Source organism: Pelobates fuscus, chromosome 10, assembly GCF_036172605.1.
Source record: "Pelobates fuscus isolate aPelFus1 chromosome 10, aPelFus1.pri, whole genome shotgun sequence".
Taxonomy (NCBI): Eukaryota; Metazoa; Chordata; class Amphibia; order Anura; family Pelobatidae; genus Pelobates; species Pelobates fuscus.
The window spans coordinates 7,955,543-8,024,160 of record NC_086326.1 but is presented as its reverse complement, the minus strand read 5'-3'; the positions used below and the strand labels follow the sequence as shown (position 1 = coordinate 8,024,160).

The window sequence follows — 68,618 nt, the reverse complement described above, 5'->3', positions numbered from 1 at the left end:
CACCCACCTTCTATCCCCCATTGGGGAGTGCCACATGGCCACCTGGGTTAGCTGGGCTGCCAGGTAATAGAAGTACAGGTTCGGCAACCCTAGACCCCCTCTATCCTTTCTCCTATATAAGACTTGTCTGGCTATCCTATGTCTCTTATTTTGCCAGACAAAATCGCCTATCGCCCTCTGTAACGGCACCAGTTGAGATTTTGTGATTCGTACTGGCAGAGCCTGAAACAGGAATAGGAGACAGGGTAGAATGTTCATTTTCACAGAGTTAATACGCCCTATCCAGGAGATAGGGTTATCCGTCCACTTGTCTAGGTCCCCTATCAGTGTCCGTAACATGGGTTCATAGTTTTCTGCATATAGCCTTCCGGGGTCTGCCGTTAGGTTAACGCCTAGATATTTTAAGGAGTTCGATTCCATCCGGATTTGATACTTTTCCTTTATCAGGGAGATATCAGCTACCGATAACCCTATTGACATTGCACTGGATTTCTGGATATTCGCCTTGTACCCGGATAGTTCCCCATAGACACGTATCTCTTCCTGTAATGCAGACAAGGACTCGATCGGGTTCGTGACTGTCAGAAGGACGTCATCGGCATAGGCGGAGACTGTAAACTCCTTATCCCCTACTCTGACCCCTCTAATATTCGGACGTTTACGTATTGCCTGTAGTAAGGGTTCTAGTGCCAGCACGAATAGTAGGGGAGAGAGAGGGCACCCCTGCCTGGTTCCGTTGTGCAGCTGAAACGGGTGTAGTGGGGCCCCCGTAATCTGTATCTGTGCCCGTACGTTGTGATACATCGCTTTGGTGACTTGTATGTATTCTTCTGGGAAGCCAAGATGTTTCAATACTGAGAACAAGAATCGCCACCTGACCCTATCAAAGGCCTTCTCAGCGTCAATGGAGACCACTAGAGAAGGAACTCCGGTGGCCACTTGTTTCCAAATAAGGTCGACGTTCCGCCTGGTGTTCTCGAATAATTGCCGTCCTGGAATGAATCCGACTTGGTCCGCATGTATAAGAGAGTTCAGAAGCGGATTCAACCTTTCCGCTTGTATCTTTGCCAATATTTTCAGGTCATGGTTTATTAACGATATGGGTCTGTAGTTTTCAGGATGGAGCGGGTCCCTCTCAGGTTTGGGCAGTAATACAATAGTGGCTAGTGCCATCTCCGTGCCTAGATGTTCCCCCTGTCTCAAACGATTGAATAGTGCAGTCAAGTGAGGGACAAGCTCCTCTCTGAAGGTCTTGTAGTATGACCCGTCGAAGCCATCCGGTCCCGGCGCTTTGTTACCCTTCAGGCTCGAGATAGTGCTATCGACCTCATTCTCGCTGATCTCCACCGCTAGGTTAGCCGCTGCCTCTCTGGTCAGTTTGGTCAGACCGAGGTCTTCCAGATAGCGCAAGATGTCGCCCTCCCCCTGCTCCCCCCGGGTGCTATCATCTGGAGTATGATTGTATAGATGTTCGTAGAATTTCTCGAAAACCTGCGCGATTTCCGCCGGATTAGTTTTAGTCGTGCCGTCCGGGTGTCTAATGGCCGTGATGTGGGTCCGGGATTGTCTAGGCCGTAGCGTTCTAGCCAGCAGGGTGTCCATTTTGTTGGCTTTGTCAAAGAACGTGCGTTTCGACCACGCCATAGATCTGGCCGTATCGTCCAGCAGTAGGGTACGTATGTTCCTCCTAACCGCCCCCAGCTGTTCGTATGTCGTAACATCCGGCGCGGATTGGTGTTTCTGCTCTAGATTCCTCAGTTGTTTCAGCAGAGTGTCGAGTTGATGGTGCTTCAGTTTCTTCTTCCTTGTGGCCAATTTAATGAGATTCCCCCGAATCACTGCCTTATGCGCCGCCCATACTGTACTAACGCTCACGTCCGGGGTGGTATTTGTGACAAAGTATTCTAAAATGTCCTTCCGAATCTGTTCCATTATCCCAATGTCCCTCAATAGAGATGCGTTTAGTCTCCAGGTCCAAGGGTTCGCTACACATAGGTTTCCAAGTATAATGAAGACATCCGCGTGGTCCGACCATGATATATTACCAACCTCCGATCGAACTATCCTGGACAACCCCGTTTCATTGACCAGGAACAAGTCTATCCTGGAATAGGTGCCATGGGGGGCCGAGTAGAACGTGTAATCCCGATCCATTGGGTGTTGTGCCCTCCAGACGTCTACTAATCCTGTACCTGCAATAAATTTTTTCAGTATCCGGTCTTGTCCTCCCATCCCCTGTGACCTCGGGCCTCCGTCTCTCGAGCTCCTGTCCGTAGCCGGGCATGGGGTGGCATTAAAATCCCCCCCATGAGAATCAGTCCATGAGGCAGTGCGGCAATCTTGCCTCTAATCACATCCCAAAAAGCGGCGTCCGGCTGGTTCGGTGCGTAAATATTAATTAGATGTACGCAGATGCCGGGTCGGCATCTTGAGTTGACATCTGAAAGGGGCAAGTACGTTTAATAACAATGGCCACTCCATTACGACGTGATCTAGCTTCGAATGAACCCGTGAATGTATGGTCCCGAAGTCTAAAGGCGGCCTGTTTAGGGAGGTGTGTCTCTTGTAAGTAGGCTATTTCCGAGTTCATCCTCCTTAACTCCTTAAAGAGGAGGCGCCGCTTCTTGGGGGCGTTCAAGCCCTTAACATTCAACGTGGTGACCTTGAGCTCCATCATGGAGTATGTTTAGTACTACAATGCTACTGATTCTCTGTATATGTCTGGTGAGTTGCAGCTGCGCCCCAGGGCTCTCACGAGGTACCAACCCCCCGAACGCCACCCCCGAGAGAAGGAGAATGGGAGAAAAAGAGAGAGAAAAAGATAGGGAAGGAGGAGAAGAGAAAAAAGATAATGGCATCTGGACTGAGCCGGATGCAACAGTGATTCTGGACTCACTAATCGCCAGAATGTAGTGGGTAGCGCTTGCCCACGTCTCCGCCACGCTCAACGCAAGGAGGAAACTGAGGATCCCCAAAGCTCCTACTCCTACGCGCGCATCGAATACGGTTTTGACCTCTAGGCTTCAAGGAGCAAATCCCCATCCCCTCCGACGTGACTACTCTCTACTGCGACAGTTGCTTAGTAAATTCCGGGGAACCTAAGCTCATAATCCCTACTCCCCATAGGGGGAAAGTAGGGGGATATGGAGGTGAGGCGGCTCTCCAGGCTCCACCTCCACTCCCGCACCTCTATACTCGGTCTCACCTCACACCTATGGGGGCCCCTAGACTCACACTAGGCAGGTGGTGCGTTAAAGCGAGTAAGGCCGTCTAGGGTCCTAATCTTGTGCTTCATCAGATATAACAGTAACAGTGACCACAGCTTGAGTATATTCAAATCAATCCTCTGTCATTAATACAAAAATGGAAGGTATAACATAACCCGATAAACTCGGTGAAACAGATATCAAAATGATTTATCTCAAGGCAACCTTTTCGTTAGAACACATATTACCCAATTCGGGGCAGTGCCCCTATACCATTTTGAGGCAGCCAAGATCAGTGCCGTCTACCTTAATAGGGGTCCCAACAAATAGCATGTGCGCCAGGTTCCCAGTCCCGCTATGCTTGACCTCAGCAAGGGCTGTGATGAGTGCACAGGTGTCCCGCCTCCCAGTGGCCCCCCTTGGCAACCAACCCGCTCGTCTGAGGGCATCCCAAATCTCCCTTAAGAAACCAAAGGTGCTCCCGCTCAGGGCCGGGCAATAGGGCCTTTAGCATCAGATGTTGGGATTAGGGGTATCTCGGAGTCTAACTTGGAAATAATGGGTAGCGACATTAGGTTAACGCCCATATTGGGTGATATATTATAGGTTTCCACTCCCCTTTGACCCTGTAAGTGCTAGGGCTATGTGTATTTTGGAGCATGGGCAATTCAGGGTTCTAAAGCTTGGCCTATCCGGGATGTGGTGAACTGTAGTGTCAAATAAATTTGCATATGCCCATATAACCATAATTCCGAAACAGTCGTGTGTTATCCCCCCTCCAACGTAAGGTGTTATCTGTGGGCGCCCCTCCCTCCCCCCCCTGACAACAAAGCAACAGTATAACGTAGTGTTTTGTGTTCGTATAAACAGCTTATGAAGTATAGCAGGATTGCTCATCCCTTCACTGTCTGCTGTGCCTCTGGCAACAGTCGTAATAGCGCTGTAAATCATGTTTATTTACATTATACATCTTTTATATTTTTATTTTATTTTTATATATTTTTATGCTTTTAGAGTTTAGCAAACTGCTTTTTTAGTTTTTACGTATGTTTTTGTCGTTTTTTTTTTATTTTGTCGTTTTTGTGTCTGTCACTTTTTTATTTTTTATTTTTATTTTTATTTATTTATTTATTTATTTATTTTTTTGCATTATTATTATTTTCTCCCCCCCTCACATGTTTCGTTTTTATGTGTGTTTTAAGGGTCGCCCTACAATGTTAACAAAGCTCAAAAACCCTGCGGGTATGCTAGGGTCCCAATCCACTCGGCCGTACTATTAACTATTAACTATAAGCTCCCATTCAAGGTGGGCAAAAGGTCATGTAAAGGCCGTGGCTAACATACGGACCGCATCCCATGGGGGTCCCATATACAAACCCGGGTATAAGAAAAGTAAAAACAATAACATAAAACTGCATAACAATGTCAATAGTAAGCGAAAGTCCCACTTGGGGGGTCAGTCCACATGTAACCCCATGGCTCGTGGTTGAGTGTCGGTACCCAGACCGGGCGGACCAAAACACAGGCAGTTTGGGCGGTATCCCCCCGTCCCCCCCCACCCCAAATGATCACCACTCCAACGGTGCCACTGCGGCCTGAGCAAGACCTTCATGGCCAGTAGCCCCTGTATTCGGATTTTACAAGGAGCGTTACTGAGTAAAATCGAGTCGTGAAAAGGCTATGGCCCGGGGCTGGAACAGGAGCACCCCTCAACATATCCCCCTCCCAATAAGACATAACCATCCCCCGGACACCCCTGGGCGTGATACCCCCTGGAGAGAGTGGCATTCTGCGGCCCTATAATACGATACCCTCCGCAATTAGTTGTGTCCTCTCGGTCCTGACTCGCGCCACTCCGTCTGCAGCTGGGGAAGGCCCTCCGGATACATCGCTACGTTGGGGAGGTCGGGTGGCAGCTGGACGCCCAAACCACGGAGCAGTCGATGCGGATCACCTCCCGGGGCCAGGATGTGCACCCTGTCCCCACGGAACACCATTAATTTGAAGGGAAAGCCCCAAGCGTATTTGATGCCGGCTCCTCTCAAGGCGTCAGTGATGGGGCGCCAGTCTCTCCTTCGTTGCAGTGTGGAGGGCGCCAGATCGTGGTATAGGGATATCACTCCCCCCGCATGTCGTATGGGCCCTTCACGGCATTTCTTCATTAGGGCCTCTTTGGTCCTGTAATGCAGGAATCGGAGAATTACGTCTCTCGGGGCAGTTGTATCGTTCCTTTGGCTTCTCAGGGCCCTGTGTGCCCTTTCAATGTGCCAATGTTCCTCTGGTATATTCGGAAGTAGTGGTTTGAGGATGGTGAGTACAAGCCCTTGCAGGTCGTCATCTGGGCCCTCAGGTAAGCCTCGTAGGCGGAGGTTATTTCTCCGAGAGTGGTTCGCCATGTCCTCGATGGCTAGGTCCGTCTCGACCAGGTGCGCTGTTACCTGGTTTAACCGCTCAATCACGGCATTGTGGGCCAGTGTGGTTGTCTCCATGCGGTCTTCGAGTCTGGCGGTGCGGTCACCTAATGCCCCGATCTCGGCCTGGAGAACCGCGGTGGACTTAGCTATTTCACCGGCCAGAAAGGCCTTCACCTCTGCTAGTTTCGCCAGGATGGTGTCTTGGCCCCTTGGGGATTCCTCCCTACCCGCACGAGGCGAAGACTGCGGTGACTGGTCGACGCCATCTTGGGTCCCTTGTCGGCCTAGCCTTTGCGCCGACATTAGGTCGAGGACTGTCCCCCCAGATTCAGTGCCCCTCTTTGGTTGTTTCTTGGAGAGTCTCTTCTCCATGGCAGGGATTATCTTGGGGAGTTTTGCGGACAAAAAAGGTCGCTTTTGTAAGCTTTTTATGCGCGGTTAAGCGGAGCTCTAGTGAGACACGTCTAGTCTCATCGACGGTCAGACCACGCCCCCACAATTTATATTATTAAACAGGGGCAGGGTATTATCACCACAAACTGAAAATGGAATCACAAAATTCAGTCTAAAATAGTCAAACTGACTATGGCAGAATTAACAGAATGTTATCAGCTATTCTTGCCTCAATTTTGCAGTTCAGTTTTGGCTTAATTAAGCGTTTAGTGAATAATTTCATTGTTTCATGCCCATTTCTATTTGTGTATATTGGACATGAAGTGGCCCAGAGCCCAAATTTGTCCAGGTTCCCATAGGCTGACATTTTTTCATATGTATGTCTCTTTAAGAGACACACAAGGGCCTTAGAAAAAATAGGGCCAATATAATCGGACAGTAACATGAGAAATTGAGAAATGAAACATTTGGACGGATTCACTTAGGGCTGTACATCATTCAGAAAAGAATGGCAGCCAAACTACAAATCCCATAAATCCCTCTTGTTCTGCGTTTAATGGAATATGTACAACACTCCCGTAGGACGTGTCGGGATTGGTTAAGAGGTTTTAGTAACTGATGAAAGTTCTCTCAAATTACTATCCGGGCTATTTACTAAACTCTGACACGGTTACTTACTAAAGTGAGGATTCAAAGTGAACTCCATGTGAATTTCAAATTTAAGGCCAAAATAGAAGAAATGGAAAAATCCACTTAGTTAGTTATGCTTTTTTCACCGACTTTGGCTTTAAAGCAGATCTGTGACTCCGGTATTTCATAAATATATATTCCTTATGAAATATTCAGACTGAGAGAGTTCATTGAAATCCCAACGCAACCCACAGATATCATAAAACAAAACGATTGCTTTGGTCTGACGTTGACTAAGGTCGGAGCTCCACCGACCGTGTTTGACCAATGCCAGCAGCAGTCATTAGATTCAGGCTACCGCGGTCTCCTCCATACACTCTCGCGCATGCACGGGAATTCAGCACCGATGTGGCTCCCAGCACCTAAAGGGTCATGGTGAGAGGTAAGTAAAACGTACCTATCCGATACCCCTCAGCCAGCAGACTCCCACCGCATTCATCAGAAGTCTCTGCAACATAGGCAAAGACCCCGAAATTAACAGATCTGCTTTACGTTTGAAATTCACTTTGAATTCTCACTTTAGTCGATAGCCCTGTGAATTTTATTGAATTAAAGGGAATCTATAGTGTCTGGATTACAAACCTGCATTCCTAACACTATAGAGCCCTCTGACCCCCATGTGGCCGATAACAAATAAAGGGTTAAAAACGTTTTCATCACTTACCCGATTCCTGCGCTGATGTCCCTCAGCACTGGGTTGGTGCTCCATCACATCCGCCGTCACCCAACATGTTGGACTAACGCACACGCACGGCACGTTAGGCCCTCCGCATAGTAAAGCGTTGGATCCCTGACGCTGGAATTCCTCATGCAGAGCGCCATTTAGGCGACCTAGAGACCGGTATAAACCTGGACGTGCGGGTCTGGTGGACTGTCTTGGTGCCGCCGTGTTATCATTGCAGTTTATGGGAAGATGGCGTGGGACAGGGACTCCGCAATGAGCTGACCTGGTCTGGGCGGCTATAGTGTCCCTTTAAATCGGGATTTGGAACGCACACATGGCTCTGGCGGCCTCGATCCTGCTATTCACATTAATCTGCGTTTTAGTTAATAACTGTGAATGGGCTATTTACTTATTTAATAATTGGTTATTTGGGCAGAATTCACAGAGAATTACAACTTTAGACTAAAATAGCTGTAAACACCTTCATTTCAGTTTAATGGGGTGATTTAACCTGTAACTGCTGACCACACACTCTGACAGACAGACAGTAAGACAGACAGACAGTAAGACAGACAGACAGTAAGACAGTGACACAGACAGTAATTGTGTTTATTACTATAATTATTTCAATATATTTTGCCCCTAGTTGCCCGTGGCGGATGTACACGACCACAGCACACAGTGAGAGTCAGAGCGCAGAGCGGCGAAAAGAGCGATCACTCCGCGTATCACGTGCTGTAGTCCGGCCGTATCCCAGCATCCACCGCGCGCCTGGTTGGGAAGAGCCGAACCGCGTCCGCGGAGCGAGGAGTCCGGGGAAACGTGTGCGGCCCGGGGGCCATACCTGCGGTATCGCGGGAGGAGGGGTGTCTGGGGGGGATATAGCGGGGGGAGAGGTGTCTGGGGGGGGGGATATAGCGGGGGGGAGAGGTGTCTGGGGGGGGGGATATAGCGGGGGGAGGGGTGTCTGGGGGGGGATATAGCGGGGGGAGGGGTGTCTGGGGGGGGATATAGCAGGGGGAGGGGTGTCTGGGGGGGATATAGCGGGGGGAGAGGTGTCTGGGGGGGGGGATATAGCGGGGGGAGGGGTGTCTGGGGGGGATATAGCGGGGGGAGGGGTGTCTGGGGGGGATATAGCGGGGGGGAGGGGTGTCTGGGGGGGATATAGCGGGGGGAGGGGTGTCTGGGGGGGGATATAACGGGGGGAGGGGTGTCTGGGGGGGATATAGCGGGGGGAGGGGTGTGTGGGGGGGATATAACGGGGGGAGGGGTGTCTGGGGGGATATAACGGGGGGAGGGGTGTCTGGGGGGAATATAACGGGGGGAGGGGTGTCTGGGGGGGATATAGCGGGGGGAGGGGTGTCTGGGGGGGATATAACGTGGGGGAGGGGTGTCTGGGGGGATATAACGGGGGGAGGGGTGTCTGGGGGGGATATAACGGGGGGAGGGGTGTCTGGGGGGATATAACGGGGGAGGGGTGTCTGGGGGGGATATAGCGGGGGGGAGGGGTGTCTGGGGGGGATATGACGGGGGGAGGGGTGTCTGGGGGGGATATGACGGGGGAGGGGTGTCTGGGGGGTTATAACGGGGGAGGGGTGTCTGGGGGGTTATAACGGGGGGAGGGGTGTCTGGGGGGTTATAACGGGGGGAGGGGTGTCTGGGGGGTTATAACGGGGGGAGGGGTGTCTGGGGGGGGATGTAACGGGGGGAGGGGTGTCTGGGGGGATGTAACGGGGGGAGGGGTGTCTGGGGGGGATGTAACGGGGGGAGGGGTGTCTGGGGGGGGATGTAACGGGGGGAGGGGTGTCTGGGGGGGGATGTAACGGGGGGAGGGGTGTCTGGGGGGGGATGTAACGGGGGGAGGGGTGTCTGGGGGGGATGTAACGGGGGGAGGGGTGTCTGGGGGGGGATGTAACGGGGGGAGGGGTGTCTGGGGGGGATGTAACGGGGGAGGGGTGTCTGGGGGGGATGTAACGGGGGGAGGGGTGTCTGGGGGGGGATGTAACGGGGGGAGGGGTGTCTGGGGGGGATGTAACGGGGGGAGGGGTGTCTGGGGGGGATGTAACGGGGGGAGGGGTGTCTGGGGGGGATGTAACGGGGGGAGGGGTGTCTGGGGGGGGATGTAACGGGGGTGAGGGGTCTTAGGGGGGTTATAACGGAAGGTAGCGGTGACTGGGGGGCTTTATAACAGGGAGCAGTGTCTGAGGGGGCAAGGTATAACCTAGGGGTTTATAATGGGCAGCGGTGTCTGGGGGGAGTGGCGTCTGAGGGAGAGCTTATCATGTGGGGGAGCGCCGTCTGGGGGTTATAACGGAGGGGGGCAATTTGTTTTAGTGGGGGAGCAGCTCAAGGTTATGACAAATTCTTAAGTGCAATTCCTTGTAGACATGGTTTGGAGCACCAATTTATTTTCTGTTTTGTAATTTCCAATATCATAGATAAGTCTCCTGTTTCTGACATTGATTTGCTTTATATTGTGTCATAGGAATAGCTTTTAAATGTCATCTCTTTTTTTTTTTTTTCCTTTTAGAGTTGATTTTGGTAAAGTTTGGAAGGAATAATGCAGGAGTGTCAGAGAGGCCGGGCACGGCTGTTGGGAATTCAGAATGCTTCCTTGAGGAGCCCTCGATCGTACCCAGACATCATGTCTCCTGGTGGAGCTGTGCTTTATGGGAGACCTCACAGCTCTAATGGTAAATACCAGCCATCACCTATTAAGGGAACGTTATAGCATTAGAGATACAAACCTGTATTACCCCGTGTGCAATAAAACCCCCCCAATAAAACAAGTTTTACTCCCATTTAACACAGAGGCTTTGTATATTTCTCCCCCTCCCCCTCCCACAACCCCAATAAGGAAGCATAGTCTCCTCTGGTGATAGGGGTAGGGGGGGTGAGATGATCATGTTCCTGGGGGCAGTGTTATATCAGGTGTGTCTGGATAGACTCTAATTTGAGTCATCCTGCCGTAGGCAGATAAATGCCATGCTCACCATGTACAGGCCCCCCATGCTGCCCTGTGAGAATAGCTATCTGGCATTGTGTACGTACGGGTGATAGACTTTTTAAGACTTGTTGTCTTCTTCTGTTTTTCTCCTCTTCATGCAGAAAATTCCAAAGAGAAAGTAGAAACTAAGATAAGTCCAAAACGGGTCTCCCCTGGAAAAGATTCAAACACAGTAAGTGACGTGTAGGACATGCGTGCTGATATAATTTTAATTAATTGAAGTCTTCTCGTGTTGTAATCAAATCTCAGAGATTTCATACTGGCAGTGTTAATAAAGAGTCTGTAAAGGGAGAACCTGTATAGCTGGTGTTGGCATAGAAGTCCATTATTAAACGGTCATTGTGATCGGAGCATACAAAATGTGATTATTTTCATATTTACCTTTTAGTCTTTCCGATCTGCTGTGTCTGGTCAAAATGGTTGAAAGAAAATTCCCTTAAATGTGTACATGATGTAAAGCGATATATTTCAGAAAATTAGTTTTGTGTTTTTTCCTTTTCCTCTGTAAAATTCAGCTTTTGCATATTATTAAAACCAAAGGTAGGTCCTGAATGTTCTCATTGATGCCTTGCACCCCCATCCTCCCCCCCCCCCCAATGATTTTGTTTTACTTTTTTTTCTTTTTCAAGACTTGTATATAAATGACTATATTAAATTACATTAACTGTCCATTTCACAGTTTACATCTGTATATTCAATATAACATGTAAGGTGGCATCCTGCTATTCTGTGTGAATATTGGTTGTGGATCAGCTTGTCGCTCACTCTCTGTTTAAAGCTGTGTGCATGAACCCATTTATTTTGGAGTTTCAAGTATATTGCTACTTAGAGTTCTAAAGGTACTTTACACATGTATTCTAGGTTTTTATTTAATGGGGATCATCGTTTACCATGGTAGCTTACACGTGTTTAACTTTCAGAGCCATCAGCAGGACAGCAGAACCCTTCCTCTGAAGCCAATCCGATTGCAGACACCTCTTAATAACATAGTGTCTGTGGACTACGATCCAGCTCTCTTCCAGATGTTGAAGCCACTGTCTCTTTCCAAAACGTGCCACTTCTGTGGATTACACGGTAAATGACCCTCATTAGGCTATCCCCTTGCTCTGTCTCCAGAATAACACAGTTGTTTTTTTACTTACCTTTACTGTGTTCCAGATTCATCAGTGAAAAATAAAATTAAATTTGTTTTCCACTCAATGAGTATTTTCTGATTGCTTTTTCAATGAACCTTGCAATGGTTTCCTGTCTCACGTTTTGAAGTCTATCACTCTCTTTAACATTTTGTATGATATTGCCGCCAGTGGCCAGTCATCGTTGCTTTCATTGTAGAGTGGGGCAGGAAATCTCCTGCTGGTACATGTCTGTCTAACCAGCTGAGACATTCAACTATAGTATTTTGTTAAAATGACAACAAAGTAACCCCCTTTAAAGGAAATGGGTCATTATCATAGCTTGCATAGCTCAGGAAATCTGAACAAAGCACTACTTGTGTGGTGGGATGAATCACTTCTAGTTTGAGATTAAAATAAATTCCTACTTCTAGGCCAACAGTGTTTGCATATTGCTTTTCCGATATCTCCAGAGCTGACAGTCCTAAGCTATATCCTGGATCTTCCATTTAAATTTCCCAAAATATCCCTCATTGTTGTTGCTGAATTAATGAAATCTGTTATATATGATTGGATAGACCCAGGCCCCCAAAACCATGCTGCGCTCCATGCCATATTGTACCTTGCCTTTCATATGCATTTCATATTCTATTTGAAGACCTGAAACCACAAAGAAAAATTAGATAAAGTGTGGCAGCTTTTTTTTATCAATGCCCTTGTACAAACATTCCAGCATGCTAATTGGTATTTGCACCAAACTTTGCTAAACAGCATTCCATTTCTATATAACCAGTATTCTTCACAAGACCAGAGGCTGCTATCCGAAGCTTTCGCCCCTTCTTTTGCTTTTCAGAAATGTGCTGTTTAATCATAAGAATATACATGGCTTTTGGTTAAACATTTGTAATGGTTTTGGGGAACGTGTGTTAAGTGAGGGTGATAACTTTATTAAGTAATATGTGATTGTAGCTGGAAATAAAAAGGAAATGAATGGAATGCCTCCCTTTCTGCCATTTTGGTCTCCATCAGATGTTCCACAACAATCCACGGCTTCCACGTAACTCTATTTATGGTCTTTATATAATGTTTGCTTCACACCTCTGCTGATACCTATACCTCTTAGTCAGCCTTTACTCTCCCTCTCCAAATCCATACCCTTTTTTTTTTTTTTTTTTTTTTAAATTATTATAAAGGGAACACTTTAAAAGTAAATATATATTTTTTAGTTGTTTCCTTACTGGTTTTAAATTTGTTATAGGAACACTCCGGGCACCATAACAACTTAATTCCTCTGGAATTTGTTGGACTTCATTAAAAATAATGGCACCCAGGACCTCCAGAGAACTTAACCATTTGTGAACCGTTTTTAACCCTTAAGCTGTTCATATGGTGCCTGTAATCTTTGTCCCATTTTCTCCACCTCGGTCCCTGACTAAGTGAGGAAGTCTTCGAACTTAGCGCCAGTGATAGGCTAAATGCATCAGCTAACGCTCCCATCCTTTCATTAGCCGCCATTGATAAGCCTGGCAGATTATGGTTCGTGCTATTACTGATAACTAGTGATGTCCCGAACAGTTCGCTGGCGAACATAGCGTGTTCGCGGTCGCCCCCTATTCGTCATCATTGAGTAAACTTTGACCCTGTACCTCACAGTCAGCAGACACATTCCAGCCAATCAGCAGCAGACCCTCCCTCTCAGACCCTCCCACCTCCGTGACTAATAGGAGGCGGACCGAACATCGTCGAACTGTTCGGGACATCACAACTGGTAACCCAATCCTATGCTGCTCTATTAGCGAGGCCTGGGGACAGAAAATTGGTTCAAGACCACTGGTCCCTTAATTCCATTGAGATGAAGTTATGGGACCAGATATGTTTGGTAATGGCATATTCGTCACCAATGTGTGTTTTTTGTTTTTTTTTGTTTTGTTTTTTCAATTTTATTTAAAGGCGCTAGAAGATGTTCTCAGTGCAGAATAACCTACTATTGCTCAGTGGAGTGTCAGAAGAAAGACTGGACCGCACATTCTGTTATTTGCAAGCCTTCTGATATGTAAGTAATTTTTCCTTTCTGTTGGAAAGAATAGACCTTTCACATAAACAGGAATAAATCTTACACTGTCACTTAATAGCTCCACTTCGCCTGAACCTCTCCAGTGACAAATAGTGACCTAAGATCGGTGCTACTTAAAGGCACACTATAGGGTCGGGAATAAAACTATGTATTCCTGACCTATAGTGTTAAAACCACCACCTGCCCCTTTGCCTCCCTAAATATAGTAAAATCTCACTTGTAATATTAGTCGGCAGCTGCTGTCCCTGATCTGCCTGCTTACAGCTGAATTCATCAGAAGTGATTTTGTGAGCCACTCACAATGCTTTCCCATAGGATTGGCTAAAACTGTCAAGGAAGCAGATCAGGGGCAGAGCCAGCACAAGTCAAACACGGCCCTGGCCAATCAGTATCTCCTCATAGAGATTAAATCAGTGCATCTCTATGAGTAAAGTTCAGTGTCTCCATGCAGAAAGTGGAGACACTGAATATCAGTCACACTGTGCAACACTGCCCCAGGAAGGATCTCTAACAGCCATCTGAGGAGTGGCTGGTGGAGTTATCACTAGGCTGTAACGTAAACTGCATTTTCTCTGAAAAGACAGTGTTTACTGCAAAAAGCCTGAAGGGACTAACTATACTCACAAGAACAATTACAATAAGCTGTAGTTGTTCTAGTGAGTTTAATGTCACTTTAACTTTACTGAGGTTTTGTCAGTCCCGTTGGGTCTAAATTTAGTGTTGCCATCTTAGATGGCAGCCACTGGAAATCTCTGTATCTCCTTTTCCTGGCTTACTTGGAACTTTAACCCCTTAAGGACACATGACACGTGTGACATGTCATGATTCCCTTTTATTCCAGAAGTTTGGTCCTTAAGGGGTTAAAGAAGTGATGATATGCGACACTGCTGAAAGTGACGACGTGAGTATTAAGTCGACTACCAATGGCAATGTTTGTCAGTGTTTGTCATTCTGCAGGTTTAACATTAGGAAAGGTAGGGACTCCTTATGTAAAGCTTTGATAATTATCATTGTGGGAGAAAACATGGCTGCACTAGTACAACATTATACATTCATTAAAAAAAAAAGTGACTGCAGCTTTTAATGCTAAATATTTGGTAATTTTGTCTTTTTATTTTTGTGTTAATTAAAGGTGTGCCTCTCCCTATAATGTAAAAACAAATAATCCTCATGATATCAGAAAAGTTAGAATACAGTTGAGGGTGTGTATCAGTAGGATTTTGAACAACAAAAACCATTCCATTCAATTAAGGAAGCCAGCCTGAGATCTAAAACCTCCTTTTATGAAGGAATGTCATTCAGATCAAGGAGACCAAAAAGAACATGGGTATGGTCAGGAAACATTGATATGCAGACCACTTTTAATGGTCTTTTAGTTCATAGTGGCTCTTACCACCACTAGAGGCATTTCCTCTATGACAACAGTTAGACAGAGTTCTATTGGAGTGCAGCAGTAACAGCACCAGCGCTCCTCTTAGGAGTGTTAGAAGAAGACAAAGTGATGCCTGCCATGTCATAAGTGGAGTAGCGGTCAGCTGCACTTAGGGAAAGGGGGGCTGAATCTAAACAGTGAGAACACTATAGCATACAGGTTTGTATCTCTAAAGCCATAGTGTTCCTGGTTTTACAGAAGTTACATTTATAAAGGGCTACAGATTAACAGAAACACTGAAAATGAACTGCAGATGCGTATCGATTCGCCAGCGAATTTCTTTTTATTTATTTTTGAGCATTATGTTTAAAAAAACAACAAAGTGTCATAAATGAAAACATTAATTTATAGTGCTGGAGTGTTGTAAAATATGCTGGGCCCTTCTTTCCTCTGTATCCGGGAAAGCAAAGAGTTTACTTTCCTCTAGTCAAACGGCAAGTGGTTCTCCTCACTGCAGCTCTGCTTATAGATTGGAAAGCAATGCGTATGCATTACTCAGAACAACCGAGGAAGAGCACTGTCCCAACAGTTTCACAGCCATGAAGATGCCACCTTTAATGGGACCCTATGTTAATTGGCATAACAAATTTAGATGAAGGCCATCTGCAGTTTTTAGTTTTTACTATTGTATAGGGATTATATAAAGGCCTAAAGACTATATAAAGGCCTCATTGCGATGAGCCACGTCTAGCGGTGTGGTTTATTGCGATGAGCCACGTCTAGCGGTGTGGTTTATTGCGATGAGCCACGTCTAGCGGTGTGGTTTATTGCGATGAGCCACGTCTAGCGGTGTGGTTTATTGCGATGAGCCACGTCTAGCGGTGTGGTTTATTGCGATGAGCCACGTCTAGCGGTGTGGTTCATTGCTATGAGCCACGTCTAGCGGTGTGGTTCATTGCTATGAGCCATGTCCAGCGATCTGCCACGTCTAGCGGTGTGGTTCATTGCGATGGGCCATGTCTAGCGGTGGTTCATAAAATGATTCTGTGAGCCATTAGTGTTTACCACACAAACTGTTTCCAGCGACCTATCCATTTAAACCAGAAATTGACTTTAATGTTAACACTTTCTAGTCCTCGTTCTTGTTCTTTCTTACAGAAAAGATCAGGCTTTTTGCAGATCTGTGAATGACAAGACATCTCCCAAGGTAAAGATCTGCTGATATCTCGTGCTGGAGGGATTCTTCAGTCTGTTGGGGGAAAAAATAGCTGCAATCAGTGTTTTATTGCCAGTATATGTTTTCTATGGTTTCTGTCAGGAGGATTTATTTTGTAATTATTTTGAAGGGGTGAGGGTGTTACTCTTTACTGATAGTGGTGCTCCCCCAGGCAAACTGCTTTTTATTCTGTGTCTTGTTGTATTCTTCCCCAGGTGGAATCACCAGCCGTTCATTCCTTTCAGGAAAGGAAAGTAACATTCTCCGATTTAAGAAAATCCGAAATACAGGAAGAGGCGCAATTTGAGGTGCTTTTGTTTTTGTTCCTTAGACTTGCAGGAAGGTTGATGCTTTTGCAAATGAAGCAGTTTTTTTTTAGTTCAAACCGTTAACAGGTCAGTCTAGGCACTATAACCATTACAGTGTGCTGTAGTTGTTATGGTGCCAGTGGTCTCATGGTGCTACTAACAAATAAAAGTCTAACCACTCAAAAGCCCAAACTATCTGGCCCCTATCTGGTGTTTTTCTGATATATCTGAAGTAGAAATTCTTGTTCCGCTGTAGACGGCTTTTTCACCACTGTTTGTGCATCTTTCATTGGCTGAGAGTGTCATTTGATGCTGATGACAAACCTATTGCATCCAAGCGTGGAGTTGATTTCACATATTTAGAAGCAGGGCTCCAGAAACCTTTCACATTGACCTATTTAATGTGGTACTACTCATTTAATAATGATACAAAACCACAACTGTTTGAATTCCTATACATGCGCACATTACCAGTCATTCTCACATTTAAGTAAATAAGGACATACAGGTACTGGTTGGGCCTTCTAAAAGATGCAAAACAGGGTCATACACAGGTCAATATATTAAAGTAGAAATTATAATTTGAACGTATATGTTGGAATGCATTATTTCCTGGCTAATCATGGCAGCGTTTAACATATGGGTTTAGCTCCTCCCTCTAACCCTCAGGACAGGAAACACAAACAGTTAAGCATACCTTCCCCTGGTATAATAGGAACCCCATCAGCCATCACACCTCAGTCTTTTTTCCTGTCCCCATAGCCCTAGGACAGTTATATATTTTTTTTTTCCTCCCTGAATTTCAAAAGGGTAAAGTTTTTTAAAAAAAATAAAAAAATGTTATGCTCACCTGATCATGCTTCTATGATCTTAACCCTGTGGAGGTCAGCCTCCCTCCACAGGAAGCCCAGGCATTTGTAGCCTTTTCTCTCCACGAGCAGGGAACCCCTGGGAGCCATGGTGGGTAGTCCCCCTGGCATCTGGAGCCTGAGTTCGCCAGGATTAAAGCCTCCAGACCTCGATCAGACGATCATCTATCCGGTAAGACGCCCGCGCATGCGCAATGGCCACGGCCGGATTTTCGGCATATTTGCCCTCATCCAAAATGGCGGACTTGCGGGCAGTCGGCGCATGCGCGCCTCCTTAAAGGCACAGAGCGGGAAATTTGAAAATGGTGGTATTTCTGCAAATAAGCTGGCGTTTTCAGTTCCCTCTGTTGTACAGTGCTCTCTAGTGCCATATTCTGTCTCTGCAGGCATGTTTAACCCCTTAAGGACCAAACTTCTGGAATAAAAGGGAATCATGACATGTCACACATGTCATGTGTCCTTAAGGGGTTAATGTTTTCTTTTATAATACACAAGCATGTTCAAGTTTGGCTGCATGAAGTTCATTGTGACACCTTTGTTATGCAGCCCTTCTACTAAAATGGATCCAGCATCTCCATCTGCTAAGTCTACAATAGGTCATAGGTGAGCATTAATCTATATTCTATTTATTACGTTTAAAAAAGAGTGCATGGAGGGAACAGTCATATGACTTCTGTGTTTTACAGCCCTCAAGACCGGACTGGCCCTAGATCTCCATCTAAGAGGAGGGATAAACCGGCGGCCTGCCCTGGATGTGGCGCAAGGCCTTTGGATAACTGCAGGTTATGCCGCAAATGTTTATCCATGATCGCAGGAGAGTCGGAACATCGCAGGTCTCCTCAAGCCTCTACGTCCTCAACTTAGGACATAGCTTATTGGATTAAGCAAGCAGTGGCGGAAGGGATGTCAGAATCCAATAGAGGTAAAAGACCCAGGCGTGAGAGCTTTGGCCAAGAATCCGACCTATCTGAAGAAGACTTCAGACATCCTGCTGGTTCCTTGGATTATACCTTATCTCTTCTAGTGAGGAAGAGTCCACGGAACAACCGTGTTCATTGGACACAAAGGCTATGGAGCATCTAATCAAGGCAGTGAGAAAGACTCTAGATTTGCCAGAAGAAGTCAAGGAAGTTTCTACTTCTGATGGACACTTCGGAGATCTCCATAAAAGGAAACCTTCCTTTCCAGTGCACAGATCCATTAACCCCTTAATGACCAAACTTCTGGAATAAAAGGGAATCATGACGTGTCACACATGTCATGTGTCCTTAAGGGGTTAAAGAACTTATTCGCTCAGAGTTGAATGCTCCTGGAAAAAGGATTACAAGTCAGGGTAGATTATCAAAATTGTACCCTATTAAGGAGGAGGATTCAAGAATGTGGACAGCGGTCCCTAAGGTTGATGCTCCAATTATTAAAGTGGCAAAAAGATAAACTCTTCCGATTGATAGTAATGCTTCTCTCAAAGAACCCATTGATAAGAGAATTGCCGCAGATCTTTCTAAAGTCTTCACTACAGCAGGCTTGGGTTGTCATCCAGCAGTCTCTATCTCTGCTTTGTCCAGAGCATTACGTTCATGGATCCTTGATTTGGAAGAGGATATTGAGAGAGGAGTGAGTAGACGTCGCATGACGGACTCCTTGAAGGAGATCAAACTTGCCAGTGATTGGCTGTTGGAATCCTCCACAGACCTCATCAGGATTTTTTCCAAGGTCATGGCACACTCTGTTACTGCCAGAAGGGCTCTTTGGTTGAAATCCTGGGGAGCTGACCTCTCTTCCAAGAATAATTTATGTACCTTACCATTTCTGGGAGAGGTGCTTTTTGGCAGACCACTTGAGGATGCTATTAAAAGAGCGGCTGAGGTCAAGCAAATCTTGCTTCCACAAGACAGGCGTCCGAAGAGACCACAACAGGACCATCGTCCTTACAGGGCAGAGGGAGACTATAGAGATAGTAAAACCAATCGACCAGGCAGAGAATATACTCGGCTCTCCAATTGGAAGAGTGGTCAAACCGGAAAATCTTCCAGACCAAAGGCTCAAAATTCCTCCTTTCACCCCACCAGACAGTTCTGAAGGTGGCTTACGCCAGGTTGCCCCAAAAGCACGCTTTTCGTTCTTCTGGAGGACCTGGAGTGTGATTCCAGATGCTTGGGTGAATTCCGTAATCACCGCAGGATATTATCTGGAGTTCGAAGATATTTCCCCTCCACCAAGATTCATCAGAACAAGACTCCCTGTCGACAGACAAAAAAGAGAAGTCTTGACCCATTATGTTGCCAATCTATTTCTAGAAAGGGTCATTGTTCCGGTTCCTGTGAGAGAAAGGTTCCAAGGGTTCTATTCTCCCCTGTTCTTAGTAAAGAAACCAGGAGGAAAGTGGAGACCTATTCTAGATCTACACCAGCTCAACATCTTCTTAAGGATAAGAAAGTTTTGCATGGAATCCATCCGTTCCATCATTCCAGTGATACACCACAGAGACTGGTTAATCTCAATAGACCTAAAAGATGCCTACTTCCATGTTCCTGTCACCGAAAGACATCAGAAGTTTCTTCGGTTCTGTGTAAAGAAGGAGCTCTTCCATTTGGGATATGTACGGCCCCAAGAACCTTCTCGAAGATACTGGTCACGGTAATTGCTTTCCTGAGGAAGATGGATGTAGCCATTTACCACTACCTCGACGACATACTGGTAGTGGCCTCAGATTTCGAGATGTTACTCCAACACAGACATCTAGTACTTGAGACTCTCTCTCAGTTTGGGTGGCTCATCAACCAAGAGAAGAGTCATCTACAACCTTCAAGGGAGCTGGTGTTCTTAGGAGCAAACTTCTATACCCTCAAGGCGATGGTATCTCTCGCCCAAGAAAGAAAGTTGAAACTGCAGAATCGTATTCAGGTTTTTCTTCAAAAGGCTTCTGCTTCCGCAAGGGAGTTTATGAAACTCCTGGGTACCCTGACCTCTACTATAGATCTGGTCAGATGGGCACATTGGAATCTTCGTCCACTTCAACAGTATCTCCTGAAGAACTTCAAAACCAGCTCAGAGGACTGGGAAAACAGATCCACATTCCTCTCACCCTGAAAAGGAAGCTTCGTTGGTGGATGAAAGAAGAAAACATCTCCAGAGGTTTTCCTTTGAAGGAAGTCGACTGGGTAGTCATCACGACAGATGCCAGTCGATTCGGTTGGGGTGCACATCTGGGAAATTCCTTCGTCCAGGCAGAATGGACTCAGAATGCTCAGTACCTGCCTTCGGATATAAGAGAATTGAGAGCAACGTTTCTGGCTCTTCTTCATTTTCAGCATCTGATCAAAGGAGCCTGGGTGAAGTTGAGAGTGGACAACAAAGCGGCTGCTGCATATATCAACCATCAAGGGGGCACCAGGAGTGTCGCACTGATGAAAGAGGTGTCAGCAATCATGACCTGGGCACAAATACATGTGGAAGTTCTACGTGCGGTCTATCTTCCGGGAAAGGAGAATGTCTTGGCGGACTTCCTCAGCAGACCCCAGATAGAAGCCACAGAATGGCACCTGTCAAGAACGGTGTTTCAGCAATTGGTCCAGAGTTGGGGTCTTCCCCAAGTGGATCTCATGGCTACGGCTCAGAACACTCAAGTTCCTTTTTTTGTTTCAAGGAGATTCCATCCGAAGGCGCTGGATCAGGATGCTCTGTCAATCAAATGGCACTTTCGTCTTGCATATGTCTTTCCCCCAGTTCCTCTCATTCAGGCTGTTCTGAGGTAGATTTCCAGAGAACGTTGCAAAGTGATTGCAGTGATCCCCTTCTGGCCAAGACGTCCTTGGTTTCCTCTTCTGAGGAGGTTGGCAATGGAGGATCCTTGGGAGATTCCGGTCTCGGAGGATCTACTGACACAAGGCCCGGTGGTTCATCCAGAACCTTACAAGCTCAGGCTTCATGCATGGCTTCTGAAAGGCAATCCCTGATGAAACAAGGCTTATCGGAACAGGTGGTATCTACCCTTTTATGTTCCAGGAAGATCTCCACTTCTTCTACTTACCACAGAATATGGGAAGCCTTTGCGGTATGGTTGAACTCTTCGATACAGAACATGGGTCCTCCTACTGTCTCTCAAGTCTTAGGTTTCCTACAAGCAGGCCTGGAGAAGGGTCTCAGACTTAACACCCTGAAAGTTCACTGCTCAGCTATCTCTGCTCTTTCTGGCATTCGATGGGCACTTCATCCTATGGTGGTTCGTTTTTTCAAGGCCGTTTTACGTATTAGACCTCCTATCAGACAACTGGCGTCTCCTTGGAATTTGCCTCTGGTGCTGCAGGCACTAACGGAGCCTCTCTTCGAACCTATTGGGAACATACATATGCAGATCCTTTTTCAGAAGACACTATTATTACTGGCTCTAGTCTCTGCCAGAAGAATGTCTGACATCAGAGCTTTTTATCAGCTGAGGAACCTTACACTTCATTCTTCGATGATAGGGTCTGTAACGGGCCGTTTCACTTACAAGAGGATACAATCCGTTTAGGCGATAATCCCCTTTTTGAGAGACAGGCACAGCTACTGCAGAACACCAAACTCCTGAACTGGATACAAGATAACACTCCGAACTGGAACAGCTGAACAAGAAAAGCATACAATCCGCTTACACTCCTGGCAGTCAGCTTACAATCCAATTCCCCCCCAAGAACGAGACGACACTTCATTTTGAGGGTTAAACAGGAACTCAGGACTGGCTCATCCAGCCTGGCTTTTATTTCCAACTCCCACATACAGGCCACACCCAGGGGGAGGCATAAAAGAACCAATGACATAGATGTTACCTCCCACACATCCCCTCCCCTTAGTGTGACACATAATCCCATTATGCATACAGTTTAAAATATACTTTTACACAACTTTCATAACTTTAACACCATACATCACATTCACATAAAAATACATATCCACAATCAATCCATTCAGGGGAACAACATATTAAAAAATGGCATGGATCAGACCAGGGGTTCAAAAGTTAGTAAAGTATCTTTTAAAACCCCTAGCTTCCCAGCTCAGACTGTTTTTTTTTTTTTTCAGAGCCTTCTCTGTGCTGGAGAAGTAATCTAATTATCTCCAGCACAGAGACAGACTCCATTAACCACATGGTTACAGAAAGACATAAAACACTTTAAAATACAGAAAGTTACTTTTTAACCATAACACACAGACATTTCACATATCCCCAGATAGCTGGGATCTGAGCGCACAAAACTACCGAATAGCGCGCAGATCCTATTCACACAGTACAATTGCCATGGAGCTAAAGTCTTTCCCATAGTCTTTCATTATATGAATAGGCTCCATGGTATAGCTATCTGGGGTATCACATTCCCATAAAGTCTGGTCCATAGTCCAAAGGCAGCAGGCGGGCAACCAGGCTTCTCCAGTTCAGTGGCGAAGTTGGTTTCGCCACAGGGTCGTTCTCCGACCAAGACCTGAATTTCTTCCCAAGGTTGTTACATCTTTCCATCTCAATCAAGAAATTATCTTGCCTGCCTATTTTCAGCATCCTTCTACCCCTGAAGAATCAAGGTGTCATATGCTGGATCTTCGTAGATGTTTACTGATGTATATTGAGCCTCTGCTGCTTGGAGGAAATCCTCTCAATTATTCGTTATACCTTGGGGTTCTTGCAAAGGTGAAGCCGCCTCAGTCTCCACTCTTCGTTCCTGGAAAGTTTCTGCTATCTCCAGGGCTTATGGAGCGTGTGATGTTCCTGTTCCGAAAAACATCAAGGCTCATTCCACAAGATCCATCGCTACTTCATGGGCTGCAGAGTCAGGAGTTCCTGCAGAGTTTGCCTGTTCCTGTAAGTTTGCCAACTGGCCATCTCTAAAGACCTTTGTGAATCACTACAAAGTGGATATTGCTTCTCGTTCGGATTCGGAGTTTGGCCTGTCGGTCCTGAACTCCTTTAATCCGCATAGCTGATTTCTATATTAAACTATTTTTGTAACATGCATTTCCCTCCCTGTGTTATTATTGCTTGGGGAATCCCATATGTTAAATGCTGCCATGATTAGCCAGGAATAGGGAAAATGTATTCATACTTACCGTAATTTTCTTTTCCTGGCTATTATTCATGGCAGCATTTGGTTTCCCACCCTCTCTTGGATTTACTTCTTGTTACTTGACTGAGGTGTGATGGCTGATGGGGTTCCTATTATACCAGGGGAAGGTATGCTTAATTGTTTAATTGTTTGTGTTTCCTGTTCTGAGGGTTAGAGGGAGGAGCTAAACCCATATGTTAAATGCTGCCATGAATAATAGCCAGGAAAAGAAAATTACGGTAAGTATGAATAAATTTTCCCTAATCTTTTAAGGGGCATTATTGTCACCAGAGCCAGGGCAGCTTAATGTAGGGGTTTTTGTGCCTATAGCCTGTCTCAGAGATAAGGCAGTGTTTACATTGCTGCCAGTACCACCTCTAGGCGGCCACTAGAATTGCTTCCTATCTCAGTGTTCCATTGTGTGCAGCATCTATGTTCAAAATCTTTATACTGGTTTTGGCACAGCGCAATGTTTTTATTTGCATGCGCAATAGCTTCCCATTGGAAAAGCATTTGATTACCTGTGATCATTTTAGCTAAAGAGGCAAGGCCAGTGTGGTGAACGAGAAATGGTAAATAAACTCACCTTTTAATTCCACAGAGTGGGGGCTGGTCACTTAAATAGCTGGCTTAACACTAGTGTTAGCAATAGATAAAATAAATAGTAAATGAACCCTGGGCTGTCTCTTTAAAAGTGCAGAGTTTTGTTCTAGGCGGCAGTGTGTAATGACCTAGAATATCTATGGTATGTGCATGCTGCTCAATGCTGTGGGACAAGTCTCGCACTGAACCTGTACTCTAACTGATCTTCAGGATTCCTGAAAGGAACAAGCTTGTCCAGATTCCTAAAATTCACTTTATATAAACCAAACTGCCTGTAAGCTTCTTAAAAGGGCACCTAATATTTTTTGCCTCAAACTATTTTAGTTTCACTAATAGATGGAACGTTTAGTAAAACAGATTGTCCTTGTTGTGTGGATACCATGACTTTAAAAGAAACCTTCCCTCCTGTTTCAGCAACAGGCGCACTCTTCACAATGAAGCGCGCATGTTGCCGTAGTGGCCATTTCCCTCCAAATAATTATGGACAGTAAAATGAGATTCCGTGTACTGGTTCCTTCCATGCGTCTCTATAAAATGAGATCACCATTAACCGTCTGGTATTATTCAGTGTCTGGAATTGGGAAGGCAAGATACTCTTCAGCTCGGCTGTTTCTTTAACTTCATTGTTTTGACGAAAAACGTGAAATTGCTGATCTACAGAGTAACTGTTTATTGTATATGTTATATATACATATGTTCTATGTCTGCTTTCTTTATGCACGGTGTGATATAGAAACTGCTGTCTGTTCTCTTCACATGTGATGCAATGTGGGTAGGAGGTGCTGTCTGGTTTCTGCTTATTCACGCACAATGCGATATAGCCTTTCTTTACGCGCAGTGTGAAATTGCAGCTGCTCTCTGCTTTCTATTCTGCAAGTTTTCTACAGTTGTAAAATCACAACTAAAGTTCAATTAAAGGGACATACAACTGCCAAGATAAAAATCACTGTTTAGTACATATACCCCAATTAAAAAATTTTGCAACAATTAGGTGGGTGTATCTAATAACCGTTTGTAAAAGCAGCTAATCTCCTATAACACCAGATGGGTCTCTATGTTCACAAGGATTTTTCTGTCCTGTTGAGATGTTAGTAGTCATTGCAGTCATACACTTAATTTGTTTAAGTTGGCCCTATTCTAGAGGTAAATGGAATCCTGTGCTGCAGAGCTGACCCGTTATTTCTTTTGTTTAAATAGGGACTTGTTGTGGAATTTTCAAACCCATGTCATTTTTATGTTCAAATCTACAACACGAAATCAGTGGAATCTCTGCTCAAGATGTCAACGGCATTAAATGACCTCTACAGAAACCCACAGAACATCCAGAATGGCTATACCCCAGCCATCGGGGAGGTCTGTGTCGCTAAATACTCCCAGGATCAGGTAAGACTTCAGTGTATCTGTCTTGAAAAAGTTATGTGTATGTATGTATATATATATTTCCCTTCTGAAGAAAAATATCTGCAAAACTGGTCTCCCACTAACCTTTTAAAAGGATACTATATGCACCAAAGCAACTTTAGCCTAATGATGCAGTTTTTGTGTTTAGATCATTGCTGACTGCTCAATTCTCTGGCATTTAGGAGGTGAGTCACTTTTGTTTCTATTTATGTAGCCCTAACCACACCTCCCCTGAATGTGGCTCATTCATGGTAGCCACCTGACATGCTTCGCTGCACCTTTAGAATCTGCACTAACTGGATCTAAAACACGTCCTTGAGGAGCCAACTCGTAAAGAGGCCATACTAGATGTAGTGTTAACAAATGGAGATTTGGTATCAGATATTACTGTAGGTGAAAGTTTAGGATCCAGTGATCATCAGTCAGTGTGGTTTAATATAAGAACAGTGACTGAGTCACACCACACAAAAACAAAAGTTTTAGACTTTAGAAAAACAGACTTTTCTAAAATTAGAATATGTGTAAAGGAGTCATTATCAGACTGGAACAATTTAAATGGAGTCCAAGAGAAATGGGATTATTTAAAAGTTGCACTGCTGAAGGCAAGAGAAAATTGCATTAGGCTTGTCAGTAAAAGCAAAAAATTCAAGAAACCACTGTGGTACTCCACAGATGTGGCCAAAATAGTAAAAAACTAAAAGTTAGCATTTAGTAATTATAAAGAAAAAACAGAGCGAGGAAGACAATGATCTATAAGATTAGGCAGAAAGAGACTAAGCAAGTTATAAGAGCTTCCAAATCACACACAGAAGAGAAAATAGCACAGTCAGTTAAAAAAAAAAAAAAAAAGGGACAAAAAAAGGAAAGTAAAACAAGGATTAGTTAGATTAAAAACAAAAGAAGGAGCCCACAAGATCGACTACAGATGGCGAGCCTCCAGGACACTGGTGGTCCAAAAGGGATCAAATCTGCACAGCATCCAGGACATCAGGGACGCCCCGGCCTTCCTTCGGCTCCTAGATCTACCACAAGACCTGCTGTCCCCGAATATTGTGGCCACTAAGGACAGCAACTGCTCCCCTAACCGCACAAACACCTGGGACCCAGATAGGATCACCCCATTTACCCCCCAAAGCTCCACGCCAGATGCCTTCTCTGCAATTACGACATAAATGCACAGAGACGCTCACCTGTCAGAGGCTCGGCACACCCACCTGGTTTCAGCGGGGACACAGCAAACAACCCACGACCCGGTGTCATCTGGTCAACTGCAGGAGTACCCCGCAACAGGACCGACATTACATGACAAGAAACCGGCGGCAAGATAGCATAAACCGAGGACTTCCAACGGCAACAAACACCCTACTGCTACATGGCAACCCTGTGTTCCTGCCCCAGCTGCACCAAGGTGCCAAACCCGAGACAGTTACACTGGAACTGTTTTTACTTTATCGTTTTATTTTTATTCTTATTACTTTCTATATTTTCATTTTTTCTGCTTGGCATCCAGAGACCCACCTAATACGTCTAGCTGGTTCATATGTCTGGTCCGTTGATATGAGCAGCAGGACGTAGAACTTACGTATTTTCTCTCTCTCGTTGTCTCACCTACCAAGCATATTTTGCCTTAAAACGAACGGGGACATACAAGCAGTTATTATTATAATTATTTCCTCGAGTACAGGTTTAACCTAAACTATAACTGTTATTGAGTTTCAAGTTTTAATGTTCTGTAGCCAAAACAGGGTTATATAACCTTTCGCTTTAAAATTGTTTTGAAATGTTTTTAACTCTTTACACGCAACAGTACTAACCGTAAGCTTGCCTAGCTCAGTTTAACCCAACATAAACAAATGACAACATGCGGCTAGATCCTTCCATGTTTTAGCCTCTTCTAACATGTATGCCTAAACCTGCTAACCACTTCAAGTACCTATCTTTATAACTATGATAATCCTGCCTTATAACGAACGGGAACATGCCAGCAGCTATAATTATAATAGTTTCCTCAGTACAGGTTTAACCAATCTACAACTGTTATTAAGTTCCACTGTCCTCTAGACAAACAGTGATATATAACCTTTCATTTTAAAATTGGATTTAGAATGCCCTTAACTCTTTACAAGCAACGGTCCTAACCGTAAGCTTGCCTAGCTCAGCTAACCCAAAACAAACAAATGACAACATGCGACTAGAGCCCTCCATGTCTTAGCCTCTTCTAACATGTATGCCTAAACCTGCTAACCACTTCAGGTACTTGCCTTTATAACCATAATATTCTTCTCGGTATAAGTTTAAACTAATTTAGGGCGATTATTATGTGTTTACGCTCTCCAGACACTATTGAGATATTTCAACTCTCACTATACAATTATTTTAACATGTTATTAACTTTTTACACGTAACAGTACTAACCGTAAGCCTGCCTAACTCAACATGTTTAATCTTGAATACCTTGTTTGCCAATATGCCTGTCTGTAATTTGATATTATTCGTATACTAAAAACAAAAAGTGCAGTAATTTGCGATGACGCTAGATTGTTTTCTTATCTGTAAAGCTATGTGAAAATGCTGAAATGTCTATCTAAAACTGCACTCAAAAATAAAGAATTTAAAAAAAAAAAAGAAGGAAGGTATGCAGCAGAGGATAACTGCTTCAATGAATATATTTGTTCAGTATTTACAGATGAAAATGAAGAGGTTCTATTTCAACTGTCAAAAGTAAAGACAAATAAGTCAATGGGACCGGATGGAATACACCCAAAGTTATTAAAAGAGCTTAGTGGTGTACCAGTAAAACCATTAAGAGTTATTTAACCAATCATTGTTAACAAGAGTAGTCCCAGAAGATTGGAAGTTAGCGAATGTTGTGCCCATTCACAAGAAAGGTAGTAGGGAGGAGTCGGGCAACTATAGGCCAGTAAGCCTTACTGCAGTAGTGGGGAAAGTGATGGAAACCATGTTAAAGGATAGGATTGTTGAATATCTAAAAACACATGGATTTCAAGATAAGAGACAACATGGGTTTACTTCAGGGAGATCATGCCAAACTAATCTTATTGATTTTTTTGATTGGGTAACTAAAATTATAGATCAGGGTGGTGCTTCAGACATTGCTTACCTAGATTTCAGTAAGGCTTTTGACACTGTTCCACATAAAAGGCTCCTCAATAAACTGCAATATTTAAGTTTGGATTCCAATATTGTTGAATGGGTTAGGCAGTGGCTGAGTGACAGGCAACAGAGGGTTGTAGTCAATGGAGTATATTTGAAGCAAGGTCTAGTTACCAGTGGGGTACCTGAGGTATCTGTACTTGAGCCCATTCTCTTTAATATTTTTATTAGTGATATTGCAGAAGGTCTTGATGGTAAGGTATGTCTTTTTGCAGATGATATTAAATTTGCAACACAGTTGATGTTCCAGGAGGGATATGGCAAATGATTTAGATGAATTAGAAAAATGGTCCAAGCTGTGGCAACTTATATTTAATGTGGATAAGTGCAAGATAATGCATATTGGACGTAAAAACCCAAGGGCAGAGTACAGAATATTTGATAGAGTCCAAACCGCAACATCTGAGGAAAGGGATTCAGGGGTGATAATTTCAGATGACTTAAAGGTATGCAGACAATGTAATAGACCAGCAGGAAATGCTAGCAGAATGCTTGGTTGTATAAGGAAAGGTATTAGCACTAGAAAGAGGGAAGTGCTCATGCCATTGTACAGAACACTGGTGAGACCTCATGACTATTGTACGCAGTACTGGAGACCATATCTCCAGAAAGATATTGAAACTTTAGAGAGAGTTCAGAGAAGGGCTACTAAACTGGTTCATGGATTGCAGGATAAAACTTACAAGGAAAGGTTAAAGGATCTTAACATGTATAGCTTGGAGGAAAGACGAGACAGGGGGGATATGATAGAAACATTTAAATAAATAAAGGGAATCGACACAGTAAAGGAGGAGACTATATTTAAAAGAAGAAACTACCACAACAAGAGGACATAGTCTTAAATTAGAGGGATAAAGGTTAAAAAAATTATCAGGAATTATTACTTTACTGAGAGGGTAGTGGATGCATGGAATAGGCTTCCAGCTGAAGTGGTAGAGGTTAACACAGTAAAGGAGTTTAAGCATGCGTGGGATTGGCATAAGGCTATCCTAACTATAAGATAAGGCCAGGGACTAATGAAAGTATTTAGAAAATTGGGCAGACTAGATGGGCCGAATGATCCTTATCATTATCAAATAGGAAAGCATATAATACTTTTGGAATGAGAAAGTTTGAATGTGCTCGCTGCACATGTGCATTAGGTCCCAATACTCCTTTGAGAAATATTGGAGGAGACCATCCCTCCTCTCTGACGTCGTGAGAGGCAGCACTGAGAGGAAAAAGAGATTTACTCTCTAAATCCAATCCAAAATAGAGCATTGGGACCTATTGTGCATTGAATCAATGCTTTCCTTTAATTATTCAACTCAATAGTCTTCAATCGAGCGACGGTCCGTTCTGACCCCAAACTTCCTTTGCAGTCCAAGTTTTCAAACAGGACTGCGAAACATAAATCTGTCTCAAGCTGGTTTGTGCATCGGGAGCAAATGATAGTCTGAGAGTCTCTGTGGCGACCCTGTCTGACGCTTTCATTTTGCAGCCTCAGACTGCAATGTAAGTTAAGGGGCTGAGCTTACCGGCCCTGGACTTTTGGGTTAAATCATTCATTAATAGTTTACACTGAAGGAAAGCCAGCGCCAGGGACCTACTGGCACCACAACAACTTAATTACTATTTAGTTGTTACGATGCCCAGAGTGTCTTTTTTAATACCTACATTTCCCAGTAATTTATTTAAATAGAAACAAAGTGGTTTAAGCCAAATGCCCATTACTGTCATGCTACATATACATACATCTTTACAATCCTTGTTTTCCTAACACGGGACAGCTGTTCTTTCAGTAGTATCTGCTGCTGGTAGCGGAGACTAGAAGTACAGTAATTGTTGCCACCGTTTCTATTGCAGCATTGGTATAGAGTGTTTGTGCAGGACACAGAAGTCGTCTTGAAGACTGCGCAAGTCCTTTATATTGACTATGGGAATCAGGAGACCGTGTCATTCAGTGATCTACAGCAGATGCATAAAGACCTGGAACTACTTCCACCAGCCGTAAGCTTGATGTTTGTAGACTGATCATGGATGGGGACAATCCGAGGTCCAGATGAAAGGAAACTAAAAACTAACATTGGCATTTCTGTTCTATTACAATAACAGATCTAAGTGTAAATCAAACATTTCTTTGTGGTGGCACTATGTACACTGGGTGTGTGTTCTGTTACATGCTGTCTGACAGTCTCACATGTGATGCAGACAATGCCAGCAGTGATGTCTTTGGGTGGTTTAGATGCATCTCATAGAGTTCAGTATACTTTATCTAATACAAGCTGTGATATATATACACTGATACTAAATGGGCTCTAATAACCTGAGGGCCACAACTAGTAGGTATAGACTGCTTTCTTCATGTATAAATCTGAAGAGAAAGTCATAACATTGTGAGACTGCACAACAGAACAGAAGCCATCAGTTTGAATGACTTTCACTCCGTTATTGTTACCTTGCTATCAGTAAATCGAGGAGGACTCCCTAAGTTCTGGCTTGTGATTGCTGTATAGAGTTCTATAGTCCCAAGTTTCGCAGTCAGTGTGAATTTTGGGGCAAATTTCTATTTACCGTATATACTCGAGTATAAGTCGAGTTTTTCAGCACATTTTTTGTGCTGAAAAACCCCAACTCGACTTATACTCGAGTCACTGTCTGTATTATGGCAATTTATATTGCCATAATACAGACTGGGGGCTGGCAGAGAGCGCTTACCTCTCCTGCAGCTCCCTTCTCCTCCGCGCTGGTCCGGTCAGCTCCCAGTGTAAGTCTAGCGAGAGACGCGGGGTCATAGTGCGGCTCTCGCAAGACTTACACTGGGAGCTGACAGAGGAGCTGACCGGACCCGCGCACAGGAGATGCAGGAGAGGTAAGGGCTCTCTGCCAGCCCCTTCCACTGAACTGCCAATGCCACTGGACCACCAGGGAGTGAGAGCCCCCCTCCCTGCCATGTATTAAGCAGGGAGGGGGCACGAAAAAAATAAAAAAATAATAATAGTAGAATATTAATAAAATAAAAAATAATACAAAAAAAAAAATAATAATAATAAAAATGCCCACCCCCCACCAAGGCTCTGCAACACACATACACACTGCACTCATACTCATATACACACACACACACACACACACACTGCAGTCATATACACACAAACACACACACAGTGCACTCATACACACACACACTGCACTCATACACACACACTGCATTCATTATATACACACACTGTAAATAAATATTCAATTAATATATTTTTTTAGGATCTAATTTTATTCAGAAATTTACCAGTAGCTGCTGCATTTCTCACCCTAGTCTTATACTCGAGTCAATAAGTTTTCCCAGTTTTGGGGGGTAAAATTAGGGGCTTCGGCTTATATTCGGGTCGGCTTATACTCGAGTATATACGGTAGTTTTAGTCATTGTCCTTTTGACTAAAGCACTATTTAATTTTAGCCGGATTTTAAACAGCTGATTTGTTTTAGTCGACTAAATCTCAAAAATGTTATTCAATAAAAATTGTTGGTCAACTAAATTAACACTGGTCGCAGTGTCTGTTGCCGTGGTCACAAATGGGCAGTTCTCCAGCTATTGCAGATCTCTATCTCCCATGGGGTTTGATTATGTTGGGAATGCAGGACACCTTTGTCGGGTTGTTGTTGAAACCTTAGTTGATGGACTTTCCAATATACCTCCTTTATTTGATCTATTGATTCCAACAGGCAATTCAATGTTCTTTAGCGAACCTCTCTGCTCCGTCTTGTGGGTGGACCCCCGAATGCCTCTTAGATATCAGAAAACTGCTCCTGGGAAAACCACTCGCCATCACAATTATCTCTCGTAGGGCACAAGAGGAAATGCCATCTTACGGGGTCGATATTTTCTTACCATCAGGTAAGGTTTGACCTTAAATACTGTTTACTCGTGGGAAGCACTTTCTAGGTAACCTTTTGCCATTTTAATAGGTATTGGACACTCAGGGCTGTATGTCTTGGTTGTAGCTAGCATGGGGGTTAAAGTTAGTGGATTTAATGAATAAATACACTGAACTCCATGTAAATGTGTGTTACTATTAATAGACTTATGCAAAGCAAAAAAAGAAATTCAATTTGTCCTGGAAGAAAATTTACGTTGGATGAACAGAGTTTCGTCCATGTAGCGTTGCCGTTTAGAAAAACAGTTCAGACAAACCAAAATGGTTTACTGCACTGCTAGGCATGAACAGTGAAACAGGCTGTCACTCTCACACTGGCACTGCGATGGTTAACACACAATCACTGCTGGTCTGACCCTGTCACATCCATACAGGCACCGCGAGGGTTAACACACAATCCCTGCTGGTCTGACACTAGGATCAATGACACAGTCACAGCCATACAGACACAGCGAGGGTTAATCACTGCTGGTCTAGCAATCAACCATTCTCCTCTGCGATCAATCAGCAGCATATTGGTACCGAAAAACGTAGAAATAAGCTTCTTCTCTAATGCGTTACAGACAGAATCGCCTTTTCCGTTGCTTGTTTAATTTGTTCTAAATCTGTTCAGAGTTGCAGGATTTGGGCGAATCACACTTCATTGAAAGCCAAACGCACAAGCCTAAAGATTAATACATTATCCTACGTTAGCTTGGCCATTATCCGTAAAACAGTCACATTCCAGCACATCAAACAATGTCCCTTTATTTAGCAATGTTGCCACTGCTACAACAGTCTTTGTCCAGCTTTAATAAAGGGACATGGTTTCAAAGGATGTGCTGGGATATTTTCTTTCTTGAGAATGTTTGTGCTGGATTCGTGACCCTGTGTGCTAGGTGCTCCCCTTACTTTGGATTCCGTTATCAGTAAAACAGTCAGCCAGTGCATACCAAAAATAGTTTATAGGAAAATGTTGGGTACTACACTCCTGGGGATAAACACATTCTCGCTTACACTGTCTTAATCTAGCGAGAAATAACTCTATATATTAAATAAACCTGTCGTGCATATCAGTAGCCTTGCACTGTTTAATGTGAAAGTCAAATGTAAAAATGTTAGTAAAAAAAAAAGACCGCTTGTTGATTTGTACCCTAGAAGTTCAGCAGTAAGACCATACTATGGACAGACATCATTGTCTATTGAGAATAAACTGCAGATATATCGATCGGTGGATAGACATTCACCTTCATATATTTGGCAATGTTAGCTTCGGATCCTGGATCTAGTTATTTATGTCCTGTTTTAATCTACCTGACGCTGACCAGACATTAATAGTTATGAATGATCAGAACCCTGTAACAAGGAATACATTGGGTGTTTATCATTCTGAAATTATTGATCACCTTATAGCTTGCATTGCCAGCCATTAATCTGTGTAGAACATGTCTGTCTTACTATCACAACCATTGATGCAGGATCTTATTCCTTCACGGCTGATTCATCCATGGGTTTCGTGTTTATGGCCCATAGTGCTATTTTTATAAGAACTCCTCCTGTTGCTCTGTTTTTGTTAAAGTATAATTCTCTTGTATTTCTGCTTAGGAGTGAATATGGCCAAACTGCTTGTAGAGAAAGGATATGCGTTTACCGAAAAAGGAAAAAGTCCCATCCGAAATCACAATCCCCCACAGGAGCGTAAGAGTAACACATTGATTCAAAGCTTGCTGTGTTTTCTGTCCATTTCCTAAATGCAATGTGTTTGTGTGTTCATACAAGAGATAAATAGAATAACTTACCATGCTTTCTTTGGACTTTCTCCACCAGCTAAAAGTTTACATAAGGGATTTTCATTGGTCGTAGCAATCACTGATGTAAACTTTATTAATTTTGTAATCGATCGAAGGGTTCCTTTTGTCCTTACATTACTCTCCTTTTGCAGTATCTATTCCAGCTAGCTTTCATGGGTTTTATCAGCAATTCTACCAGTTAGTCAGAGAATGTAATGCAGCCTGATCCCAAGGACCCTCTCCAAAGAGGGGTCTGTATCCTTCTAGCTATCAGATGGGTAGGTTGGAGACAACCGCCTTCTCTTTGGGAAATTGTAGCTCTCGAGGATCTACTGCATGTGTTAGCTGCATGCCTTTTAATTTTTTCTTAAAATTTTGCAGAATAACAAAATATTTACAATTTTTTTTTCTGCAGTTCCACACCTGGAGAAAGCCAAAGAACTCCTTGATGGGAAGAGTGAGAATCCCAGCAATGAATCACAGCCACAGACCCAGACACTGAAAATGATTGCTGTGGCTGTAGGAAATGTTTTCAATGCTGCCATCACAGATATTCAGAGTCCAGACGATTTTTTCTGTCAGCAGCTGCAGAATGCAAGTTCGTACATACTGTCCATTCTTTAGAAGATAAATTGGGTTCTTCACTAAACTCTGAATATGAGGAAATGAAACCTTGATTGGAAAAACCTAGGCTAATAGAACTGATTTGGAAATATTCTTCACTCTGCTATTTCAGTCATAGAATTGCTATAAGTCCATGTTTAGGGAATTATCCAATGGAACTTTGTACTTAATGCTAATTATAACCTCTAAGCACCCAGTATATGTAAACCTGCTGCCCAATACCCTTTAGACATTGTACAATGCTGCAGGATATCGTGTTGCTTTACAAATTGTGTTTTTTTAATTTTTTTTTCTTGTGTAGAAGATCTTGCCGAGCTCATGGACAGCATGAGCAAACATTACAAAGTAATGCCGGCCAGTCCTAGTTTTGTCCCAGCTGTGGGGGATATGTGCAGCGCACAGTTTACAGGTAACTCACAAGCCAACATTGTTGTTTATACACAGGTGTACAGGTATGCAAATGAGGTGTGTGACACCTAACCTAGTAATCAGAGACATTCACACCGGGAGAATAAAAAAGTAAAATAAATGTCTGTGTCTCCTGCCGTGAAATGCTTGGCATTGAATGGTTAATTCTTTTTCCAGAGGATGACCGCTGGTACCGAGCTAGCATTCTAAAGTACACCTCACAGGATTCTGTGCTTGTTGGCTACGTAGATTATGGAAATGTGGAGATCTTGCCTGTCTCCAGACTCCGACCCATTCTCCCCAGTATGATGATGTTACCTTTACAAGCCATAAAGTGCAGTTTAGCAGGTAGGAAGCCATTGCGATAAGGTTTATTGATTATGAAACGTTTTCTCACAATACTATATTCTTCTGTCTTATCTTGGCATATAGATTCTTTGCAGATTTTATTTTATTTTTTATATTCCCTCTAGTCATGTTTGACGAGGATATTCATTAACACAAAGACTGACATGGGAATTCACAATTCTGCTTAGCTGGAATTAATTAATTTATTTGCAGACTTTTCCAGTTCAGTTACTTTGACTTACTAATTTACAATTCATTAGTAATTTCCTGCCGCTCAGATAGTGCTTGACCATCTAAATCTTGCCTACTATTTGCAGGTGTTAAACCTCCCTCTGAAACGTGGTCTAAAGAGGCTACAGCTGCCATGATGACGCTAGTTGCCAACAAGATCATCACGGTTAAAGTGGTAGCACAGTCGGAGTTCTCCTTGATTGTGGATCTTATAGATGTGTCCGTGAATCCTGAGCTTCTAATCTCAAATTACCTGATTAAGGCTGGCATGGCAGTGGAAAAAGAGACCACGAGTGCCAAATCTCACAGTTTAGAAGACAGCAAGCCTAACGGTAAGTCGTGTGGTTTATTGCTTGTAAATAGGCAACGGCCTAATAAAAACAAATTAATTTGTGTCTGCAATCAAGTGAAGTATTGGAGTCCGCATTGTCACGTATTCATCCGCACATAAAAATTATGACTAATGGCATTTACTGTTCTGACAGGAAAAGTTGTGCCGAGCAAAATTACTGTCCTGACAGGAAAAGTTGTGCTGAGCAGCAATCATGCAAATAGGAACCTGGTAACTGCCTTTGGGGTCAAAGGCCGGTTACAACCTATCCGATCCACAGGCAGCCCAGTTATCCTCTTGCTCAGTGCCCTGTCGTTGTCTCCCTTGTGGTTGCCAGAGAGCGCGTTATTGGCATTGATTTTGACTTCCGTGTTTTCTGGCATCCCTGACCCCTGGATTTTCCCTATCGTTGTGTCTCTTTCTGTGTCCCTTGACCTCGGTTATTCCTGACTATTCTTTGGTACGTTAGTCCGGCCATTCTAAGGTCCGGTATACGTTGCCTATCAGTCCTCTGTGTTACACAATTCTACGTGCTGGATCATACTGTAATCCTGACACGCACATGTTGATTATATTATATATGCTTGGTTAATCAGGAGCCCTCTGCACAGCAATAGCTGTAAGCTTTCCCTAAAGGTTTATTCTTAAATTCACTAAAATGAGTAAAAGAAGAGAATTTCTCCCAGTATTCTTTATTTTTACAAAATCTATTTCATCTCTTCTTAAACTTCAATCAACATATGAAATGCATAATTTTCTAATCTTAAATTATCAATCACTAGTCAATGATCATTGGCAGCTTCCACATATTCCCGTGAGAAAAGAGGAACTAATTGGGTCATAATAATGATGAGCAGTGTTGGAGAGTTCTTTTAAAGAGGCACGGTGGTTACCCTCTTGTAGATGGGTTGTGGGATATAGAATAAAGCTTTTATTAAATGACATAATAGATCATTGAGAATACATTTGTCTCCTCCTCCTCCTTAGCGGTAGATTCACTGCCATTGGAATGGATTGAGCTTCCTATTGGACGTCCTGTTGAAGTTGCAGTTTGTGTGTTGCTAAGCCCAGGAGAATTCTACTGCCAGCTCTGCAGTGAGAAAGGTAACCGTCAAACCAGGCTATTCACTAAGGAATGGGACAATTGTTGACTGTTCACAGGAAACTCTAAATTTGAGGCCAATATAGCTGAATTAGAGCATTTTTCCAATTCAGATATTTTGTTCTTGAATTTGAAATTCACATTTAATTCCCAACAATTCACACTTTATTGTGGGAGCATGTCACGGGAGCAAGCTTGTAACATAGCAGCCATTCCTTCTACCAAGCAAATGTATTGAGGTGTGATAACTTTTCTTTACTAGCAATTTCTGGTCTTGACTGGAGCTTACCCATTATTATATAGTGCATCATTCAAAGTGCAAAAAATATTTATTTTTAGGCTGTCTATGCGTTTTGTGTTGTAAAAAGCAAACAAACTTTGTCCGCTTCAGTTATTAGCCAATGCAGCACAGAGGGGATGGACTGACGGGGACTTTTATTTAGCATTAAAAACTGTTTAATGCTGAATGAAATGATGGTACTAGGGGACTCGAGTTTAATGAGATGAAGTAGACCCCGTGCCTACAGTGTCCCTTTAAAGGAATGCTCTAAGCACCATAACCACTGCAACATTATGGAGTCCCCTAGCACTATCCTATGCATTGAGCAAGCCATTTCCAAACTGGTTTACACTATCTTTTGGGCACCCATGGTACATTTGGATAGAAGCTCCTAATCTGCTTTAGCAATATCAGATGTGTCCCTGTTCAGAAATCTTTCATTCACTGAGTGTCATTCTTCAGATTCCTTATAAACCGTAAAAGTCCTAGACCAAGCAGATCGTTAGACAGGGGACACTTTCTAAATTGTTACTTTTTGTATGTTGAAGAGATGAAATGTACGTTCTTGTATACATATGCATTCACAGAGTGTAGTAGCCGTCTGCTACTTTTAATTACTGAGGAGAGACTGACATCTACTGGTCATACTGCAAATCTTACACTTGTTAAGTAAGTGTGTAATGAATATCATGGGACACTAAATTAAACTTTCTAAATGATTCAGTACTGTTAGAAAAATGTCAAGATGATTTATCAACAAAAAATACCCTAGACTTTAAGTGACTTGGAATGTTTTCTAAATGTATTAAATAATTTGGAAAGCAAATTTAAACTAAGGTAAACGTCTGCTAACTAGACAATTTTGGCACTAGATATTATACTAATATCATTAAAATAAATTTAAATACATAAAGGGAATCAACACAGTAAAGGAGGAAACTATATTTAAAAGAAGAAAAACTACCACAACCAGAGGACATAGTCTTAAATTAGAGGGACAAAGGTTTAAAAATAATATCAGGAAGTATTACTTTACTGAGAGGGTAGTGGATGCATGGAATAGCCTTCCAGCTGAAGTGGTAGAGGTTAACACAATAAAGGAGTTTAAGCATGCGTGGGATAGGCATAAGGCTATCCTAACTATAAGATAAGGCCAGGGACTAATGAAAGTATTTAGAATACTGGGCAGACTAGATGGGCCGAATGGTTCTCATCCGCCGTCACATTCTGTGTTTCTATTAGTTCACTAATATTCGTGGTGTTTACGTATACCATAAAGTCGATGCTATTTGTGTATATTTTCAGATTTATCGTCACTCAGAGAAGTGAACAGGTTGCTGAGTCAATATTGTTTGAAGCATAAATCCAAGGATTATAATCCAAAGCAGGGGGAGCTGTGTTGCTCCTTTTTCTCTGGTGAGTAAGAGGACACTTGATTTATTATGGACTCGACACCATGGCATAAAACTGTCTCAGTGAAGGTTTTCATAAAGTACTTTTTACTTGCCTTCACATGTCAGGATTGTGAGTTTTACTCTTTATGAATTAAAAGAAACGTCTGTGTGTAATATAACTGGCAGGACCTTTATTCTAGAACACTGACTCTAAATGACCGCTGACCACAAGTTAATAATCTAATATTTATTACAAAAATTTAACAGGTGATAAAAATTGGTACCGGGCACAGGTGATCAAGCTTATCGAGACTGAGAAGGCAAAAGTAAACTTTTTGGATTATGGGAACGTAGAGGAAGTAGCTGTTGATAAACTCTGCAAAATGCCCTCACAATTTTTGGAACTTCCTTTTCAAGCAGTTAAATGCAGTTTGGCTGGTAAGTTAGTGCTTCACAAACTTATTTTTATATAATAGAGTTGTCATTGGTAAACATAAGTAAAACCTGACTGCCTTGTTAAAGGAACTCTAAAGTGTTGGAAATGGATTATAACTGTGTTCCTAACGCTTCTAGTCCCTAATTATATAGGTCTCCCCTCGCTTGTCTGGGCGATTAAAAATAAAGGTTTTACTCCCCTTTTTCCATCGCTGGCGCTCGCTCTGTGCTGCTTACCTCTCACATTGTTAAACCCATAGTCTGATATGCAGCCAGCACCAAACAGTCATCCAAACTTCCCTATAGGGGGCCAGGAATTCTCCCGCATCACATGATGGCGTTGCACTCAGTGCCGCGGAAGCTTCTCTAGTGGTTGTCATGAAGGCGGCCTCCAAAGGTGCATTTAACCCTTCCATGTAAACATTGCAGCTTCTACAAATGGGCAGTGTTTACTTTGCAGGGTTAACAGAAGTGGTGGCCTGGGAGACTTGAGTGCTCATGGGAAATACATGGTTATATTTTGGGGCCGTTTTGTTCCTTTTTAACAGCATGTAAAAATAATGAAGTATGTCTTTTTTTTTTTATGTACACTTTAGTGTATAATGGGAGTGGGTAAAGGAATTGAGATTGTGTTTCAGAGATTACTGAGAATTTCAGATATTGACAGAACACATCTCCACAAAGAGACATGTTTCTGCTCACTTAGCTCACTAAGCCCACTTATTACTAAGCTGTGTGGTTTGTAATTTTAATAAAAATCTGCAATGAATACAAGAAACTGCACAGTCCCCAGGACACTAAATGCAAGGGATCGGTAGATTTTCTATCTAATAGGAAGCTAATAATTTTTTATCTTTATTTTTTACCCCCGCTAACAAAATCTATAGGTGTAAAGCCTATAGGAAAGAACTGGAGGCGAGAATCATGTGAGAAGTTTCAGATGTGTGTAGCTGGCCTTAAGCTTCAGGCTAAAGCGGTTAGTAAGCATGAAGATGGCTACTCTGTGGAACTTGTGGATACAAAGAGCAGTAAGCTTATCAGCAATGTCCTTATTGCGGAGGGAGCAGCCATTTCTGATGACGACAGGGAAAACAGAATGTCAAGCGGCGACTCTAAATCCGTACATAAAATAAGTGTGCCAGACACCTCACCCAGGAAGATTACATCAAATAGATATTCTGCAAATGGGGAAGCTCCTGCAGTTACAGATCCATCCGGTAGCAGCATTTTGCCCGTCACAAAACAAACGTCTCCAGTTGAACCGGTGAAGGATTTGTCCAAAGAATCTTCCGTAGTGAATAAAATGACCCTTAATCAACGGCAGGAAGGTATGGACAGAAAACCCATTTACTGACATTTTCAAAGCTGTATTTCTTGCATTATCGCTCCCCCTGCCGCCCCCTCACCAGTGAATAAATGGTTTAAACACCTTTATTCACTTACCTGATCCCAGCGCCGATATCCCTCGACGCTGGGTAGACTCACACATTAGACATCCCTATAGGAAAGCATTGCTCTCCTACTGGCAAAAATCTGACACTGGAGTTCCTCATGCAGAGCGTGAGGATGTCCAGCGTCAGATACTAGACCAAAGGTTTGTTTCAATCCATGAAGCGCCTCCATTGGCTGTCTGACTGCCTCATTGCTGCAATGTAAACGTAAATTCAAAGTTTCTCTGAAATTGCAATGTTTAACATTGCAGCACTAAGGGCAATAGGTACACTGCACACAGACCACTTTAATGAACTGAATTGATCTGGGTGCCAACCGTGTCCTTTCTAATACTCATTCCATAAACCCTTTTATGCTAAAATAAATGGCAGAATTTTATTTCCTGATTACATGACTTGGATTGTCCCTAAAACTACATAATTAGTGAGATGTGTTCTGGTGAATATATAGAAGCTGTGATATTTAATCTGTGTGGTATAAGCCGGCCATGGTTTAGCAGTGCTTTTAGGAGAAATGAATTTGACAGACTGTGCCCTGACTGTAAACTGTGTCCATATTTATTCCATGTCTCTTGAAATGTTCACCTGCGATGCACACTCTTTAGATGAGACTATAAGAATAACACAATGGGGTGTACACAGAATAAGGCTGTAAAGTACAATTGATACAATAAATACCAGTTGAGCCTGTGACAAAGTCGAGTCAGCCTTATTCGTGACTGTATCCTCGAGTCTAGCGGTACTTCTGCTGGACAGAGTAAAACTCAGTCATGTGATGCTGCAGCCCCAGAGAAAGCATTGATTCAGTACTTTCCTAGAGGAAGCTTAAACACGCTTTCTGCATTGTTCGAGTTAGCGGTTATAACCTACTGTATGCTGGGATAGATTAATAACGAGTGCACGTCCGCATAGGTTGTTCTAGTACCTTTCTAGTACCTTTCATTGTATGACTGCTTCTTTAACCAGGCTGAGTCCCCCTTCTCTGAAGTAAAGTTGAGGGACAGGGTGTTTATCTGTACCCTAAATATTGTAAGACCAAATTCGTTAAGGTAATATTACTGTGCATTTCATAGAAAACTTTAGTGCCCTCTACTCCCACTGTGTGAGAAAGTGGTGTTAGGAAACGCTAAATAAGATTGACCGGGTCTTGGGATTTCCTATAAAATACACTTTAATGGGTATTTGGCCAAATGTGACACTGCCTGATCATATAATATGAGTATTTCATCTGCAAGGCTAAACTTATAGCATACCCCTGTAGTAACTGCATAGCGTTTTACCAGCCTGGATACCCATATACTGCCCACATAGCTTTTCACCAGTACTGATACCCATATAGTGCCCACATAGTGTTTTACCATCATGGATACCCATATACTGCCCACATAGCGTTTCATCAGCACAGATACCCATATACTGCCCACAAAGCGTTTTACCAGCATGGATACCCATCTAGTGCCCGCCTAGCGTTTCACCAGCAGGAATACCCATATACTGCCCACATAGCGTTTTACTAGCATGGATACCCATATACTGCCCACATATGTTTTACCAGCATGGATACCCATATAGTGCCCACATAGCGTTTTACCAGCATGGATACCCATATAGTGCCCGCCTAGCGTTTTACCAGCACGGATACCCATATAGTGCCCGCCTAGTGTTTCACCAGCACAGATACCCATATACTGCCCACATAGCGTTTTACCAGCACGGATACCCATATAGTGCCCGCCTAGTGTTTCACCAGCACAGGTACCCATATACTGCCCACATAGCGTTTTACCAGCATGGATACCCATATACTGCCCACATAGCGTTTTACCAGCATGGATACCCATATACTGCCCACAAAGCGTTTTACCAGCATGGATACCCATCTAGTGCCCGCCTAGCGTTTCACCAGCAGGAATACCCATATACTGCCCACATAGCGTTTTACTAGCATGGATACCCATATACTGCCCACATATGTTTTACCAGCATGGATACCCATATAGTGCCCACATAGCGTTTTACCAGCATGGATACCCATATAGTGCCCGCCTAGCGTTTTACCAGCACGGATACCCATATAGTGCCCGCCTAGTGTTTCACCAGCACAGATACCCATATACTGCCCACATAGCGTTTTACCAGCACGGATACCCATATAGTGCCCGCCTAGTGTTTCACCAGCACAGATACCCATATACTGCCCACATAGCGTTTTACCAGCACGGATACCCATATACTGCCCACATAGCGTTTTACCAGCATGGATACCCATATACTGCCCACAGCGTTTTACCAGCATGGATACCCATATACTGCCCACATAGCGTTTCACCAGCACAGATACCCATATACTGCCCAAATAGCGTTTCACCAGCACAGATGCCCACATAGCATTTCACCAGTACAGATACCCATATAGTGCCTGCCTAGCGTTTCACCAGCATGGATACCCATATACTGCCCACATAGCGTTTCACCAGTACGGATACCCATATAGTGCCCACCTAGCGTTTCACCATCATGGATACCCAAATACTGCCCACATAGCATTTCACCAGCACAGATACCCATATAGTGCCTGCCTAGCGTTTCACCATCATGGATACCCATATGGTGCCCACATAGCGTTTCACCAGCATAGATACCCATGTAGTGCCCGTCTAGCGATGACCGAAATCAATGCTACTCAGCCTTTGTTAAAATCAGAAAAGGCTGCGTTTAACTATTTAAAAAATTGCCTGCTACATTTTAAACGCATTGTAGACACTCCAGTTGGTGCATGAACTAACTGAGCTATGTGGCCATAAAATCCCTGCACAGACAGGGTGCCAGTTAGTGGTATGGTATTGTTACCCATCACCCAGTGGTTGCCTGCTCCCTCTCTCCCACTTACTGTAAAATCAAACAAAATGACTTGCTCTAGCACAGGAATTCCTAATGAACACACCATTAATTCTGAACCAAAGCCTGCTCATAAAATATTCTTTATTGCCATCTTTGCTGTTAACGTGACTCAATTCTTCTTAATCTTTTTTGTTATCTTAATGTGTAACTTGTTATTCATGCAACTTTTTTTTCTTTTTGGATTAGATGCCTGTGATAACCGGCAGTGGAAATCTATAGATTTGCCGCTAAATGAAGCATTACAAGCTTGCGTGATTAGTGTGATCAGTCCGGACCTGTTTTTCATTTTCCCTAAAGAAATCAAAGGTGAGCAGATTGTAACAATGTTTTATAATCTCTGCTTTCCCTACATTTGGAGAGGGAAAAGCAAAACTAACACTCAGTTTTCTTAGGTTAACCCCAGGCCTCCAATAACAAACACGTTGAAATCCACTCTGGGGATAGTTAGAACTTTTATGGAGGGATAGAAATGTATGGCGTTGTATAATTTTTCTTTTTATTTAGCTGATGAGACGAGAGTTCAAAGGCTTCAGCGAGTGTTGATAGACATTGCTGGCTACTGTAACGCAGAGCGAAGTGGTGGGAGATTTACACCATCTGTTGGTGAAATGTGCTGTGCCCAGTTCACAGGTTAGTATGCTTTTCTGTTCAATGCCAATTTTGCAAATCTCCAGGAAAAAATACTGAATAAACATTCCTTTTTGGTTCTGTTGGAATAGATCTGTCGTGTTGTAACTCATTTCATAGCTGTACTGGGAGATGTTCCTGAGAAATTAGAGCTGTTCGCAGTGTACTAAAACAAAAGTGCATGTTTTCCACTGAGGGCTCCTTTTACCTGTACTGTCACATTCAGGGGGAGATGGCGGCTTTTGTATGTGTTGTGAGGTAACCCCTCACAGTATATGATACCATACCTTTCTCCCATTCTAAAATGTTCTGGGTGACACCTGTGCTTTGTGGTGCCCTGGGGTTGAAGGGCTATGATCTAGACCATATGCCCACCTACATAGCAACTAAGAAATATTCTGTGCAGGAGGTGCTCTGGGCCATGGGAGGGCACTGACGAGGTGGGCTTTGACACATGGGAGGAAAACAAACGTACCCAGGTTACTGAGGGTCTCTGGTAAAATGGGGATAACTGAGGGCTGCCCTGGTAATATGGGGGTAACAGGGCTGTCCTGGTAATATGGGGGTAACAGGGCTGCCCTGGTAAAACGGCGGGGTGGGGGGCCTGATAAAAAGATGCTCTGTTACGTGGAAAGGAGATGTTAAAGGGGTACTCTGGTAAACATGGAGGTAACTGATGTGGGGTTCTCTGGTAAATTGGAGGAAGGATTAGTGTTTCCTGGTACAGGGAGGAGACTGAAGAGTTCCAAGTCAACTGATGCAATTTTTTCCATGAAATATAAAAATAGGCTTCTTTTAAATGTGTTTATTACAGTGCATTAAATTTAGTGGACATTCTATTTTACTTTGAGGGTTGTTTTTTTGTCAACATTCTAATTGCAAAATCCTTTTAAAACACAACACTCAGACTTGTAGACACAGGTTCAGAATGCAACCACTTGATTAAGTCTTGTCCAAATTATCAGAACTAAATAGTTAATATTTAAATCTGTATGTTCCCTTTATTGAAATAATAGATACAGGTCAGGATGTGGAAACATTCTAACTCCCGCATGGAAGCACCTGTTATCTGATGTTTTTTTTTGTCCTTCTAAACCTTCATTGACTCCTAGCTTTCTCCATGTGTGATGCTGTCTATTTCATATGATTACCGCTGCTGAGTATTCATTGGATGCTGTGTATTTCCAGCTGATGGGCAGTTTTACAGAGCACTTGTATTGGACACCTCTGAATGTGCTGCTAAAGTCATATACGTAGACTATGGAAACATTGAAACCCTGCCTTTCTCATCCCTCCATCCGATAAGAGAGAGTTCGCTGGTGCTCCCTGTGCAGATTGTAAAGTGCAGCCTTGCAGGTAAATACAACATTTCCAGGAACGTAATACTATTTTAATTTATTTTTTTTTCAAGAAAATCTGTTCCTGTAGATATCATAAAGTGGCATTATAGAGAGACGAGTCCTATATAATCTATATATCAGCAAAATATTATGTTTCCAACGCTTGTAATTTTTTTTATTTTTTATTCCCTTTGCATAAAGCTTAATGTTTTAAAGAGATACATTGTCTTAAATTCTGCAATTATGGGGGGTGGGAGGGGGTGTACGAAGTATGATCGAAAGGGCTATAAGTTTCACTCTGTACTAGACGGGTATGTCCTTGTGTGTACAGAGCTCTGTATTCCGCTGCAATATTGTGATTTCATGTCTTATTTTTATCACACCCGGTTTGTAGTTTTTTTCCTGCTGTTTGTTTGACTCTTTCCCTTTGCTGTCCCAGGAGTGACACCGGTTTCAGAAAAGTGGTCTGCGGAGTGTATTGAGCTGTTAAACTCGCTAATTCTGCAGAAAGCGGTTACCTTAACAGTTTTGGGTGTGAATGGGGGCATCTATGCCGTGTCCCTGGAACAGCTGCACTCCACGGGGCTTTTAAACATTGCTGAAAAGTTGGTCAGTGAAGGAGTGGCCCAGAGCACAACTCCCCCATCTAAGGGTGCATGTAAAGGTAAGTTTGTGTGGGGTGATAATTTTTTTTTTTAATAGTAGAAGAGGTAGAGGTCCTGTAAAAAGCTAAAGGTCTGCGGGTTACTCTGTACCACCTCTAATGTCTCCATTGTTCCATTTCCTTTATCTGACCACCATTTGCTGACCTTTGACATCGGCATACCCCATACACAAATTTCACCACCCCTACATCTCCAATCTCGCAGAAACCTCCACTGCATTGATCTCCAGCATCTCTCCTCCAAACTCTCCCTTTACCCATCTCAAATCTCACTTGCCCTAACTCTGCAACTCCACTCTCTCCTCTCAACTCGACATCATGGCACCTCCTACAATTAAACCCAGCAAGCTTTCCCAATTACAACCCTGGCACACCAAGCTGACCTGATCTCTCAAAACATGTTCCAGAACTGCTGAACGCTGTTGGAGAAAGTCTCACTTTGCACCGGACTTCTTCCTCTATAACTTTATGCTGCGCTCCTACACTCTGACTCTTTCCTCTGCAAAAGTAAATTATTTAAACACCCTCATAAGCACACTGTTCCTGCAACCCAAACACCTATTTCACACTTTTAATGCTCTCCTTCGCCCTGTTGCTCCCCCTCCTCCTTCCACCCTGTTGCTCCCCCTCCTCCTTCCACCCTGTACGCCTCAAACATTGCAACTCACTTCACTGAGAAGATTTCTATAATCAGGGGAGAGATCTCTAACCTCTTTCCCCTCCCCTTCCAATACATCACCCAACCTCACTCACTCCACTGTTTTATGATTTTCGCACCTACTACGATGGAAGAGGTTTCTGCTCTGCTCCTGTCCTCCCGCCCCACCACCTGTTCCCTTGATCCTATTCCCTCATATCTTATCCGCACTCTGTTTCCCTGTCTTGCTCTTCCTCTCACTAAAATTTTCAATCTCTCCCTTTCCTCTGGCACATTTCTTTCACCCTTCAAGTATGCAACCATAACGCCGATTCTGAAAAAGCCCAAACTCTACCCCTGCGTGAGGACGTCCAGTGTCATTTAAAACTCTTTTCGTGTTTTAAGAACCCTGAAGTCCCTCTAGCAGCTGTCTGATAGACAGCCACTAGAGGAGGACATAACCCTGCAAGGTAATTATTGCAGTTTATAAAAACTGCAATAATTACACTTGCAGGGTTAAGGGTGATGGGAATTGGCACCCAGACCACTCCAATGGGCAGACGTGTTCTGGTTGCCTGGAGTGTCCCTTTAATAGGATGTCCCCATCCTTCTTCCAGCTGGTCCTTGTGTAGCCTTTACGGATTCTGGAGTAAAGATGAGGTGAGAGACTTCTCTCCAATATAAAAGGCTGTAGTAAATAAAATTAGCAAAATGCACAGTGTGCAATAAGAGAAGACTTAATGATTAAAAGAAAATAGTCCAAATAGGTTCAATGTTGGTGCTGCCTGATGGCTCGTAGGTCCGATACGTGTTTCGCCCTATGGTGGGGGCTGCCTCAGCCAGTGCATGTTGTGGGGGGCCTCTTTGGCGTCTTTTTAAGTCTTGTCTTGTGGGTACTTCCGGGTCTGGCTGTCCACACTTGGAACGCATCGTGCATGCCAATACAGACGTCATGCTCTCCACTTCCGGGTTATGTGACCTGCATTGTTGGAATGCATGCCGTGTGTTGTACGTTCCCCTGGGGAATTTTATTCCTCCAAAAATCGCGGTGTTGGTTTTATGTTCTTATGCCTACATATATACAAAATGGTAATTTCTACCTTTGATTAGCACAAGTTATTTTCTGAACATTCCCTTAAGTTGGGTAATACTATATTAATAATAAATAGGAAGCCAACTATGGGATAAAAATACATATACATTTGATAAGTAAAAATTTGGCACTTCCGTAGATGGTACCATATTAATGAACAGCCAGCTGTAGAACCAAAAAATTAAATATTACTTAAAGGGAGATAAAGTGATTTCATAAGGCACCTCTTTAAAATGTTAACTGTTCGTGGCATATTGGGAGGAAGCCTGTTCGTGGCATATTGGGAGGAAGCCTGTTCGTGGCATATTGGGAAGAAATGTTCATATTCTCAGAACCTTCCTGGGTGTCGAATTTGGTGTCCTATCGCCGTTATATAGACATATTTTTCATTTGGAATGGTTAAATTCAACTTTGAGATGTTCCTGTCTTTTTTAAAACAAAAACGATTGGGGTATTATCGTTACTACCACACACAGCCAAACAGACTTCAATTTTTTTGATCTTCAATTTTTTATACAAGATGTACAAATAAAAACAAGAAACTATTTTAAACGAGGGGATGCCAATAGGCATATTAAAAAGAGCAGTTGTCACCACAAACCCTGGCTTAATAACGCACCTAAATGCCAATTTTTAAGAATAAGACGCAACTGCTCGAATTAAGAGGATTTTGCAAGTCAGACAAAGAAAATAAAAAAACAATTTCTGGAAAAAGGATATGAAGAGTCCAAGCTAACAGCACTAGAAGAAGTGAAAAACATTCCAAGAGAAGGACTATTGGTCTAAAAACAAAGAGGTACCAGGAGAATGAGCGCAAATGAGGCACCCTTTATATGCAATTTCAATGGTAATAACAAGGCAATTAAAAATACTGGCATATTTTACAAGGCGATCCAGTTCCTAAAAATCTTTTACCCACACAACCAAAAATTGATATATAGAGGTGCTGCTAATCTTAAGAGCTCTCTAGTCCACAGCAGTGAGGGCTCACAGATAACCAGACACTTTTTGAATCAGAAGAATGGCTTTTATGGCTGTGGTACATGCTTAGCAGGTAGGTCAACAAAAAGCAAAAAAAGGCACCTAACCTCAAAGGATTAATTAATATAGAGTATACCATCAGGGATCAACTCGTATGTTTATCGAAACTGGTAATATATATATATATTGGAATGCCCCTGCAATTTATTATATATTGGGAGGACCTTCAGATGTGTAAACATCAGAATATCTGAGCATGTAAGAAATATTTAAGGACTGGAGACCCAAAGTGTCTCCAACCACTTCAAGATTCATCATAACCAAAATCCAGAAAGCCTGTTCTTCTGCTCCCTAAAGTTAGTTAACTTCTTAATGACCACGGACATACAGGGTATGTCAGACAAAAACCTGTTGTTAACGACCACTGACGTACCCTGTACGTGCACAGCGAATTAGAGCGCTGGAAGCAATAATGATCGCTTCCAGCCGCTCTAAGGGTATTGCAGCGATTCCTCGTTATCGAGACATCCTGAAAACCCCCTCACTGTCGGGCCATCGGTTGATCTGATCACTTCTGGGTTACCCCACGTGGTCCCCGGCAGTGTAGTCCAGAGCATCGGAAGCTATCAGACAGGCCTCCGATGCTTTGCCTGTATGCGGAGTGCCTCGAGGAGGCAGTAAAATTAAAATAGTAAAATAAAAAACATTTTTCCACCATTCCCATATTCTTACCTGATCGCCGCCGTTCCCCCAATCGGAGTTTTGCTCCACTGGGGGGGACTGTCTGACAGCCCAGACAGTCCCCCCGTTTGCAAAAAAGGACCCTGAAAGAGCAGTCACATGGCCGCAATAGGTGTCCATTGTGTTGCCAACATGCCAACAGGCATACTTTAATATAATTTTATATTAATGTAAAATTACACTCGTGTGTGTGTGTGTGTATACATGTATACATTTAAGAATAATAAAAAAATGTGATTTTATTCTTAATATATTTTGATATTAATATATATTTATATCAAAATACACTTAGAATGCAATTATATATATGTGTGTATGTGTATATATATAAAAAATTATATTAAATATACATATGTCCATAAATATAACCTAGACTTCAAATATATAAATATGTATTTAAATTCTACGTGCATATTTATGTAATATTTTTACATAATTAAGTACATTTTTTTATTGCAATTTGGGGGACTTGCCTAACAACCCAGGCTGAAAGACACCCTAAAACCTGTACATGGGGGGTACTATTTTACTCGGTAGATTTTGCTGAACACAAATATTAGTGTTTCAAAACAGTAAAACCTATCACAGCGATGATATTGTCAGTGAAAGTAATGTTTTTTGCATTTTTCACACCCAAACGGCACTTCCACTGATATCATTGTTGTAATGTGTTTTACTGTTTTGAAACTCTAATATGTGTTCAGCAAAGTCTCCAGAGTTTAACAGTACCCCCCATGTACATGTTTTTTAGTGTTTTTGAAAGTTACAGGGTCAAATAAAAGGCTTGATTTTCTGTTTTTTTTCACATTGAAATTTGCCAGATTAAGTTTTACCATTGAGAGCGTTTGGTAGCCCAGGAATGAGAATTACCCTCATGATGGCATACCCAAGGTATTGCAAATGGGTATGTTCAGTCTTTTTTAGTAGCCACTTAGTCACAAACACTGGCCAAAATTAGCATTCATATTGTTTTTTGCATTTTTAACACACAAATATAAATGCTAACTTTGGCCAGTGTTTGTGAACAAGTGACTACTGAAAAAGACTGGACATACCCCATATTGAATACCCTGGGTTGTCTAATTTTCAAAAATATATGGTTTGATGGGGGTAAATAACATGGGCCGACTTCAAAAATGTCCCAAATAAGACATGGGTGCATGATGACCAACTGCGAAAATTCCAAGTTGGGAAAATGCGCACCTTCCAAGTAAGGTCTTTTGGCCCCCAGAGAACCCGACACACCTATACATGGGGGGTATCGCTGTACTCGGGAGATGTTGCTGAACACATATTGGGGTGTTCTTTGGCAGTAACCCTTAAAGCTCTCAGTACATGGATTCTTAAATTGCTATGTGTGTCAAAAAAAATCACCAATTTTTTTATTTTTACATTTGGCATAGATTGGTGATAAAATGGCTGCATGAAAAGAGTCAAAATACCCCGAGTTTAATACCTTAGGTTGTCTTCTTTTAATAAATATATACATTTAAAGGGTTATTCGGGGATTCATGACAGATATCAGTGTTACAATGTAAGTTGTGTTAATTTTGAAGAAAAAAAAATGGTTTGGAAATAGCAACGTGCTACTTGTACTTATAGCTCTATAACGTTCCAAAAACAACTAAGAAAATGTTAACATTGGGTATTTCTAAACTCAGGACAAATTTAGAAACTATTTAGCATGGGTGTGGTTTTTTTTTGTTCTCTCTCTCTCTCTCTCTCTCTCTCTCGTGTATGTATATATATTTTGTTATAGTAAATTATATGATATGAAAATAATGGTATCGTTGGCCCATTTAATGGCGAGAAAAACTGTATTTAATATGTGTGGGTGCAGTAAATGAGTAAGAGGAAAATTACAACTAAACACAAACACAGCAGAAGTGTAAAAACAGCCCTGGTCCTTAACGGTAAGAAAATTGAAAAGCGGTTTGGTCACTAAGGGGTTAAGAAAGATTGGAGAGGGGGTGATTACAATCAAAAAATAGGAACAGAAGAAATTAAATTCATTTATAATTTCAATACCCATATCCCACATGGCTTAAACTCAGATTTTGAGGTCTGCCATTTCTTCTAATTAGGATTCAAGATCTACACTGATGGGTACATTATAGTGTAATTTACAATTAACCTTTTAAAGATACATTTTTCATTCACTTTCCCATATTATGGTTTATTTTAAAAAAAGGTTCTACACTGTCCAGAGGGTGCACTAAACAATCATTTATCTCCCTTGCATTAATATTTCATTATCATACCGGGAGGTGCATTGTGAAATCTCCCTTTTAGTAATAATTAAATTTTTTGATTCTGCCACATCCTATAGCTGGCTGTTCATTTAATATTAATATGGTACCATCTAGTGCAAGTGCCAAATTTTTACTTATCAAATGTATATGTATTTTTATCCCATGGTTGGCTTCCCATTTATCATTAATATAGTATTACCTAGCTTAAGGGAACGTTCTGAAAATAACTTGTGCTTAACAAAGGTATAAATTACCATTTTGTATAAATGTAGACATAAGAACATAAGATCAATACCGGGATTTTCGCATAAGAATAAAATTCCCCAGTAGAACGCACACGTCACACTTTCCAACGACGCAGGCCACGTGACCTGGAAGTGGAGAGCGTGACATCTGTATTGACATGCACGATGCGTTCCAAGTGCGGACAGCCGGACCCGGAAGTACCCGCAAGACAAGACTTAAAAAGACGCCAAGGAGGCCCCCCACAACGTGCACTGACTGAGGCAGCCCCCACCATAGGGCGAAACGTGTCGGACCTACTAGCCATCAGGCAGCACCAACATTGGACCTATTTGGACTATTATCTTTTAATCATTAAGTCTTCTCTTATTGCACACTGTGCATTTTGCAAATTTTATTTACTAAAGCCTTTTATATTGGAGAGAAGTCTCTCACCTCATCTTTACTCCAGAATCCTTAAAGGCTACACAAGGACATCCTATTAAGAATCCCTCTGCACTACCCATGAGAGTCATATGTTAAGATTTGGCTCCATGCTTGTGCGTACCTGAAATCCACAATACCTTTACGTTGCTTATACTGGCAATATTTTATTTTGTCTTTATTTATAGAATCATCAGACGTGTGTTCCACCTACTATATGTATTTTTGATAATTATTTAGAGTGGTTTGAGGGGTTCCCACTCAGGTGGTTTGTAGCAGTAATTGTTACCACACACACCCATTCTCTGTGTATTTCACCTTTCACTAACATTTTATCATGGTCAGATGGTTTCATGGTTTCAACCAAGCAAATAGTTTACTAATGGGATCCTGCTGGGTCATGAATGCATTCTTTGGAAATGGTTTTGTACTTTTGAGCCGTATTGACTCTTGTACAGTGAGGGAATGTGGAGGTTATTGCATGATTCAGAGATGCTAAGTGAAGCAAGCCAGAGGAATATACATTTTAATTATTTTTCATAGAATGTAAGTTTAATTGCAGCATTTATATCACGGGTCGGGAGGTAAGCATTTGACGGTTGTTAATTGCTTGTGAAGAAATCAAGTGAAAATCTGTTTTGGTTTAGAAGGGATCTCTTCCATTGGCTTTATATTTGTCTGGAGGTATTACTTGCTGGTTAATGCGTGTGTCGTCTTTTTAACACATTACCTGTATTTAATTTCAGGTCCTGAATGCTGCTGCCATGACATCCTAAAAAGAGTGAGTTCTATTCGATGCTGATTTTTAATATTCTGCCTGGCAGCTTAATTTTTATTGCCCAAGATGGGGTTATATTTGAGAGTGGAAAGTTCTAAATTGAGTTCTCACTGGGAGCTAACATCCGTTCACATGGATAGCGAAGCCATGTCCTGTGAGAAATTAAATGTAGAAATCCATACTTCTCTAACCTCCATCTTGGCTCCTTGTCCATCATTGTGCTAAGCTCTGCCAGTATGCCAATTGGCATAGAGCATTCATTGAAGAGGGAAATGAAACCATATTTCTAGTTTCCTCTTCATTTTCAATATTTGTCTGAACGAGGTTGATGTCATTTGCAAAATTATTGTCAATATATAAGAAAACAAAGCATTTCATGAAAAAGGTTAGCACGTTTCAGGGGATTTTTCAACATTTTATTTAATGGTGTAAATTCCAGAGTAGTGATCGTTCTCCTTTTAAAGAAGCTTAATCACCTTGAGCGTTTTATTTGCAAATAGGACACCCCCAAGTTTTTTTGGCGAGAGGCGTTGAGATGGCTAAAATAACACACACACACACACGACATATAAACACTTATTTTAAATAAAAACTTTCTTTATAAATGACCAGGATGTGGGCTTCCTCTGGCCACTCACATATTTTTCTGCTTTATTTCATTTTTTCTGCAGGTTGAAAAGTTGGAAGAGATCATCCAGCAACTCCTAAAACGGGAAAGCATCAAGTGACACTGAGACTTGTAAAACCTCCATCAATCAATGCTCTTACATTCATTAAACCTAGGAAGGCCTTTTGCTTTTATTGATGGAAAGGTTATAGTAACCTTGCTCTCATGTGACGAAAACACCTCCACTGTTGCCTTTTTTTTTTTTTTTTCATCTTTCTTGTTTTCAAGCCAAAAGAGAACTAGAACTAGCAAAATGCCGTTTATCTTACAAGAAGTGTCTAAGGACTACGTGGTTAATTAACAAGTGAACTGCAGGTTTTAGACCAAACGAGAGAAACTAGTTAAATTGGGCTGGAAAATGTTTACAAATCTTCTGTTTTGGACCAATATATACGGTCCGTTTTATAACCGGCCGCTCTAAACATAACCCCTACAACCCCCTACAACTCTGTTCGTTATACAGCTCAATGTAGCGGCTATGTTCACCGTGGCAGCCACAGACTGTCCTCCTCAGCTAAGTTGATAATGTTTAATTGACATCTTTACATTGATAACCATTCTGTTTGGTAAGCTGAGAGATCTATAAATTCAGCATCATTAAATCTCTGGGGCAGCCTGTGAGTGGTGGCAAAACAAAAAAATAATAATTGCAGTAGACTCTAGGCAGCAACACATAGCTGTAACAGTTATCTTGGCTGATTCAGGGATACAGAACGGATACTACATGTTATGTACAACTTAATCCAAAGGTTGCTTTAATAGTACTGTTTGCCACCTATGTTTTCCTCCACTAATGTCACGATTTTGTTTAAATACATCCAATCTTCTAGTTACTAGAGCTTTAAATCTTCTCAGTTTGTTTTTGTGGGTCTTGTGAAGGTAACCTTCCATTACATAGTATGTGAAAAGAAAATATTTCCCCATTCAAAACCCTGTGAAATACAAGTTGCAGAAATTCTCATGGAATGGAAAGGTAGTTAAACTGTAAGAATTGACATATTGTTTCCATGGATTGAAAAATTTCTATTCATTTTTTAAACTGCCAAATGTGGGCTGGCGACAAGATTCAGGCAACCAGGTGTTACTTGGTACCGGAGACATCTTGTCTGCATTAATTAAACCTTTTCAGGTGCTCCCTCCTAATCTCCTATTTTACATAAACGTACGTACTTTTAATTTCTCTCCGTTAGATTTTCCCATGATCCCGATTCCATTTCAAATTCCCAACAATTCTCATTTACTGAAAAGTCCAAAATAGCTAAACTGGCGAGATTCTCCAAGTCAGCTATGCTTTCAGTTCGAATACTTTGTTCTCAAATTTGAAATTCACTTTGAATTCTCATCAATTTCCTCTTTAGTAAATAACTTGCATTCAAATGGCTTACATTCACATGTGCACATTCCATCTTCTCAAATGTAAGAATGGCAGCCGGCAACTAAAAATTCACCCAATGTTGAAATTCTACTAAGGATGAAATTCATATTTTAGTTGGCTAAACGTTGATGAGGAATTCGAAAACTGACTGACAGATCTGAGTTAGAAATGAATGAGTCTTGCAAACAGCCCTTGAATAGGTATTCAACCATAGCGAATAATATAGAAAATGACTCGCACAATGTATTCATGTATCTTGTAACACTTTATAAAATAGCAATTGCACAGTCTGTAAGTAAAAGGTTTAATAGAGGTGTATCTTGTGAGGGTATTTAGAACATTTGATCACTATAAAGTGTAAATAATCGAGCAGAGTAGGCCTTTCTACACAGAACACAAATATATGCAATTTTTGGTTCCATTTTTTATTTTTTATTTTTTTAATAATGGCCTCCAAAATACTAGGAGGTGGACTCTGCTGACGGACTTGCAGTCAGTGTGTCGGTAGGTGCATGCTGCTGAGATAATGGACTTGGAATCGGTGTGTTGGTAGGTGCATGCTGCTGAGGTGACAGACTTGCAGTCAGTGTGTCAGTAGGTGCACGCTGCGGAGGTGACAGACTTGCAGTCAGTGTGTCAGTAGGTGCACGCTGCGGAGGTGACAGACTTGCAGTCAGTGTGTCGGTAGGTGCATGCTGCTGAGATAATGGACTTGGAATCAGTGTGTCGGTAGGTGCATGTGCAGAGGTGACTGACTTGCAGTCAGTGTGTCGGTAGCTGCACGCTGCAGAGGTGACGGACTTGCAGTCAGTGTCGGTAGGTGCATGTGCAGAGGTGACTGACTTGCAGTCAGTGTGTCGGTAGGTGCATGCTGCTGAGATAATGGACTTGGAGTCAGTGTGTCGGTAGGTGCACGCTGCGGAGGTGACGGACTTGCAGTCAGTGTCGGTAGGTGCATGTGCAGAGGTGACTGACTTACAGTCAGTGTGTCGGTAGGTGCATGCTGCTGAGATAATGGACTTGGAGTCAGTGTGTCGGTAGGTGCATGCTGCTGAGATAATGGACTTGGAGTCAGTGTGTCGGTAGGTGCATGCTGCTGAGATAATGGACTTGGAGTCAGTGTGTCGGTAGGTGCACGCTGCGGAGGTGACGGACTTGCAGTCAGTGTCGGTAGGTGCATGTGCAGAGGTGACTGACTTGCAGTCATTGTGTCGGTAGGTGCATGCTGCTGAGATAATGGACTTGGAATCAGTGTGTCGGTAGGTACACGCTGCTGAGGTGACAGACTTGCAGTTAGTGTGTCGGTAGGTGCACGCGGCGGAGGTGACGGACTTGCAGTCAGTGTGTCGGTAGGTGCATGTGCAGAGGTGACTGACTTGCAGTCAGTGTCAGTGTCTGTAGGTGCATGTGCGGAGGTGACTGACTTGCAGTCAGTGTGTCTGTAGGTGCATGTGCGGAGGTGACTGACTTGCAGTCAGTGTGTCGGTAGGTGCATGTGCGGAGGTGACTGACTTGCAGTCAGTGTGTCGGTAGGTGCATGTGCGGAGGTGACTGACTTGCAGTCAGTGTGTCGGTAGGTGCATGCTGCGGAGGTGACGGACTTGCAGTCAGTGTGTTGATAGGTGATCGGGTGAGTAGTGTATTTAGAATATCTTTGTTGCATTGTTAAGACTTCCCTTTACTGACTAAGCCCTCACATGTTATTTTATGTTGGCACAGTTTCTTCAGGCAGTATCAATACTTTGGCATCTGACAAGACTTGTGTGTTGGCCTTACAGATGTTGAAACCTGATGTTTTGGCAGGATAATGTCATTGTCGACATGCAAGTTTGATATAGAAGTGGTTTGAGAATAATGTTTAAGAATGTTTCTGGTGTACTCAGCCACATTGAGCATCTCGGGATGTATCTATGTTAACTTGGTAGACTATTCCTCTCCACCTGCACTGGATCATTTTTAACTGCAAAAATGTGCAGGATGCCATAGTTTTCTTGTAATTCTGCTGTTAACCTGTTTATAGTAGGAAACTATTTATATTTCAGAAGTTTTAGTTGTGCCAAAAAGCACTTCTCATGTCATAGCTCAGCGCTGTAGAATGTAAGTCACCATTCTGATTGTCTTGCTTTGCTCTGATCTGGACTTGACTCTGCAGAATCAATAAAAATTGGGGATTTGCAGCAGAAGCAAGGCTTCAGAATGAGGTGTTATGTAATTATTTAATTTTTTTGTATATGCATTAACTTTACAGTGCATTGAAATGTGTTTAATCCAGTAATCCTTACATGAAATACAGTCGTAAGATAATGCTTTTAGGATGCCAAGCATCACCATAGTTTGCATTGTGTTTAGTGACTGTGGGCTTGTGTGACCACCTGGTTATTAATGAGCCAATTGATGAAGCTCTCAACAAACCATTCTTCTTCTGAAGGCAGTTTGGATTTAGTAGAAAATATTGGAACGATGAGCAGACGGATATATTTGCTACATGTGTCAGGATCCCATTTTATAAGCTTTGTAGTAACTGTATCAGTGCCAAGCTGGAAATGTAACTTGATGGAATGGCAACATAACGTGACAATGCCACATAGAACGCCATGTGCAATATTATTGTGTGGAGGTAACATGAGGTTGGACTCCGTATCCCTCGGCAATATTCCAATCCACTAACAATTACAGCATATAATGCAATATAACATGATGTTTAGATCCGTCTACAGCAGTTTGATTTCAGTTAATGTGTCACTTCAGGGCTACCCTAGAATGAATGCAGTCTTTGTTTCTGGATTTCCCCAAATTGTGGCAGTTAAAACTACCAGGTCTGTTTATCCAGAAGTGAGCATGTGCATGAAGGTAAGAATTAGGTGGCCCAGGTGTATGGAAGGTTGGAAACCATTGGTGATCTGTACATTCACATCCCCAGCCCCCCACCAAAACGGATACTACACACAATTTGTATTTATTTCTCTTGTTTACGTTCCAGATTATTTAATTATACTTTACAGTGATCACCACAGGGTAAATATTGTAACTAATAAAATGGTTATACTTTTTATAACCATCTTTATAAGTCTATTAAGGTTTCGGTGGTAAATATTATTTTCACGCGATACACATCTTCTCATTAGCAAATGCTGAAGACTGACATTGAGTTTAGAGCTGGCATTTGGATGATGTAGACTATTTATTGACTAAATTACCAGGGGTAAAGGTTAGGACAGTTATTGTAACTTAAATGGATACTCCAAGCATCATAACCAGTACCCTGACACCTTTTCCAACACTTTGCCAATTACCTGGGTCCCCACCAGGCTCCTGTGAAGGCAGAGCAGAAACCGGAGGGCAGTCCTACCGCTCAATCATTGGCTGAGAATGTCAGCGAATTGCTCTCAGCCAATGAATGAATCCCTGCAAACCCGTGTTCCAGATCTGCCTAGGGACAGCCCAATGGTGCTGCCGTAGGTGGAGTTACACATTCGGCAGCAAAATCATGAAATGCTGCGCACTCCAGACACCATGACCACATCAAATCACTGTTTTACAAGTAGGCTGTGTGGTTGCTCTGTAGTTCACAGTTGGTGTTACATGCTGCAAGGGTCCCCATATGATACCGAGATATATGGTCTCTGCTATTGAGAGATGTTCACATATTTTAAAGATACTCTACTTCCTGTTTCTTTTTTTTCTGATTACAATAGGCCCTTGAAGATTGCTATAATTCATATTGCAAAAGTAAATTATTTTTACATTATCTATTCATATCCCTTTTAGTGTAAAGATATTGGCGTTTTATTCTCCGCTTCTGCCTCTGTTGTCAGTGAGCGAGGGTCCGTGCCTCCTCTAAGCTGTGCATATCAGGCTGCTGCCACTGATCCAAACAGTTCTATAGCATACTCCTGGTAACACAGCAGTTCACACCGGAGAGAGGCTATAAAAGGAGCACTATAGGGTCATGCTGTCCCCCCCACCCTCAGGGCCCCACTCCCACTGGGTTAAAATCCCTTCAGTCACTTGCCTTTCTCCAGCACCGGGCTCCCTCGGCGCTGGTGATCTCTCCCCTGCCGACGTCAGCTCTGAATGCGTATGCGGTTAAAGTTGAGCACGCATTCAAACCGCCCATAGGAAAACATTACTCAATGCTTTCCTATGGACGTCCAGCGTGTCCTCAATGCGATTATCACATTGAGGATTGCGGAAGTGGCTTCTAGTGGCGGTCAGGGAGACAGTCACTAGAGGCTGGATTAACCCTCAATGTAAACATAGCAGTTTCTCTGAAACTATGGCACCCAGACCACTTCATTGAGCTTAAGTGGTCTGGGTGCCTATAGTGGTCCTTTAACCAAAACCCCAATATCTCACACTGGAGGGGGCAATTAACTTAATCCCCCTCTTAATCTAACAAGTTTAATGTTTTCATTCACACTACACCTGGCTGTCTGGCAGCCAGCTGTTCAATATGAATTAAACTTTAGACACTATAGTCACCATAACAACTACAGCTTAATGTATAATAAACAGTTTAATGCAATTGTTCTGGTGGCTACAGCCTAGTAGGCATAGGCAACCTTTGGCACTCGAGGTGTTTTGGACTACACCTCCCATGATGCTTTGCCAGCATTAGGATTGTAAGAGCATTATGGGAGATGTAGTCCAAAACATCTGGAGTGCTGATGGTTGCCGAACACCTGTAGGTGAAGCTACGATGACGGCCACAAGAGCTTCTTGGGTAAGTTCTAAAATGTTCAGAGTCTTCACACGGCATGGGGATGCTCAACGCTCCCCATAGAGATGCTGATTTGCGCAGCGCTGTTTTGTTGCGCATGCACAATAGTCTCCCAATGCTTTCCTATGGGAAAGCACTGGGTTGGCTGAGATCTCCACCAACGAGGCGGAGCGCGAAAATGTTTAACTCCTTTTTACTGCAGGGAAAGGGGAGCCAGCCACCTAATTGCGCTATTAAAACTATTCTGTCAGGAATACATGTTTGTATTCCTTTAAAATTGTTAGATTTAAAAAAAAATATGAAAAACGCACAATCCATACATAACATTAATAATAAATGTTTCTTTCATGTCTTCCAGCATCCTGTGTGTCCCTTAATTTAGAGCGATCGCTTGGATTTAGTATTTTCCTTTATTTGCAAACTAGATGGTGAAGTTCCTGAAATCTGTGAATATTTGTGAATTATTATCAAAGAGAAAGATGAGCTTTGCAGAGGTGATATATCCATGTGCAAAGTCAAGAAAAAACTCTCCAAGTAAAAATAAAATCTAATTGTATACCGTAGCGAAATCTAAGGATTTAAGTGCTGACCGTGTGTAGTTGGGCAATCAGCAGACATTACTGCAGCCGCTCTGAGAACGGGACAATCCAGGTTGGTTGTATATTTTATCGATTGATGATAAAAGGAGAATAGGCTTGTATTTATGTTTTCAAATCGAAACCCATACATATAGCTAGGGATTGCAAATCACGTTTACAGAGCATACAGAGGTCCAGGAGTTGATTAACGCTACTTGCTGTGAGCTCCTCCAGGTTTTATCATGCAGTGTTACTAAATGCAATCCTCATATTTCTCTCTGCTCACCGTACAATATTTGGGAATATATGCAGGGCTTGAAATATCCTACACTAATAGCCAGGCCTACATGTTTCGCAACTTTACAAGCCTCACCGGGTCCATGCCACACTTACTAAACCAAAATTTCTACTGACCAGGGTTAAATATTTATTACCAATATCATTAGTGAGGAGTGGAAATTTTAATAATGTCCTTCTAAAGGAGTCTGGGTTTATACTTGGAAAGTAAAGCTGAGCTAGTCTGGGTTTAACCCCTTAAGGACCAAACTTTTGGAATAAAAGGGAATCATGACGTGTCACACACGTCATGTGTCCTTAAGGGGTTAAACTCTGAAAGTAAAGCTGAGCTAGTCTGGGTTTATACTCTGAAAGTAAAGCTGAGCTAGTCTGGGTTTATACTCTGAAAGTAAAGCTGAGCTAGTCTGGGTTTATACTCTGAAAGTAAAGCTGAGCTAGTCTGGGTTTATACTCGGAAAGTTAAGCTGAGCTAGTCTGGGTTTAAACTCTGAAAGTTAAGCTGAGCTAGTCTGGGTTTAAACTCTGAAAGTAAAGCTGAGCTAGTCTGGGTTTATACTCTGAAAGTAAAGCTGAGCTAGTCTGGGTTTATACTCTGAAAGTAAAGCTGAGCTAGTCTGGGTTTATACTCTGAAAGTAAAGCTGAGCTAGTCTGGGTTTATACTCTGAAAGTAAAGCTGAGCTAGTCTGGGTTTATACTCTGAAAGTAAAGCTGAGCTAGTCTGGGTTTATACTCTGAAAGTAAAGCTGAGCTAGTCTGGGTTTATACTCGGAAAGTTAAGCTGAGCTAGTCTGGGTTTAAACTCTGAAAGTAAAGCTGAGCTAGTCTGGGTTTATACTCTGAAAGTAAAGCTGAGCTAGTCTGGGTTTATACTCTGAAAGTAAAGCTGAGCTAGTCTGGGTTTATACCTGGAAAGTAAAGCTGAGCTAGTCTGGGTTTATACTCTGAAAGTAAAGCTGAGCTAGTCTGGGTTTATACTCTGAAAGTAAAGCTGAGCTAGTCTGGGTTTATACTCTGAAAGTAAAGCTGAGCTAGTCTGGGTTTATACTCTGAAAGTAAAGCTGAGCTAGTCTGGGTTTATACTCTGAAAGTAAAGCTGAGCTAGTCTGGGTTTATACTCTGAAAGTTAAGCTGAGCTAGTCTGGGTTTATACTCTGAAAGTTAAGCTGAGCTAGTCTGGGTTTATACTCGGAAAGTAAAGCTGAGCTAGTCTGGGTTTATACTTGGAACGTAAAGCTGAGCTAGTCTGGGTTTATACTCTGAAAGTAAAGCTGAGCTAGTCTGGGTTTATACTCAGAAGGTTAAGCTGAGCTAGTCTGGGTTTATACTCTGAAAGTTAAGCTGAGCTAGTCTGGGTTTATACTCGGAAAGTAAAGCTGAGCTAGTCTGGGTTTATACTTGGAACGTAAAGCTGAGCTAGTCTGGGTTTATACTCTGAAAGTAAAGCTGAGCTAGTCTGGGCTTATACTTGGAAAGTAAAGCTGAGCTAGTCTGGGTTTATACTCGGAAAGTAAAGCTGAGCTAGTCTGGGCTTATACTTGGAAAGTAAAGCTGAGCTAGTCTGGGTTTATACTCTGAAAGTAAAGCTGAGCTAGTCTGGGTTTATACTCTGAAAGTAATGCTGAGCTAGTCTGGGTTTATACTCTGAAAGTAAAGCTGAGCTAGTCTGGGTTTATACTTGGAAAGTAAAGCTGAGCTAGTCTGGGTTTATACTCTGAAAGTAAAGCTGAGCTAGTCTGGGTTTATACTCTGAAAGTAAAGCTGAGCTAGTCTGGGTTTATACTCTGAAAGTAAAGCTGAGCTAGTCTGGGTTTATACTCTGAAAGTAAAGCTGAGCTAGTCTGGGTTTATACTCTGAAAGTAAAGCTGAGCTAGTCTGGGTTTATACTCTGAAAGTTAAGCTGAGCTAGTCTGGGTTTATACTCTGAAAGTTAAGCTGAGCTAGTCTGGGTTTATACTCGGAAAGTAAAGCTGAGCTAGTCTGGGTTTATACTTGGAACGTAAAGCTGAGCTAGTCTGGGTTTATACTCTGAAAGTAAAGCTGAGCTAGTCTGGGTTTATACTCAGAAGGTTAAGCTGAGCTAGTCTGGGTTTATACTCTGAAAGTTAAGCTGGGCTAGTCTGGGCTTATACTTGGAAAGTAAAGCTGAGCTAGTCTGGGTTTATACTCGGAAAGTAAAGCTGAGCTAGTCTGGGTTTATACTCTGAAAGTAATGCTGAGCTAGTCTGGGTTTATACTCTGAAAGTAAAGCTGAGCTAGTCTGGGTTTATACTCTGAAAGTAAAGCTGAGCTAGTCTGGGTTTATACTCGGAAAGTAAAGCTGAGCTAGTCTGGGTTTATACTTGGAACGTAAAGCTGAGCTAGTCTGGGTTTATACTCTGAAAGTAAAGCTGAGCTAGTCTGGGCTTATACTTGGAAAGTAAAGCTGAGCTAGTCTGGGTTTATACTCGGAAAGTAATGCTGAGCTAGTCTGGGTTTATACTCTGAAAGTAAAGCTGAGCTAGTCTGGGTTTATACTCGGAAAGTAAAGCTGAGCTAGTCTGGGTTTATACTTGGAACGTAAAGCTGAGCTAGTCTGGGTTTATACTCTGAAAGTAAAGCTGAGCTAGTCTGGGCTTATACTTGGAAAGTAAAGCTGAGCTAGTCTGGGTTTATACTCTGAAAGTAAAGCTGAGCTAGTCTGGGTTTATACTCTGAAAGTAATGCTGAGCTAGTCTGGGTTTATACTCTGAAAGTAAAGCTGAGCTAGTCTGGGTTTATACTTGGAAAGTAAAGCTGAGCTAGTCTGGGTTTATACTCTGAAAGTAAAGCTGAGCTAGTCTGGGTTTATACTCTGAAAGTAAAGCTGAGCTAGTCTGGGTTTATACTCTGAAAGTAAAGCTGAGCTAGTCTGGGTTTATACTCTGAAAGTAAAGCTGAGCTAGTCTGGGTTTATACTCTGAAAGTAAAGCTGAGCTAGTCTGGGTTTATACTCTGAAAGTTAAGCTGAGCTAGTCTGGGTTTATACTCTGAAAGTTAAGCTGAGCTAGTCTGGGTTTATACTCGGAAAGTAAAGCTGAGCTAGTCTGGGTTTATACTTGGAACGTAAAGCTGAGCTAGTCTGGGTTTATACTCTGAAAGTAAAGCTGAGCTAGTCTGGGTTTATACTCAGAAGGTTAAGCTGAGCTAGTCTGGGTTTATACTCTGAAAGTTAAGCTGAGCTAGTCTGGGTTTATACTCGGAAAGTAAAGCTGAGCTAGTCTGGGTTTATACTCTGAAAGTAATGCTGAGCTAGTCTGGGTTTATACTCTGAAAGTAAAGCTGAGCTAGTCTGGGTTTATACTCTGAAAGTAAAGCTGAGCTAGTCTGGGTTTATACTCGGAAAGTAAAGCTGAGCTAGTCTGGGTTTATACTTGGAACGTAAAGCTGAGCTAGTCTGGGTTTATACTCTGAAAGTAAAGCTGAGCTAGTCTGGGCTTATACTTGGAAAGTAAAGCTGAGCTAGTCTGGGTTTATACTCTGAAAGTAAAGCTGAGCTAGTCTGGGTTTATACTCTGAAAGTAATGCTGAGCTAGTCTGGGTTTATACTCTGAAAGTAAAGCTGAGCTAGTCTGGGTTTATACTTGGAAAGTAAAGCTGAGCTAGTCTGGGTTTATACTCGGAAAGTAAAGCTGAGCTAGTCTGGGTTTATACTCTGAAAGTAAAGCTGAGCTAGTCTGGGCTTATACTTGGAAAGTAAAGCTGAGCTAGTCTGGGTTTATACTTGGAAAGTAAAGCTGAGCTAGTCTGGGTTTATACTCTGAAAGTAAAGCTGAGCTAGTCTGGGTTTATACTCTGAAAGTAAAGCTGAGCTAGTCTGGGTTTATACTCTGAAAGTAAAGCTGAGCTAGTCTGGGTTTATACTCTGAAAGTAAAGCTGAGCTAGTCTGGGTTTATACTCTGAAAGTAAAGCTGAGCTAGTCTGGGTTTATACTCTGAAAGTTAAGCTGAGCTAGTCTGGGTTTATACTCGGAACGTAAAGCTGAGCTAGTCTGGGTTTATACTCTGAAAGTAAAGCTGAGCTAGTCTGGGTTTATACTCAGAAGGTTAAGCTGAGCTAGTCTGGGTTTATACTCTGAAAGTTAAGCTGAGCTAGTCTGGGTTTATACTCGGAAAGTAAAGCTGAGCTAGTCTGGGTTTATACTTGGAACGTAAAGCTGAGCTAGTCTGGGTTTATACTCTGAAAGTAAAGCTGAGCTAGTCTGGGCTTATACTTGGAAAGTAAAGCTGAGCTAGTCTGGGTTTATACTCGGAAAGTAAAGCTGAGCTAGTCTGGGTTTATACTTGGAAAGTAAAGCTGAGCTAGTCTGGGTTTATACTCTGAAAGTAAAGCTGAGCTAGTCTGGGCTTATACTTGGAAAGTAAAGCTGAGCTAGTCTGGGTTTATACTCGGAAAGTAAAGCTGAGCTAGTCTGGGTTTATACTCTGAAAGTAATGCTGAGCTAGTCTGGGTTTATACTCTGAAAGTAAAGCTGAGCTAGTCTGGGTTTATACTCTGAAAGTAAAGCTGAGCTAATCTGGGTTTATACTTGGAAGTTCATACCCAGCCTAGCTCAGCTTTGATAATTGAAAAGATTTGTATGTATCGAACGCAGGGTTTGCGTGTTTTCGTTTTTTTTCCTTTCATAAAGGGCAGCATGGGAGTTATGTGTTTTTTTTTTGTTTTTGTTTTTTAAATCCTGTACGTGCTGCCAGTTTACTCTTGCCCCTTGTACACATGGAACCTTGGAGGGGGGTTATTGAAAGTTTGAAATAAACCAGTTTGTGTGCTTTTGTATTACTTACTTTGTTTGGGATTTGTGAACTAAATATGATGCAGTGATAGGAGGCTTATACATCCGGGGCAGCCGTCCAGCAATGCAGAATGGGCCCTGGTATCCAAATCTGAATTATTTTTCAGTAGGGTATAAAAATTGCTTCAGTCCATGGAAACAATATCCTTGAATTGGGGGTTTGGGGATTGTTAAATGCACCTAGGGGCTTGGAATCAGCCTGGAGTTGTTGGCACCTGTCTGCAAGCAGGGATTGAGAGGATTTCCTTGAGAGTCCATAACTGAGCACACTCACTGATGTAAAATGTACATTCAATGCACAGCTGCTAGTCTATAAGGCTATTACAAACGTCACATCTACACAGCCGTGCTCACAAACTCTCAAACCCGCCTGCTTTTCCCTACTTGCCTGTTTCAGTGCTATACAATTCCTATTTTTGTTGGTATTTTGTGATTTGGCCATAGCTCTCCCTGTGCAGTTTCATTGTATATTGCTGTATTCATTTCTGTCTGTTCGCACTGTAATCTTGGAGGTATGGATCAAGCTGCCTGCATTTCTGAGCATCATTCAGGCGGATTTCGTTCATTTGCAATGTTTGGATTTCTGCTGTCTTGTCACAGTATTGTGTTTTGCTCTGGTGAGAATTTAAACCAGTTCTGTCTGTAGAATAAGAGAAGGCATTATGTCAGTGTTCAGTTGTTCTTTAGAAATATATGAGCTATAATAAAACTGATGTTGAATCTCCTTTTTAGTTTGTTTGCATCTTTAAAGGAGACACGCTGATCTTGTCTTCAACATGAATGACATTCCCGCTACTAATGGGGCGATTCTTTGATCTCTGGCTCAGCGTTCTCCCCTTTGATTTTGGAGGTAATTAGGCTTGTTTGCTGTTATGATAAAACAGGGGGAAATCAAATGAGAGAACAAAGCACAAACCTGTGTATTCTAAACCCTCCACACACGTAAAGGACTTCAATCAGGTAGCGGAGCCTGGAAACGCCATCACAGTCATGGAGGTTGGTTCTACAGAGCTGGAGCTTTTAAATGAGCCATTTTTTTGTGTATAAATTCAGTGATTTCAACAGAAAGCGGGTCCATGATTTAACACCAGTCTCATTCAGTGCTGGTAACCTGCTTTTGTACAGCAATTAAATCCCTCTGGGTTAATTACGGAAGTTAGAATTGTTGGGAATTCAGTGATTTTTACATTTAGGGCCCAAGTAGCCAAACTGGAAACATTCTCCCAGAAATCTATGATTCTAGTTTGGTTACTTTGGTCTTAGTCAGGAATTCAAAGTGCATCGTCCCTTTATTAAATAGTCTCTCCTGACAAAAGTGTAGAGCAGGCATAGGCAACCTTCGGCTTTCCAGATGTTTTGGATTACACCACCCATGATGCTTTGCCAGCATTATGGGGGAATGTAGTCCACAACATCTGGAGTGCCAGCGGCTGCCTACTCCTGGTGTAGAGTTTGTCAATGGAAATCAAATCTCATTTCATCCTGTTGTTTTTTTGTTTTTTTTACCTGGCCGGTTGAACTCCCCTGATTTATTTTATTTTGCCCCTAAAAACAAGTTTTTTTTTGTTTGTTTTTGTTTTTTTTTTTAGTTTCTACAGTGGATTCTGCAAAGATCATGAAGTGACTCAACTTATCGATCCCTGGATACCAAAGGGGTTTCAGGCAGGTCAGAGGGTTCTTGATTTGGGGTTCAGTAGTCCACTTTCTACTATAGAAATCCAACAGCTCAACTGCATTTCCCAGAAACCATTGCAGCGTGTCATGTACAACTGTATTACTGCAACAGAAAAGTAAACTGTGCAGGTTGGTAGAGAGGGCAAACTGAGAACGCCACTAAGGAATACTAAAAGGTTCCCTTTTGTTATGGCACAAATGAGCAGAAACCTGTTGAGACCTGAGCAGGAACTAACCGAAGGCAAGCTACTGACATTCTCTAAGCTTTTGTCCGTTCTCCGTTCGCATATTCTCTGTTTTTGTTGCAATTCATTACTTGGCTCTCCCCAAGTCCAAAGGGTAATCCAGACATGGTGCTCATTGTGTTGATGAGGTCCAAGAAGGCCGAAACGATCGTCTGGGGTTGCTGTATCTCTTATGGGGCGAGAACTTGCCAGTATTTCTGTTCTGGATTGACCATATTGGGGGGGGCGGGGGGGGGGTCAGTCTGATGTGCAACGTTATAGGTTCACTCTGTAATGGCACAAGTGTGCAAAAAATATTTTGATACCTGAGCTGGGATTTACCGAAGGGAGAGCTACTGAGATTCTCTAAGCTTTTGCCTGTTTTCAGAGTTCTCATATTCTGTGTTTTGTCTAAGAGACATTCTGGCTACATTTGAATAATTCTACAATGTTTAAATTAACCGCGTCTGTTCAGTTTTAGCTCTGGGTTCCACCTTACAGTGAGTCGAACTGTTCTGGAGTTTTAGTAGAACCACGTTTGTTTTAGTCTGAATATATGTTGGAGGTTTTAAAAATCCCATAATTTAATATAAATAAAAATAACAAATCTAGAGGGAAAACAAATGGAAGCTAAAAAAGTTTCACAAATGCGAGTCTACAATAACTACTCATTCATCTATAGAAAAATAATCCATATATGTTCTGTTAAAGTTCCTGAGCATAGATTCT

General features: G+C 42.5%; 1 protein-coding gene across 1 annotated transcript; it reads left to right on the top strand.

Moving 5' to 3' along the window:
- The first annotated feature begins 8,102 nt into the window (after nt 1-8,102).
- On the top strand, nt 8,103-54,422 carry TDRD1 (tudor domain containing 1). The gene is made up of 25 exons (XM_063434180.1): nt 8,103-8,216; nt 9,898-10,060; nt 10,476-10,546; nt 11,295-11,448; nt 13,437-13,539; nt 16,091-16,139; nt 16,364-16,456; nt 25,200-25,385; nt 30,423-30,566; nt 32,280-32,451; nt 34,076-34,168; nt 34,676-34,858; nt 35,186-35,293; nt 35,470-35,640; nt 35,958-36,203; nt 37,190-37,306; nt 38,890-39,000; nt 39,246-39,416; nt 40,301-40,741; nt 43,952-44,071; nt 44,270-44,395; nt 45,581-45,748; nt 46,172-46,396; nt 53,513-53,547; nt 54,216-54,422. Exons 2-25 carry the CDS (start codon nt 9,928-9,930, stop codon nt 54,270-54,272), a joined length of 3,477 nt encoding a protein of 1,158 aa, XP_063290250.1. The 5' UTR covers nt 8,103-8,216; nt 9,898-9,927; the 3' UTR covers nt 54,273-54,422.
- Nucleotides 54,423-68,618: the final 14,196 nt, after the last annotated feature.

Coding starts and splice junctions, on each gene's coding strand:
- TDRD1 (XM_063434180.1), top strand. CDS start 9,928: ATGCAGGAGTGTCAGAGAGGCCGGGCACGGCTGTTGGGAATTCAGAAT. Junction 11,449..13,436: donor CCACTTCTGTGGATTACACG/GTAAATGACCCT, acceptor TTTTATTTAAAG/GCGCTAGAAGATGTTCTCAG. Junction 45,749..46,171: donor TGTAAAGTGCAGCCTTGCAG/GTAAATACAACA, acceptor TTGCTGTCCCAG/GAGTGACACCGGTTTCAGAA.